The sequence below is a fragment of the Dromaius novaehollandiae genome, chromosome W (genome assembly GCF_036370855.1).
Source record: "Dromaius novaehollandiae isolate bDroNov1 chromosome W, bDroNov1.hap1, whole genome shotgun sequence".
NCBI classification, from domain to species: Eukaryota; Metazoa; Chordata; class Aves; order Casuariiformes; family Dromaiidae; genus Dromaius; species Dromaius novaehollandiae.
This window is the reverse complement of record NC_088130.1, coordinates 19,696,633-19,768,721: the sequence shown is the minus strand read 5'-3', so window position 1 is coordinate 19,768,721 and position 72,089 is coordinate 19,696,633. Positions and strand designations below refer to the sequence as shown.

Genomic DNA, 72,089 nt, shown 5'->3' with positions numbered 1-72,089 from the left:
CATTTTAAGAATTTGAGCATCTCAGAAGTTGCAAAGCAGCACCACAGAAGTAACACAGCTGCATTTTTTCCAATAGGCTTCATCAGAAGGTTCTGTTCACTTGTAGGACAGTGATTTGGGAGATGCATTCACCTGCCCATGCCCTTTTTTCCCCCCTACCCCTCCAGGCCCCCCCCCCTTTTTTTTAAATAGTAGCCATGGATAATACAGATATCCAGCTAATGGAAATAGTGCTTGTTTCTTGTGCCCAAAAGGTCACACATCTTTTTTTTTTTTTTTTAAAAAAAAAAGGCACAAAAATTTAGCCGGTATTATTCTGTTATACAGATTAATCTTTAGGACTCAGGGCCTTATTGCTTATGTCTTCGCCTAAATAAAACTTTTGCCTATGTCCTACATCTGACTAATCTGTAATTATTGTTCTGATATTTCACTGAACAGAAAAAGAATGGATTAGGTGTTTGGAAACCAATGTTTTTGATTCAAGTGCAATATTTCTCCATTTTCCTGGACTGTTAATGAGCTATGCTATTTGTCTGATCCAACTCCTCTAACCCAAGTATCTGTTTTGGAAACAGAGTGACATTTAAAAGCAAATAGTCCTCCTGGCTCTCTGATACTTCCTTTCTCCAAGCTGTGACCACTGTTTTGCGCTGTTCCCCTTCAGACTCATCTGATGTCAAAAGCAGAAGACAAGTTCAGCTCACCTGGGCCTTCGGTTTGCCAGACTGTCTGCCTTCGTGAGACTGCTTGTGAAATAGGATGGAGTCATAGCCTTGATAGCCTGTAGAGTCACAGGAAAATTGAAAAATGCTCCCATATAAACTCAGGCTAACATAGGTTCATTACTGATTATTCCTGCTGATCTTTCCTTCAATCAGTGAAAGCCTTTTTTCCTCATGTCTTAAGTACTGAAGTGAAGATCCCATCTATATCACATCTACAGGTTGGAAAGCTGGTTATCCAGGTACAGTACTATACCATGAGACAAGGACATACCAAGATTGTCATTTAGGCCTCTCCTTCCCTGTGGGCTCGCAGGGAAAACTTCCCAGCTATGTCCAACTCCACGGGGAGAAACAACTGGATGCACAAGGGTGAGTGTACAGCTGTCTGTACTGAGGTTGCTGAAAATGTAACAAGGAGAAAAGTAATCTAAGCTGGCAGTGCATATAGCTAAAGTGTGATACTTTGCTGCTTCCTGTATTTGTAACTTGCTGAAAGCCTATGTGCATGCAAAGGCAACCACCATTTTCTGGTATTTCTCCTAGCTAGTACAAAGGAGAATCTCATATATGAGAAGAGATCTGTACTACCTTCCATAAATTGTGTCAGATTATTATAACACTTCCCCCCTCCCCAAGCATAGAAGGACTAGAAGAAAAAGGTTTAGAATTTGTTGTAAATTTTGTACGGATGGCTGTATGGCCAGAGCCTCATCCTGTCTGTGTAGGAGGCAGGCACATGCACACATTTAGCATATAAAGAAAACTAAGTTATTGGCTGATGTGCTTCAGATAAGTCTCAATGACAGTCAAATTAAACTTCTTAAAACTACTTAAAAAACAGCTATTAAGCATGAGAAACCAGATGCTCTTTTAGGGAGGCTTAATGTGATCGACTCTGCCAGGCCATCACATAGTCACAAAAAACCCAGCGTGAAATCACAAAAATTAAATCTTGCACCTACTTTTGATTTGATTGCAAAACCAGTTCTCTATGACACCAGCATGGACCAATATACAAAGGTTTGACTTGATAACTTATCTCAATCAGGCTATAGCCTGTTTTGGCTATGCCTGTTGTCTAGGACTATTCTTAAAGGCATTAACACTGTTATTTATTCCATTCCCTAATCTTCAACTGGACTGATAATAATGGAGCTATTTATATAGAGCCTGTGATCCTTTCTCAAGGGAGCATATTAGCTTTAACCAAGATGGCACTGAAAACTTGTAAACAATACTCATCCAGTGGAAACCCTCTGGCACATTCCAGGGTAAAATAATTGAGATAAAAAACTTCCTACCATAAAATATTCCATTTCTGGTTTTGCTAGAAAATAAGCTTTTAATTTACTGTACTATGTTAATGTGCCAGCAGCTAGTTCTATATTTTAATCTAAAAGCAAGACTTTCATTTTATTTGTACTTATTGCAAGGATGATCCTGCTTCCCTTGGGTATTTTGCTCAAGTTACCATTTAAGTTGATTTGCTTGTAAAAACCTGGGCTTATAATAAGAATTAAAAAATCATGTTTTCAATGATATACGGTAGTGCATTACAAAAGAGGCATGAAAGAAATGCAAGCAAAAATTGCTTAAACTAGCCAATACATTGCTGACTCCTATATACTGTAATATACACTCAAAGCAGCATAAGTCCATACTCCTGTAGTTGCAGAACTAATATTTCTATAAGTTATGTACATGTTAATATAGGAGAAGACCGAAGATTTGTCCAGGTTTTTTATATTAACATACCCTTTACTCTCTCCTTAGACTACCTTCTCCGTACCTGGCACTGTTTTGGGTAGTAAAGGATTTGATCCAATAACTATTTCCAGTAAGGAGTTCCTTAAGAATACATAAAATCATTTGCAGTGTGTGCACGACACTGGATTTTTAAGTGAAAGGGTGATAAACGTTTCAGGGCAGATGCACAGGATTTCAGTTTGCTTATAATTCTCAAGCAGTTTGTAGGAAATACATACCTATGTAACACAACCAAAATTGACAAATCACTTATGCTTTTAGTGAAGTGATGAGTCCATCTCTAATAAGGTAGTAGCAATACACCTTCAATACCTTGAAAACAAACCTGTAAGGTAATTATATATCAACAGCTTAACCCCCTTCTTTAGTTCCTCCCCCAAAGCCAAGCCAAAGCAGATGAAATCTTTCCTTATCACTTCATCTTTAACTTTCAGGTGCTTTAATTACCATGAGCCACATGTACAGATCTTTTTGAAACCTATAAAAGTCTCCAAAGATAATTGTAAATAACTTTACAGCATATGTGAAGCACTTGCACAATGTTATCTTACAGTTCTGTAGGGTCAGGATTCTCTCCTTAAAATTATGAAGAAGTCCTGTTCTGAATCCCAGTGGGGACTTTACCATACTTGAGATGTGTGCTGTTTCCACACAGATGATCTTTTATAAGGGTCAAACAGGTACAAGATTTTGGCAGAAAACCCAGATTTGTAAAGAGTAGTGGCTGCTTTGACTTATAATTAAGTAAACAATACCTGTTTTAATTTGTCCAGGGAAGCTGGAATGCTAGAGGGCATCTCAAGACAGTAACTCCAGATACAAACACCATAGCTCCTCTGGGACAACCACTCTCCGTGAATGTGTTCCCTTCATGCTGTCAGTGGATTTCTAATACTTCAGACCTGATTCGCAGAAGTCAATGGGAGATTCTTTCTGCAAGTGTTGATTGAGTCTTCATGGGAGGAAGAGGAGGAGAAGGAAAAAAAAAAAAAAAAAAAAAGGCAAGTATTTATGTATCAATACTGTTTTAACAGCAAATGGAAACTCTTCTACCAGCTGGTGATTAAACTCACCTGAGAAGTGAGCAGACCACAGATTCTCAGTACTTTGGACATCAGTAGAGAAGATGAAACTGGAGGTCAGTCACGAACCAATTTGGAGAGGTTACAAACCTCACTGTCTTTCTCTGCTCTAAAAGGAGGTGCAGCCCTCACCAGCCCCCAGCTAGACAGTGGCTTTAAAGTACAGCAAACGTGATCTGAACTACATGAGGTTTCATTACTGCTGCTGTGTAACTGAAAGGGAGATGGAGAGAGCAGCCAACAAGCCAGCTAGGTAACAGACTGATGAAGATGCTGCCTGTGGACCAACATCTAACAACCTCAACAGGACTCCTGGAGGAGACTGAGCAGAGGGGGAAAGGTAGGGGTGTGTGGGGGGGGGGAGGGGGGGGCAGGGGGAGTTTACTTTTTTTAAAATCTGTATAACATGAACATATGGTTTGCTGATGTTCCAAGTTTGTGACTGCATGCTTGGGATGTTGATAAACTAATTAGCTGCTTAGGAGTACGTGGTAGACAATAGGCATACAAAATTAATGATACAACACAAAAACTGATTAAGTGTACTCAAAGGGGAGTGTTACTTGGATGAGAGCTTGTTGGACCTGTATTCAGTTTACTCATCAGCACACAGTTACTATGTACTCAGAGTACACAATATGTGTACTTAATTATACTCTAATTAAAAAATGAAAATGACAAACCTAATTAAGATTAATTTTGTTTGGGCAAAGCTAAATTGAAAGTAAACCTTGAAGAAGTCAGATTAGAAACTGACCTTGGAGCATCCACTTATGTGTGAATACTAGCCAGTCAGAAAAGCTAACCCCAACAAAGATGTCAACAGAAGGAAGGCCTAGAATAAAAGAAAAATCCCAGGGGATTAAAGAGTTTATATATATAGCGATGGTTGATAAAATTAGATAAACTAGTTGCTTTTTAATTCACTTTTGCAGTAGATCTCAATATGCTCTACAGGAGACACAATGATTATTTCTGTTATGAAAAGAAAGCAAGTGAAATTCTTTTCCACAGTGTATGCAGTGACTTACAAAAGAGAAAGAAAGCTTTTTAATCTCAACCCAATACATTAACTAATAAGCTGTGAAAAGAGACCAGTGTACAGAGAAGAAAATACTGAGCCAAAAAACTCTAATTTATTATGCACAATCTGTCAACTAAAATAGTTACTGGATGTTCATAAGGCTCCTTGGATCTGCCGCATTTGATGCACCGTTTCCTCAGCTGGGATCATGAGACCTAAACAAAGGTTGTTATTGGATAGTGAGCAGTAACAAGTACAATTCCTTCACAAATGTTCCTGCCTCTACTTTCCCTATGTAACCTGAGCACCCTCCAAACATGAAAGAAATAACAATGTTTTCTTAAGAAAGAAAAATAAGCCAAATAAATAGCACAAGAGTTCTGTAAATTATAATTTTATTACTATTATTCAAACTGCCAAGCATGTAACAACATACTGCAGCCATAAAAGGCTATTGTAAGCAGAGTCTTGCTTTCCCTGGGGAAAAGAGATACTGGGACATAGCTCATTCTTACCAGGAAGAGATCCAGCATCAAGTAAGGATTGAATAAAAGCTGTAATAGCTGATCATTAACCAAAGCACTTCATTATAGAAGATACCACTTAGGTAAGAAATATCCTCTTTTTTGAAGCAACAGATTTCATAACCCTTATAGTAAAATTTGGGATGTATCTGTGGGTCCCAGTTTCATATTCATTCTTGGCATAAGCAATCAATAGCACATATAGCAAGAAGAGTGCCATTACAAAGACTTATAAATGAGCCGGATTTAAGAGATTGCCAGGAATATTTTTCTTTTAACCAGAAAATACTTAAACCTATTAATAGATTCTCACTAAGCAAGAAATCCTTTATAAGAAATGCAACAAAACCAGGACTACATTCCTAGCATTGCTCCGTGGGCTGGAAATTACAGCAGCATTGAGCATTGAGAAATTAGCATAGGTATACCAATTTCTCCTTCCAGAACATAAAGCCCGATTCAGACATCCTTTCTGTCTAACTTTATCCTTGCTAGTGTGCATCAAATTGCCAATTAGTGTTAGATACTCTAAATGTCAGTACTGTGCCATTTTTGAGTTCCAAACAGGTATGATAGGGAAGCAATTCTGAGTGATCTAATACAGCAGCAGCAGCATGGCAACAAGGAACAACATTTGTGCCTGCAGCAATGGAAAAATACTGAAATAAAATTCTGCTCAAGTTCACTTGAGTTCAGACATGCTTTCCTCTTCAAGTCTTTTGGCAGTCTAGTATAATTAAGCAGACATTTCTTTGTGATGAGACCTCTGACTAGCTCCCTCTCTCTCAGGGTCAAAAGCAGCTAACATTAGATCCTGCGTTTCTATACCTTATTAGAAACGTAAGACTAGGTGAAACTTCCTGTGTAATCTAGTTTAGCCCACTACAGTTGCCAGGAACCATCATCTAATCTTATTTGTGCCCAGAGTTTTTGCCAGGAGGAGGAGGCCTGGTCGTCACAAGGACTCTAGCAAGAGGGATTCCACAGTGTTGTTGCTAGTTCCAGTTGCTTTGCTTAAGTAACTTCATAGGCACATACAAAGTAGATGGGCTGTCTCTATCAATACACCCTCTTTTGGTAAGGCTCCAACAGGAGCAGGCTTCAGTCGTGGAAAGGATGACATGCATGTACTTCTGTCATTCTTGGTAGCAGCCTCTCTTCTATCTAGGTTGACTAAATTTGAATAATTTAATCAATCCAAATATTCCAGAGGAGCACTCACAGCACATAACAAATGGGTTTTCTGCAAAGAACTCAAGTCTTTCTTAAAATGAAGCTTTAAACCTCCTTGCTAGGTTTCTAAATCAGAGAGCAATGCCTAATACAAAAAAGTTAACTTACATATTTTAAAATAATCCCCAAATTTTTGCTAATGAAAATTGTGTATTATGCATTTTCCATATTTATTGAGAATTTAGGCTGAACAAAACCATTGACAGAACTAGATAGGGAAGTGTGATATTCATGTCAGAACATACAGGTAATACTTCTCTTTTAAAAAGAGACAGGTCTTCTCATGCCACAGCTCTTCCATTTCCATACTCTATTCTTAAACTCTAATGTGGAAAAGAAATACAGCAAGTGTCATTTGTCTGTCAAAGCAGATGATTTATATTGTAGTTCAGAACCACCTATTTTTATCATCCTCAGTATACTAATGACAAGGCCAGTGTAGTCTATTTCCTAAACACACACCTAAAGCTTATTTATGCATGCCACTAAAATATTTAATTGAACTCTGTGGTATTTTCAACCTTCTAAGAAATGCAGCATTTAAGGAAACATTTCTATTTTAGGAAAGTTACACAAGTGTCTTTGCCTAACCAGTCTTTTTTTTTTTTTAATATGAAAAAGAGGGGGTCATTTTAAATATTTTTTCTTCAATTTAGTTTGTGTTTGCAAATTATGATCCCTTGATATTAGGAACTTGAATTTCCTCACAAAGAAATAATGCAAAAAGTGAGCTAATTCTCTCCTGGCTGGCTGTATAGTAATAGAGTGTATATGGGCATGCACATGTGCACCCACCATGCAAGAAAGGCTATTTTTTCCAATTATTTAGCTAACATAATCCATTTGAAGAGACACATTTCACACTAGACAATCTTTTTATTTATTAGTTACAGAGAAACTTTAGCTTTGGAGAAACGTTACACGAAGAACCATACTGATTCAGATAAATACTCTCTTGAGAACTGAAATCAGGTTGACAAATGAATTCAGTAAACATGGAATGTGCTCACTATTTGTTGGTGAAACAACTCAGTAATAAACATGCTGAAAGAATCATATGCTTCATGTCACAAAGCAGTATGTCTATAAAAACTCTATTGGTTTATTTATATTATCCAATGTCCTCAAATGCAAGTAGAGTACAGTAAGAGCTTTGGAAACAATATACAATTTATAATCACAAAGATGAAATTAATGCTACCTATTCTCTAAAAATGGACTTAACACATCCACATCCTACCAACGCTTATAGATAATAGCTTGTAAACAATGTTTACAAAGCTGTTCATAGCAATAACCAAAGGATTGTTTCAGCTGAATTGAAAGTTTTCTGTTAAAGAATAAAAAGATTATGCTGTCATCTCCCTTTACAGAAAGAACACTACCAAAAAGGCATTTCATGCATAATGGCATCACTTCAGCCTATCAAAAAAAAGTTATCCCTTGATCTTAAGGAGAGTTACATAGAATGACCTTATGTTTCATTAAATTATCATTTTAATGACAGATACATACTGTGGATGACCACAGACACAGAGCATACTTTGAATACTAAGCCTTGTTTTGTAAGTGTACCCCTGTTCCCATTTCCCATTATACACCTTTCATCCTTACCAAATTAAGGTCCAGGAAAAGAGGCAAGCCACATAAAACATTACATGGCTGACAGCTAGGATACTGTCCTGCAAAAAAGTAGGCTGCCAGTGCAGATATGTTGCAGCTCCTACTAGCAGCTTCTAATAGGAGTTTTGGCAGAGCACATTGACCCCACTGCAATCACTTTACCCAGACGGCTGCAGATGGTGTCCAGAGATTACCATCTCTGGCATGCTCATTTTCAATTGGGAATCTCCACTTTTGCTGCTTGCATAAGGGGAATGTTACTTTAATACTATGATTCATTGTTATTTTTATTATACACACTTTTTCTAACCACTAAACAATCCCAAGACCTTCCCCTTGCTTCTAATCCACAGGCATACACAGAATGTGCAATTTACCTAGCCTTTTGTCTCAAAGTCTTTAAAACTATTAGAAGTAGAGCAATAATTAGAAAGTAAAATACATAAAACATGGCCTGTTTCTTGCACTGAGAAAGAATGATCACCAAAAAATGGATAGATGTTGAAAACAGATTCCACTATGAAAGGGCTTGGGGGGAGGGGGGATTAAAGAAAACAGTGATTTTATTTTAAAACACTGGAATGACATTTACCTTGGGAGAATGCAGGATTTTAAAGACTCATATCACCTGTTTGGTCTCTCTGCCTCATGATGTTTTTCATATAATCACATAGTTTTCAATTAGATACAAAGTTATCTATCCTAGCCAAAGAAACAACAGGAAAAAAAAAATCATACGAAAGGTTGTTGAATAGAATAAATTCTTATACTATTTTATTCTTGCCTCCAAAGGAAAGAGTAACCTCATCCCAAAGTTTGTTCCAGGACTGAAACAGTTCAAAAGAGGAAGTATTTGAGTTTAAGTATCTTTATCTTCTTCCTATTCCAGAATGCTGGAAAAGGCGGTACGCAATTCACAGGTTGAGGACTCTAAAGCACATAGCTGTACCCAGTAGGACCTCTTTTACTGTCTTGCCCAAAGTCATTTTTCAGCAATCACAACACACCTGAGAAAACTATGTTAACTCTAAAACAGGTTGCTCTGGGGATGGTTCTGGGGCCAAGCTACAGGAAGAGATAACTGCAAAAAGGACACACAGAGGCAAGGACGCAAGGACCTGGACGCGCTGAAGCATCATTCTGGGTATATGGGCAGATTTGTTGTCTGTATAGATGGAGAGTTAAGTTTTAAAGAAGCCTCAGAACATGAGTCTTCAATACTCACAACAAAGCCATACCGCAGTCCACATCCTAGATTGGCTATGTGACAAATTCTTCCTCCAAGATGGATCTAGACCAGCTTGAAAACAAATAACTGAGACTTAGAAGGGGAAAGGACTCTCTCACTACCACTGCATATTGACACAAAGCCTTTCTTACCCATCATTTATCACCTTGCAAAGAGTGAGCTACACTATGGGACAGAACCAACCTCAATCTGGCCCAAGGATTAAAGGATTACTGCTTTAGAGTGAGCATTTGCCTCCTTATAGGAACAGTAGAGAGCCCAGACAAATCCATCGGTCTATTCAGTTGCCATTGTCCCTTGCTGGAGCCTGCTCTTCTCACTGCCATCCCCACAGGGAGCTCAATATTTGAGATTTTTGGCCAGGTGACCCCATCACTCCACTATACCCTTTCCACCAGCAATTATTTCTGCTCCTTTATCTGGCCAAGCAGCCATGGAAGTAGCTAATCCCAGTTTAAAAATACAAAAAACAAGCCCAAGAGAAACAGAGAAAATACAGAAAAAAAGAAAAAGAAAAAAAAAAAGAAATTGCATTATTTCTAAGAAGCTTGCCAAGGATATAATCAGTTAGTGGAAAAGCAGTTTACTTGGAAGGTGGAGTCCACAGGATTCAGTTTTCTCTCTTCAGCAGCACAGTGTAGTTTCTCTTATTCTTTATTGATCTGAGTGGAAAAAGTCATCAGCAGCACTTGCGTTTGCAATTTAGATCCTGTCTTGAATGCAAAGACATTTTTACTGCATAAAGGAACATCTAAACATAAAGCAGGAAATAAATGATGTTTCTGAGGGAGACGATCACATGCATCACAGATTTTCTGCAGTGATATTTTTAGCACTCCTCACACATTTTCTTTCCTTCTACACACTATTGTATTCCATGAATTTCAGGCAATTCTGATATCCCTTTCCACACTTTCAGATTAACCATAAATGAACAGTGTAAGGCAACCTTGTTTGTTGAATTGTAAGAATTCTGAATTTGGAGCACATCTGAGGTTAATTTGGCCATTTGCCTACATGAGACGTTTAAATATGAGAAGTTGCACATGTTAAACTAATTCTTTAGAGGCCAAAATGCTATGCATCTTCCCCACATACACTCTATTATGAAGTTAAGGACCAGCAGAATGCTGTTTGGATTTACAGAATTAAAGAGCCCTGTCCATCCCAGGCAATAATTAAGCCTAGATTTTTTCTTCAGCAGAATACAAAACCCTGTGTTTATTGTATATTACTAGCACCCTCTTAGTTTGCCTTGCTTTCATTCTTTTGGAACAAACCCTCACTCCCACATCCCGATTCAGTAGTTATTGGATCCATATATGCTAATTTTCCTACCATCAGGAATTCTGATTCAGGGAACTTGCTTTTCCACATCAGTTTTCCAGCAAACTAAGACAGTTCTCACTTTTATTCTTTCTGTAATGTCAGTTTATTAATAGATAATTCAGAGTCTCACTAATAAATAATTTTGCATTAGGCTGAGTGAATATTTTTTGAAGGCAGAAAGCTGAGAATGGTTGCACAAGACCTGAGGTTAGCAAGGATTCCCCATGAGATATAGCTTCATCCTCTCCCAATGCAGTGTGCAGTAATATATGAGTAGCAAAAAAGTCACTTGCACAACTTGCTATCTCTGTCCTTACATTTTTGCGCATGATCTTTGAATGGTATTATAGATTTTGTTCTGAATCATTATAGATGTTCTGTACTGCTATTAAAGTTTGTTGTTCTTACAGCTTAAAAGGTTACTTTGCTTTCTAATTCATTAAATTCATGAGAATTTACGTTAGACATCTGCCTTTGCAAGTTAAAAATAGCTAAGAGTCAGTAATCCGTGTTGTAAAATCCAATTAATTTGAGTTTTTATGGAAAGCACAACAGTATTCCCAGCATATATGACTCCAATGGTAGGTCAAAGTGTGAAGATAATTTAAGAAGTCATCTCACGATCCAGTTCAAAGGTGAGTATATACACTACGTGTAGCTAGTTAGTTGCTCAGGATTAAAAATCTGCAGTGCAAATTCTGCTTTTAGTGTAAAACACATAAGGATCTCGCTTTTCCATATTCATATTTAAAGCACTAGAAGCCACTTCACATAGCCATCTTCCACACAAACTATTATTACACATCCTTGGAATAAAACAGCCCTCCCCCCTCCTGAAACAGTGGTTGTTTACCTAACATTGCATTGTTTTAACTTGAGTGTACATTTAAAGTAGTGTAAAATGTGCTTTTAAATTGCAATGATTATCTTAATTTAGGTGGAACATGCTTAAGAAAAAATAGAGCTGCTCAAACCAAAGTATGCATACAGAGGTCTATATTCATTGCCAGAGTAGGCTTCAAACAGGTCAGTCTTGTGTAGAAACCTGCGTAACAGTGTGGCACCAAGAAACATACAGATGTTTAAAAAAGGACTTGTGAAAGGGGACTTCATTGAATACAACTAAATTTAAGGACTGATTTTAAAAGATGTGCCAAAGTATACAGATATTTAAACTGTCAGGCTACAAAAGCCATTTACACAAGTTTTGTACAGCTGAAATTATGTAAACTATAACAGTGAATTGCGAAAAGGGACACACAGCAGAAATGTTAAGATCCAAATAGAATAGGAAAGATAAAAAAGTGTTAAGCAGACATCAATTCGTTTACACTGGTGAGACCTCAGCTGCTGCATGTTGTGCATAAACTGCTTCCATACTTCAAATCTGGAAGAGAAATTAATTCAAGGCAGCTAAACTAGTAAAATGGGAAGAACAGAGCCCAGAAAGAATGCTTAGAAGCCTGATAACTTTTCCCAGTCTGCCAATCCTAAAAATGACTTTTAAAATGGTAGAATATCGATATTGGTGGGGGGGGGGGAAAGAGTTAAATGATATAACATGCCAAGGTAGGAACTTCCTTGCCGGAAAAGAAAACTAGAATCAGACTGAAAAAAATGCTATGTGTATAAAGCTATCATCATTATTTACCCAGCACAAGAGGATGAAAGAACATACCTGTCATTTCCTCAACCTTGTTCTTACTTCTCCTTTTAGTACTTCTCAATCCTAAAGTGCAGCAGCCCAAGGTCCTCTGGAGGACCCTTACCAAAACTCATCCTTTCCTAAAAAAGGAGACTCTGAAGTCATCAGTAGCTCAGTTGCTTGCAGCATGAGTATTTTTAAAGAAAAGTCATTAAATTAAAAACAGATACCTCACTGGGCAAAAACCAGAACAAGCTCTTTCTTTCTGCAAGTTTAAGCTCTTTATAGGCACAAGGAGGATTCTGACAGATGTGAAAATACAGTCCAGTATTACAGATTAAAGCTGTTGTGCCAGTGAGGGCCCCTCTCCCCACCGCCTGAAAGACATTATCATCTTCAAGGCATAGACCTCTGAGCTGCTTGTAAACCCACTCCTGAAGCAGCCCCTTTTCAGAGGCAGTTTGCATTACTACGATCATTGAGAACAAAAGTGTCTTTTTGTTTTTAGAAAGCTCCTTCCCCTGTGAAGGGTCAAAAGAGATGTTACAGGGCTAAGCCTAGTTTACCAGCTGTAATATAAAACAGATTCAGGCATTACAGATGTAAAACTTCAGTATCTCTGTTTTTTAACCATAATTTAATGTAGCCAGCTCATACAGATTAACATCTGCTTCTGGAATATGATGCTCTTGTTAAGCAAAGCCTTAGTCTCTCCCTAATGAGAAGATGTGCAGAATGCAAGTCTTCAATGGGACCAGTTTCTTAGGCAACAGAATACAGTAAACAGGACACTGAACCAAGGGAACTGAAGAGGCCTGGATATTGATCCCAACTGCACAGCCAATACGCTGCACCATCTTCGGTATACTTCTAGCAGGCTTACTAAACCTGGTGCCAAATAAATGTATTTTGGCAGTATCCACATAGGCAGACTTTCTCCTTTAAAATCATGGAAGAGGGTGGAATAAGGAAAATCTCCTCATTTCAATATTCAAAGTCAGGCTTGGTAATTTACCCTTTAACAACATAAAAGAATTAAGTCTTCATGCATTAGTATGAACAACTTACCCATCTTAAGAAAATTTACAGCATTATGATATTACTCTCTTCGCTGCCCATCACCTCTAATTTGGCTCAACTCTACTTTTTTATAGCGAGTAAAATAAAATTCAAAATTTAGTTAAGCACATTAAGTCAAAGCAGACAAACATATCACCTAAACACTGACAAATGCTTCTAGTGTTCCCCACTGCTGAACTGCTGCTAACAGCGTGAGCTGTGGTGTGCTCTGGAAATAGAGCCTCCTTCACAGACTTGCATAACCCCCTGAAGGGGAGTTTTTGTGCCTTTGGTGAAGCACAGCTTAAGCATTATGCTTTGCCTCAGTCAAATTCCATCTTATCAACATTCATACTTACTTGGCAAAAAAGAATAAAGACCTGGTTTAGCAAGCAAACTGATTTCATAGGGAAAGTATTATACCAGCATACATGGCTCAACACTAAAATAATAAATCCTTTTTTAATTAGAAAACTGAAGAAACGGCTTCTTCACAACCTGAAATCACATCACTACATTTTGCTCATGAGAACAAAGTTTACAGTCATAAGTTGCACATAAAGGGTTTATTTTAAATGTTTTAAGGATAGAGTTACATCATAATTATAAAAATTACTTACAGAATTAAGTAACAGATTTAAAGTGTTTATACTTCTAAATGCAGAGAACAGGGAACTGTCTACATTGTTCAAAATAAAATAAAAATAATGAAACCAAGCTCTAAAGATGAAGTCATTATCTAATTTTAAAATGTGAACACGAAGACCTTTGAACTATACACATACCAAGAACCATCCAAATTGCACTAATGATGTAAAATACAAAAAGCACAGCATTTTCAAGGAACCAGAAACTGTTTTTAACCATAATTCTATTTCCCTGAAGTGACTGTAATCAATTCTAGCTATAAAGATAAAAGCCTCCATTTTTAAATAATTTATTTAAAGAAGGCTTCTACCTGTTACAATAAAGAGGGTTTTCCCCAAAGTATTTCAGTCTTCATGTAGTCTACTCCAACTTAGTTTAGGGTTTGGCACTCAAAAGAAAGAAGAAAAATGTAGTGTTTTACTAATCAATTGTGATTTTATTTATTCTTGAACAGAATACATGGTCCCTTCAAATGCTGTATGACACATACAACTGGAAAATTACCTTCCGTTGGCACTATGCTCGCCTCATCGGTGCATTTAATCCTACTAACAACCATTAAAACAGCACAATAAGCAAATTCACAAAAAACTGAACACAAAATAAAAACAGAACAAAACCAAAACCTAAACATTTTAACATGCAACTTTAGTTTGTTACATTGAACGTTCTAACCCTCTAAGCATGCAAAAAAGGATGGTCTGCATTTAAGTTTTTTTTTCCTTTTTAAAAGTTTTACATGGCAGCCTGACATCACGCACACACACACACACAATATACAACAATACTACAGCAGGTAAATGAGAAAGGCCAATAACTTTTATACAAAGATCCATGGCTTGTGCCATCACAAGCCCTGTGATAATTTTGGAAAGTAATGTTGAACCCCTAGAACAAGGAACCAACATTTAGTTACCAGGGTAACGCAAGCACTGCATGCAGATCTGAAACGTGAGCCTAAAACAAAGCCCAAAGCAGATGGGCAGGGAGTGGAATTAGTCTCAAGCCTCAAAAAGGTGGTTTAAGCTATCAAAAAAATCTTAAGGAAAAGGAAAAAGGGAAAAAAAAGGATGAAAAGAAAAACCCACGCAACAGACAATGGGGACATCTAAAAACAACCATAAAATTTACAGTTTATAGAGTATACTCTAATTGGCAGAATATGTGGTGTATTAAAGTGGCTTGCAGAAAACCCACAAATGCAAGCCTAATGCTAAAAATGTTTCAGTAGACCTAAACCTCAGATATTTCAAAACAAACCTTGTATTTCTTAGATGTATAGCCCAAAATTCACTGTACTAGGTTATTCACGTATCTTGTGTATAATCAATACACTCACTCATTCTTGTGCCACAAATATCAACTTGGGCTCATGGAGCCAGGCTCAGCTTTGAGATTTACATGCAGGACTCTTAAGAGTCAATAGAAAACACATAACAGATCTGCAGGATGAAAACACTGTGTTGCAAATCTGCTCACTTTGTTCAAAACACAAGGAACATTTACGACTCAGGTACTTAGTGCTTAAGGACTGCATTGAGAAGCTATTCACTGAAAGACAATAGCCTGCCTTTGGTTGCCCATGATGAAATACTGGACATAATGCAATATAGTAGCAATGGACAAAGAATTAAGGTATCATATTTATATGATGAGTATTTATTACCATTCAACAGCATAATGAGGCACAAGCCTTAAGGCTAAAATACGAAATCAGGCAAAAAAATTGACAGAAAGGGGCTTAAACCACTGAGTCTTCCATATCAAGAACACCCACAACTGAGGTCATCCGGACCTCTGATCTCTGATTAACAGCACCTCTCCTGCTATCCCTTCCACTAACGGCATAAGGTTGGATAACTGCATTCCCTCCTTGCTTTCATCAACAGTGCTGACTGTCTTCACATACTGCATTTCTGTGAAGCAGTACTTCGAAGCTTGCAGAGCTCTGCCTTAATGTAACATGACAATTTTGTTGCTGTGCTGATCATTGTTGCAATTCTGATACTTTTAAAAGCTGCCACACACACAAAAAAAGAAAGAAACTAACCTTGATTTACAGCTATCTTGCAAGATTAAAACCATGAAAGGACTCTGCTCTTGTGGGCTGCTATTTACATCCACAATCTAATGCAGATGACTGAACCACTGAGACTGCCTATAGCTTCCATTAGATAGTACACCACTGGCATGCAGAACTCTAGTGTTCGTAGAATGAAATTCACGTTAACAGCATACCTCAAAGCAAGTACAATGTACACCACAAAAGGCAACAACAGGTTTAAGCTGTAGATTTGTCCGGACACTCCTTATGTGGAAAAGCCAGAAAAAAGAACATATTGGGAAGATGCCTTCTTGAACAAAAACAGTTAAAAAAGAAAAAGTGAACGAAAAAACAAAACCAAACCAAAACAACAACAAAAAAGAAATGCAGCAGACTGAGCAGAAGGCAACAAATGCTTCTCCTTCTCTAAAGTAAGTCTTCAAGGTAAAAGGATTTTCCCCTCCCTCCCCTCCATGGGATTGTGTTTACCATGTGTAAGATTAACTACTGTTAGGCTTCTAAGTCCACACACAAACATTCAGGTTGCTAGGTTTTGATATTAAACGAGAGACTACTGATTGCCAATGCGTAGTCTGAAGTCTTCTGGAGTAGCATATATACTGTTAAATTTGTGGCACCAAGCACTTGGGTTTTGCTAAGAAGTGTGTATAACAAAACAAAGAAGTACAACATTTAGGATTGAAGGCAGCCTTGTTGCATGTATATTACCGGTTCCTACGACTTGTAAATATGGGCCATTAACCTGCATTTTCTAATTAACTGGTTATACAGATTAAATATATTTTTATAGTTTAAAGCCTTTTCACTGAAAGGTGCATAAGTCAAACACTTGATATCCTACTGCCCTGTGACTACTAAAAATGCACAAGTATTTCCATGTACTGCAAGTTCTTAAAAAGCTAAATTTGAAATAAAGTGTAGAAACACAGTAGATTGATGTTACTTGGGTTAGGCACTCCTTAATGCTGCACAAACCGTTTAAACCTTTCAGGAAAGGCACCTCTGACCCAACCCTGAAAACAAGGACTGCCAGTAGCCAAGAAATTAAATTTAATGTTACAAAAGAAGGCATATCAAAAATATCAAACTACACTTGCATGTGGCAGTTGAACAGGTGAGTGCAAGGTTGAAGAAAGTTAAAATCTATGAAAAAATTTAGATTAATGATTACAATACTAGATCAACTTTACACAGCTTGAATTTGCAGCTGTTCTTTGCTTTTAACTCCCTCCCGCCCAAATATATTGACTTCCTTCAAGAAAAGGAGTTCTTACACAAAATGTGTCACGTTCACATAAACTTGTTTGTATTATTCAGAACAAAACAGTTTTGCTGGCAGAGATTGTGGGTTCGCAGGGACATTTAAGCTTTCATTAAACTGGAAAGCAGTCAAGTCTTTGTGTCTACAAATTTTACATTTAATAGTTCCACAAATTTGGCAAAAGTTCACGATGACGTCTAGGATGTCTTCACCAAATCGTAGACATAAATATGGAAATCATCATCAAACTTGATGAAATAGACAGATGGTTTGGCTTCAACTTGATGAATGACCATGCCAGTCCTTTTTGAGCCATCTTCTTTGGCATATTCCACTTGTTTGCCTACCAGGCTGTCCACAACTTCACCTGGTTCCCGTTCTGCAGGAGGTGAATCATCTGCAACACAAAAATACAATGTGCTTTGGTGGATATTTGTGGATTTTTTAATATAGAAAACAACTGCAAAGTCTTAAGATTTATAAAGAAACATCACAACTCTTAAACACTGAACACACTCGATGCAAGTTGTGCTGTTCAAGCACCTATTGCCATGCTTCTAGGAAGTATGATCAGATTTTTTTTTCTTTGGTAATACTGCCTTTAGTTTTATTAAGTTAAAAATGACACTTCAACTAGTTAGATAAGTGTATCTTTTAACATAAAGGTTAACACACAAGTTACAAAAAAATGTAGATATGGAACTTAAGCCCACAGCAGAACAAGGCATTGGGGCCCCTTTCACAGAAAAGCAGCCATACAAAACTGCTCCCCACACGCTTCATTCAAAATTCCAATGCAGCCATGCCACTCCAACAAAAACATATCTTCTAAAATGATAATAAATACAACTTCCATAATCAATAATGCTGCTGAAATGGTTTTTTGACTCTGCACTGGAATGGATGCTAGATCTGCTCAAGTCTAACGGTATTATTTGCTCACCTAGTAAAATCCACTTGGACATATCCTCAGATCTTAGACAAGGCCTATGACAAGTCTGGATGCAAAAAGATGTGTTTGTATAACAATCTGCCAGTTCCCAAGGGGTTAGTTACAAGGCAATCACAGAACAAATGGGATAAAGGGTGCAGCAACATACTGGAGAACTGGAAACTAACCACACCTAACCACAGCCAACTTCGCCTTCCTTCTCAGCATGCCTTCTGTATAAACTGGGAGAGCTAAACTTGCGTTTTGCGTTCCAGGGAGAAATTTTATTAGTAATGGCCAGACATGCTGTGCCTTTTACTGTGGAAAACCCAAGCCTTTAAATTAACACTCTTGTTCTGAGTCAAGAATCTCTTGCAAGTTGCAGCTATTTTCCTTTCAATTCAGTGAGTTGCAAAAACAAACTCCAAAGGCAAAGAAAAACAATGGGGAGCAAATAGATTGTCTTGATATATTTACATTTAGAAATTGTTTTGTTAGCTCATCCTTACAAATGAAGTAGCATGTCAACTCTGCAAGTCTTAATGCAATCTGATATTGTAATGACGAACACGCATACCCAATTCCAAAGTGGAACTGGTTTTTATGATACTTTTTTTTTTCTTTTTAAATGATGGTTCATTATTCAAGAGTATCTATGACAGAAAGATGTTTGTATTTCACTTGCTTTTCTGTTTCAATGATTCACTTCTGGTCACTTACTCAGCATCCTGCATTAAACTACCTGCTAGTCAACCCAAAGCAGAAACTGAGAATAAGGCCAACAGTACTACCTCATGCAAACTGTTACGCTGTAGCTATCAGTGCTAAACTAGAGATTCAGATTGCTCCTTGTGCTCCCATGAGCCACAGACTGCAAACTATGATAGAACTGAGGCTGCCAAACATCTTCCCTAAACCTCAGTAAGTTTCTCTGTAAATTTTTGTTCTATTTCTTCTATGCATGCATTGCCATACATAGTTAGTATCCTCTTAATATCAGATTTCTATAAAGTACCTTCCTTGGCAAAGATGCGAGTTAAGCTCTTGCATTTTAGTTTATAAGGAATTATGAAGCGTTCACAAAGTTTCAGTATTGGACCCAGCATAACATTTTCCCCCCTCATCAAAAAAGCTTTACAGTTATCATCTATATTTCAGTCTCTTCACATATACAAATACAACCTGAGAAGAGAAAAAGAGCCTAAGAACTCCTTTGAAAGTTCTAGCCATAATATTAGGGTAAGTTCTGCCAAGTTTATAGACCTACTCTCAGGTAAATTAAAATCCTATTTGAAAACTACTACCGTTAACATCCAATCATTGACTTAAGGACATAAAGCTAATTATCTGAAAAGTATTCAGATTCAGAAAAGGTAGCCCATGCTTCAGAGTGTCTTGGCAACAGAGATAAATAGTAGACAGTCTGAGGATGAGCATTAAAACCACTTAATCCTTAAATATAGAAAGCATGTAAGCTTTTTCCCTTATCTTTCTAAGGTGTAAGAAAAAGCTAACTTCAATTCCCTAAAAAGTAGCCTACTAAATAAAAATTTAAAAATACCTCCCAAGCTCTTTTTAATATTTTGGATAGAGAATACATTATTTGGAAGTGCCAAATCTTAAAATAAAAAAAAAAAAAAAAAAAAAAAAAAAAAAAAAAAAACTTGCTTCATTTTTTTCCTTTAGAAAGCTCACTTCTTCTTCTGTTAACATTTGCAGTTCATTCTTTTCAAGCCACAGGTATGTTGCTTTCTGTTAGCCTGGAAAAAAATCTAAAAACCTAAGACTACTACAGAGGTTATGCAAATAAGCCCCACCTTTTTACCCAGCCATCAGACTATTTATCATCAGTGCTAGATCTGACAGAACACAGTCTCAGAAACTCAATGAATGAATTGTAACTAATATTTAGGTAGTGCATTGCATAACCAGACAATACGATTACCTAATTAATAATTTACTTCAAAGCCAAAATTGACCATCGGAGCCATGCTTTTTAGGTGCAGGGGAGAAATAAGAGTACAATATGCTTTACAGTCTTTTACCCTCTTTTTTGTATTGGCTATCCAAACTCTGTGGAAAAAACCTTCTATATTAAAAGGAAAGACTCAAATCACTTTCACTTCAAAAGAGGAAGAAAAAATAGCCCTCCTAACCTATTGAAACATTTTTCCTACTAATATGTTTAAACATACAAGAGAAAATGAATTTTCAAAAGATTAGTGTTTCTTTCCTCCAAGAAGCTACTCAAAAATCTTTAAAACTGAAGAAGTCTACTCAAAATTAATCTGACTATATTAGTGGGTCCCAAAATATTATTCTTATGAGAACTGCTTCAGAAGTACAAATCCAGAGTTGTCTCAAGGTGCTAGGATACTTCTGTAAGAAACCAACAAGACTTCTAGCTTGTCAATGTCCATAAAAAAATTCAGAGTAATCTCTCCCACAGTAGTACGTATATCTTTTTCAGAAATTGGAATAAATACAGAAAACAATTTTCCTGTATTTAATGCATACCTCACCATTGATTAAAGTAAAATATTCCAACAAAACTTGTTTAAAACAGATGCATTTCCAGCTGCACCGTAACCTTTGTTAGTTGTGATACTTAAGGAGCTTGTTTGCAACTCCCTTTTACATTTTGTCAACTCTCCTTTATATTAATAAACCACAAGCCAAAAGAGAGCTGCCAGAGGAAAAAAAAAAGAATTAACCGGTCTACTTACTGGAATCAGGCATAATGCGAAGGTCACCTTCTTTATAATCATCTAAGAGTTGGTACATGTACAAGACAGGATCTTTCTCGTAGGTAATATAAAACCATGTGTTCATAATAGGAGCTCGAGCCAAGACCATCCCCCTCCATTCATCTTTTGAGCCATCCTCTGTCTCAAACATATGTTCCACAGCTTTGCCAATCATTGTGTCTGCCAGGTGGGCATCACTAATTCGAGATGAAGCTGAAATGACAGCAGTTCATACATAAGTCCATTCAAAAGTACAGACATGTCTTCACAAAAATAGTCTTTATCTAGATTCAGGAACAAATCTGACAAGCCAATTCACATACACAACAATGTCTATTCCAGTAGACCATGTTACCAACATGGTAACATGTTAAAATAATTCTTATCAGGACTTTTCCATCATTGTGCCCTCCAGATTAGACAAACTATCATAATGCAAGGTATTGAAGGGAGACCAATGAAGACTACAGCAATGAAGCTTTGTATTTTAAATACGTACTTGGAGATGAGAGGAGGTGCGGTGGAGGGGGGAGGGAAGGGAGGCCATCATGAAGCAGCTCTTTAAATTTATTAATGAAGGTTTTGAGTTTAGTCTCCTTGAACCTTTTGAAATTTAACTACTTCCCCCCCCCCCCCCCCAACCTGTAAACAATCCAGGGCTAATTATGAAAACCAGTAAGTCTGGTTTTCATCAGTCAAGCTACTTCACTTAGAAAACGCCTCTTTTCCATGTATATTAATAATCAGGGAAAGCACATGAGGAAAGATGCGACATCACTATCAAACACAAAGAACAGAGAACGTATAACCAAGACATTTCTCAGCTGGCTCAGAGTTTCAGTTTTAATAGAAACATCAATATTAACTTTACATAAGCATGTCAGGTATAAGACGCTAAGGAGGAGGAAGACTACAGAATGTACTGCATATCATTTAAAGACAAAAGACAGCATTATACTCTCTGGTTTCATCAAATCTTTGTGAAATCAAGAAAACTTAAACAGAACATCTAAGTTACCTGTCATGTGACAAAAATTAATTCAGCTAATAAAATTCAAATGTTCAAATGTTATCTCAGGGAAAAGTCAGGAGAGATTAGTGGAGAACATTTACTATTATATGTCAACATGTGTATGTGTGCATAAGAAAAAAAGCACTTACCAACTCTGTCTGGAAGGACTTCAAGTGCTGAAACTCTTTCATCTTTGTGCAGTTCTAGTCCATACACACAATCAAATCCATCATACTTTATAAGATAGAGAGAGGGATTTACAGGAACTTGATCAAGAACTGTGCCCTTCCACTGTGTTACAGGTCCACTCCCTTCTTTCCATCCATGCTGTATTCTGCAGCCTACAATGTTTCTTCGCGGCTGAGAAATAGGTTTGCTTGGTCCCACATTGTTTCTATGCTTTCTGTACACAGATACAAACATAACATTAAAAAAAGTACATACTCAAAATTCTACTCTGCATAAGAGCTATAGGCTTTGTTTTCAGAAGGCAAGGTTTACACGTAATAAGCCAAAATTATGAAGACACATTAAGTTCTAATGTGTGTAACAGCATACCTTACTCAAATTAGAGTATAAAGCATATTATACTCCACTGGAAAAAGAAAAAACCCACACTAAAAAGCAGTGCAACACTTTTGACAGGCTGTATAAGGTTGCTTTCATAATACTAGCTCTCAAAGTGAGTTTGCTGCAACTCAAAGAGCTATTTTAGCCCTCACTACACTGAATGTCAAAAGTAAAACTCACCTGTTAAAACCCTAAATCAAGTCTCAAAGAGCAAAGTTACCGGAGAGTATTACAACTTCGTTACCTCATTGCTCCCTGCAGAACAGTAAACATAATACTCTTACCCCAGAAGGAGGAAACCAGTGGAAACATTAGTGGTGGCTGCCTAAAATTCTTCCCAGGTATTTCCGCCCCCCCCCCCCCCAACCCTGTGTTCTCACCTGAGAGAAATTTAGCCTCCCTCTGCACTTACAGATATCTTTGACTTCCGATGTTTTCAAAGACACATGGTAGCAACAACATTCCTCTAACATTCCTTTTTAGCACAAAAAAATATGCAAAGGGAACAGCAATAGAAGAAATGCTCCTTAAAACAGAAAGCGGATTAAATACACTTTTTGCCCTTCCTCGGTATTTTCTGCTTCCTTTTTGCAACTTGCACTGAAGGATTCCCTCGGGTGAGCATCTGCTGCTGTTCTGATGAGCAGTCCCGGGAGCCATCTGACAGTTTCATACCACTGAAACAGCGTTACCCAAATTTTATTCTACCCAGTTATTAAGAACAGAAATTGACAGTTTTCAATACAAACAGAAGACACATATGACTATTGCTACAGTATACTGCTGACAAGATATGCCCATTATATATATATTTTTGCATGTTACAATACACAACCATTCCTAAAACAGTATTTAGAGGGCTGTCCGATTACCATTCACATGAATGTTGACTAGTTCTAAAACAAATTTCTGAATTAGTTACCACTTGTAGCATACTTCATTTAAACAGCAGTTAAATATGCACAACACACTAGCAAGCTTAAAAGCAACATCTAAAAAAAGATTGTTCAGTTTCAGAATTATCCATTATTATCAACTGCGGAAAACAACACTCATCCTTAGATTACTGAGAGTGACCAAAAAGAAATGTCTCCAGCAAGGATGAAAGCTTTCAGAGCAGAACAGTCCATGTATGATAGAGACCCAAAAGAGACAAACGGCAATCGTACCAGGGAAATCTCATGAGCAGTCTTACAGAATAATGAAAGCACTATAGGATATTACATACATAATGCTGAAGATCTAATGTAACTATCAAAAACAAGATGTGCAATTTCTTCAGCGGCTTGTGCCCCCTCCAGACTTTCATTCTCCATGAAGATGAATCTTAGCAAGGAGCACCACAGCACTTTTTGCCTACTTTCACTTTTGTCGTGACGTGATCTTTTCGACCAAAATCAGCCTGCAGTTTCATGAGTAACGTGTATTCCTATCTTTGATAACACAGATTATTCTAGGAATGTGAACCTCTTCCAGTTAAAAGGCACTCCCCCAAGGTTGGTTGTAATTTTACACAGAAACATTAGCATTTTCAAATTCTGTACACCTCAAAAGGTGGTTTAGTTTTTACTCTGGTCTTAACTTTTTTTTCCCCTAAATTATAGAAGCCTCAGTAATATTTTACTATCAAGAAAAAAGATGAGAGATCTAGTCCTTGGGCACAATGAAAATAAGTTTGTTCAAGCTCATGGCCAATTTTACTTTCTACATATAAAGCAAAATACTCCCCACTGTTTAAAATGAAAACAATTAAGTGAAAAGCTTCACAGCCACTTTAAAGATTATGATGGAAAGAGTATAAAACCGAGTTCCTACTGGTAACTACCTGTTAAAATGCCTTGCAGTGAGCAAAAAGCATAAATGCAGTTACAAGTCAAGCACCAGCTAGGTGTAGCAATTCAAGTTTTTCTTTGTCTGAAAGCTTTACTGCTGAACAGCCATTCATTCTCATTTGGTTCACATTGTAAGAAATATGATTTTCAAACTAGTAAATTACCAAAGAAAAACTATTTTTGCTTGGATCTGAACTGCGATAAGAAAGAAAACATAGGTTTCTAACTGACAATGAGTAATAGCTCCAAGTATACTTCCATACTCGACAACAGTAACCAAATCAAACCTCTCTTTTCATCTCAAAAGCATGTTATTTCTGTGATACGCAGAGTAACACAGACATATATAGCCTTTTGAGATGCTACAGTCAGAAGAACAGACAGTGTTTTCCTTCTGTTTTATTAGAAATATCTTTAAAATTCAACATAATTTCATCTTGAAGATTGAGATAATAGATTTCCCTAGATACACAGCGCCTATGGAGCCAGGAAAACCAGATAACAGTAATTCCTGCAAATAGCTCGCAATGCATCAGATATGTCCTCACTGTAATTGGCCCTTTCATCCCAGTAAGTTTCAGAACCTCTTCCTTATCTTGAAGGCATTAAGCTGGTAAGTAAAGCCCTGCTACACGAAAAAGTTTCATTAACAGAACCAGACAGCTCACAAATTTAGATACTAGATAGAAAGAACAAAGTCTTCCTAGTTTTTAAGGCTGTATTTAAATGGCACTCAAACTTTTTTTTGGCAGGTGCCACTGGAAAACCAGCGTAGTGCAGAACTGCTTAGGAGTGACAGCAACAAGCTACTCTTTCAGGGTTGTGCTTAAAAGGCAAACTAGCATTTATAAGAGGAGGATAGTAATTCCCAATAAACTATCAAATTAAGTTAATTAGGTATCCTATTTTTCTTCCTGCTTATCTCATCTGAGAAAAAACACCACACACTAGAATTAAGGAAAACACAGAAGCATGAAAGAAAACTATACTCCGCAGACATGCAAAAAAGGTACAACTGAGAAGGACAAAACAGAAACCTATAAAATATTACAGAGTAGAATAGCAATGGTCAGCACAATTTCAGTCTTTCATTGTGCTGAGCAGAAAAGTTATTAAAAACAGGTCCCGAAACTTACTGGAACAGTGATGTTACTGCAGAGTATCCATCACTACTAGCAGGACAGTGATCAGAGAATTATTCACTACTTTTCACAGCATTCAGACTATGAGGCATATAGGTTGAGGAAGAAGTTTTAAAGAACTTTGTGCTCCATGAAAAGCCATCATTCAGTTGTGAAATTCATTTTCTTAGGACACTGCAGGAGCCAAGATTACAAGTTAGCTTAAAGTGGGATCAGAAATTCACAAGGGATAAATTCATTGGTAGTCAAACTCTAGGTACAACCTCTGCCTCAGAGTTCTTGAATTGCCAGCTACAAGAAACCTGAACAACATATGAGGAAAGGATTACGTTTATACTTGCACTGTCTTTTAATTTATATTTACACTCTTTCCTTATGCATCAAGGGTGGAAAGAACAAGAGCCAAGAGACCACTGACTGGTCTAACATCAGTGGCATCACCTTTATATTCACAGAGACCATCACTAACCACTGACAGACCGCCCTGTTGCAGCTGACCTATAACCATGGGAACCCCTTCAATTAGGGTCAATGCTTAACGACCATTTTAGTTAAAGAAAGTCTGGAAGACTAATCCACATGGCTCATTTGATCACCTCCTCAGCTCCTGGACCATGCCCTCTTCCATCCTGTCAGCTCCTCCATCACCCTCAAACTTCTGAATCCAGTTTAAAATCTCGCCTAAGGCCTTCAAGAGTCACCAAGTTTGTTCCTCTTTTCTTTAAATAATTAACATACAAATTTTCATAACCAAATCAATGACAAAGTATGCGCAACTAACTCATCGTGGTCTGCAACAGCTCTGAGTATTATCAGCATACATTTTTAGACAGTTATATCCCACTTGTTTACTATGAACGCATCTAAATCACTACTTACTGTTACCTGCACATTTCAAAAACGCAAGTAACATATCAAACAAAAAACTCTATACTAGTCTCTTATTCTCAGAGAAGTGAGTGAGCAGAAAATGAAGTCACCTCAGTCCGATACAAAACAAAACCTTCACTAAACATTTCTTAAATCAATTAAACAAGGCCGAATTAACATAAAACAGAGCTGGGTGCTTAGATTAAATGCCCCAAAATCACATGACGTAGGACCACAAATTAATATGCCCCATAAAAGCCTTTATGCTAACAAAAATACAACCTGTTCAGGTATTTCAAAAGTGTTTTTATCAACAACAACAACAAATCTAGCCACCCTCAAGTACAAAAGGCAACCCACCTCTGATAGTCTTCCCATCATATACTCCTTTCTCTGAGCGGTTGGAAAAGAACAAGAGAAGTTAAGTTTTAACCAACTCTACCTGTCTCTAGACAAAAAAAGTTTCTCTCTGCCTTGTAAGGAGATAAGCAAGAATGGATAATGAAGAGTTGGTGGAGGGGACTAGGGTATTTTTACATCAAGTGTTGTGTCTGGGAAACAGCTGATAAATACTCATTCAAATACATTAATTGTAGAACATACACCTGCCAGACAAATTACTTTAGGTTGATGCATGTTGTATACCACCACTGCAGGACTTTATACTTAAAACATAACCATTAGCATTTTAAGAAGTTTCAACTTCCCCAGTTTGTTTTAGAGTTCTCCCACCAGAGACATAGCCAGAAGCAACATCTAACTGTTAGACACTAAGATCAATTATGTCCAGACTATTACCTCTGTTTTCTCACACTTACTCATCAACATTTAGCTGCTACTATTTCAAAATGTAGTAGGGAAAATAATACATGCCATGACTATATAGGATAAGCAGGTATCCTTTGCACACAAACAGCATCTTACAGAAGTGTTTCAGTATGCTCTTTATTAAAAAGAGTTAAGAATCCAAAAACCTACAGTTGTAGTGAATCAAAGATTAAGTATTTCTAAAATTAAATCTGAATTGGGTTTTCAGTAAGCATACTTCACATGAATAATTTTATATTGACCTGATGACAATGTATCAGGTCTGTTCTAGATAGCAGATATCCTAGAGTAGCAGTTCATATGTCCAATTCCCTGCTTGCAACGCCTTCTCTCCGATTTCTACAGGAAAGTACAAAATTGTTTTCACAGGATAAATTTCTCCCAGAGTAATATTCAAAACCACTTTTAGACCTCTAACAACAAAACGCTGTTTCTACCGCCCTCCCAAAAGAACTCAAGTCTGACTGTACGCACATATACTAGCTGAATACAGCTCAAAGATTTTCAAGAGCAAAGAGACTGGAACAATACAGATGCATTGCTAGAACAGTACTTTCAGTTACTGAGAGCTATACTTTAGCAAAAACGTTAACAACTTACTTGTGGGAAGTTCGTTTCTTCATCATGCTGGCAGAGACTCCTGCATGACCTACAATATAAACGATAATGGAATTACTGAAAAATAAAGTGTGTTTATACACAATGTGAAATAAAGCTACTTACAATGAACCCCTGCAATGGGAAAGCTCTGGAGGGCTGGCAGGGAAGGGGTGATGTACTCATGAAGCTCAGGGAAGGATGTAGGGAGTGACTGAGCACCGCTGTTGCAAAGAAAGCTCAACACAAAGGTGATCGAGGGCAGTCTTTGCTCTAGATAACCCGCTGTATCAGTCAGGCAAACCACCTGGCTGTGCAACTGCTTGTCCCAGAAGAGTTAATCAAAAGGATGCAAGTATTTGGTCTGCCTAGCTTAAGACAACAAAGTAGGTGGGTGCACACATGCCTGAGCCCAACACAGTATTTAAGAAAAAAAAAAACCACACACACAAACACACACAAAAACCACACACACCAAACCCACCAAACAAAAGAACTTTGAAGAGAACAGGCTTGAGCTGGCTTCAACCCACATATTTCTTCCTTCCCAGCTACCGGGGACGCTCAGTGTCATGATGGTGAGCATATTATACACATCAGTAATGAGAATCACATTTATATTGTGATTCAACCATATATTGCAATTGTTATACTCGACTAAGTCGAATTTGTACTTGCGATTTAAATACATTGCTATATCACTCTAAGTTGAAGTCCAGTGTAACAAAGAACTTCAAAAAAGTAAATTTGGTATTAAACTGTAAACCCTCCACTTGTGGAATACCTAGAAGAACTCAAAGAATACTGGACTCTGACACATATGTAACTTAAATGTCTATCGGTAAAACGCCTCATGCACCTATAGATCTGTGTTTAGCATTCCATTCCGGGATTCTTATTCACACCTACAGAGAAATGCATAGAGTTCCTCTACGGGTCCAAAAAACCAATTCTGTTAAATTTAACATTATGTGCGCGTTCCTAACATAGCTTTGGCATAAATATTTTGAAAGTTAAATTTCATGATAGTTGTAGTGTCACACAAGACAGTCAAGCACCGAAAACACCATTAACCTTAATTTTCATGAATATTTTAATCTTTGGATTTCAGATGGAGAAAGACGACATATACAAAGTGATGTAAACACCAGAATTAAAATAAGACAACAGCTGATGTTTCCAACAATCAAGATTGTAACAAATCCACGAGAAGCAGCATCTCCAGTTGTAGTGACAGCTGGAATGTTCAAATCTCAAAAATGAAGCCTTCCACGCTAACAGCTACAGGAAAGATCCTAATTGCAATTTCAGACTACTGCAAGTAATTAGAGCTGCCCTTTGAGCATGTTCGTAAGAACTATTAGCTAGTAATGAAAATAAAAGATATCACAAGAAGTTTGACTAGAAACCCAACAGACTTGGGAGCTTGACTGTTATTACTAAACAAGCTTTCTGATCATATCATTAGCCAGCTCTTTGGTATATGAGAAAAAAGTTTAAAAGCAATTCTTAAGAATCTGTTCTCACACGGTGAAAGAACAGTCTCATAAGAACATGAGCACACAGATTTCATATTTTACTTCACTGGCTGATGAGATAAAGTAAGATTTTAGCTAAATCAGCTAAAGTAGTTAAAACAGTATATAGAAAGCATCCACATATTCTGCAGAGTGACTGAGCACAGAACTTGTTTTCTGTCCTCAGCTCAAGGACTCTATGAACATTATATAGGGCATAAGAAGAAAGGTCATAAGCAAAAAACTTTCCAAAATGAAGCTGTGCAAACTACTGGGAATGGGTGTTACCCCTCTTCACTAACTCCTCACCTTGGGCACCTCTTACTTTTGGTAGGATTCAAGCTCTACAGCCAGATATCTTCTCACTCAAGTTCAGTTATGTACAGAATTTCCTGGCTAAGATCTTTATGCATGAACATAACCTACTTACAAGAAGGGACTACAGCAAGGTACGTACACAATATCCTTACATGTAACATCTTTTAGTTTTATCCTTAGACAGTAAGGGCAAAACCAGAATTACCTGATGATCTGCCTGCCTCAATCTTTCTTTATTGAAGTGAATTACTTCAGCAATGTAGTTCTTCCATTTTATTTTAACTGGAAAACCTCAATAACCCTACAGATTACTTGTAGGGCCCAAGTGCAATAGCATCCACATAGAGCATGAGTGGTTTCTAAACTTCAAAGGGAGGAGAAAAAAAAAAAGTGTTAAGATGTCAACAGTACCTCTTTCTTTCTCCCTCTGAGAAACATCTTCATTACTGCTAACAAGATATACTCAAGCACTGTACCAGTAAAATCCTTGCAATCATTCATCAGTGAGGCTTTTGAAATCAAGAGTATGATAAAAAGTATGCATGATAAAGTATGATTAAAAAAAGCATTAGAATCAAAGTGCTTACAGAGTTCAAGCACATATACAGAAAGACAGTTTGATTCAGCAGTTGCATTGGCTTAGTAGCTTCACACACAAAATACACCAGATATCCCTGCCTGATACCCTTTCAGCCAAAGGAAAGCTAAGATGATATCTGGGTAAAACAGCATACCAGAGCTGTCTCAAACTGCTTCTTCTTCCATTCATTATAAAAAGCATCTAAAAGAAAGTAATGCTTTAAAACAATAGCTAAGATAATTAGAGATTTTTTTAAAAAAGTATCAAACAAATGCAGTTTTTATAATTCAGAAAACTGGTTTCACATTTGCAAAGATCATGCATTAAATAATGCTCTAACCTTCAAAATTGCAGAAGATGTACTCATTCCCATTTGTACGACACAGGCATGCAAAAGACCATTTTCCGAACAGGGGCTTACACCAAAATCCGGAAATGACACAAGAAGGTCCCATGTCCAAACAGACAAGGAATTTGATGTGCAGCATATAAGCACTGTACATCAGTGGTAAACATTCAGTGAACAACCACTGTCACATACAGAGGAATAGCTATGGACCAAAAAGCACCTCTATTACTTTCATCTTTGTTGTGAAATATTACCTGACTCATGTCAAGATTAAATGCTTGTTTCAAGCAGTTAATGTAAAGCAGTCTTTGAATGGCTGCAAGCGCTATTCCTTCAAAGCTGCAAAGCTCATTATAACAAGTTCACAATAATATTTAGAAATGCCGTTTGCTTTTTCTTTTCCCTACAGGAATTTAAAGATGAATTAGGATGCTAAATTTCTTCTTGTGTTTTAGGATAGCTTTAGTCCTGTTTATTTCAGTTTTTCTTAGATTACAGAAAGAAACAAACTATCAAAACGTAAGACAGACATAAATCTTATTCTACTAAGGAAACAAGTCAGCTGTGCAGAGGACTTCTTTCCCAGTTTAGAATTGCAAACAGCTTGTACAGTTTCTTTAAAAAGATCTTTATTTGTAAATGCTTATTTTAATGAGTAAAACCTAACCTAGATGCTGTAAGTATTATATCTTAATGACTCAAGACATTTGAGAGCAAATAAAAACTCTATATAGTTATATTTAATAAATATAAAAATACTGAACTAGAATATTAATGTTTTTACAACAACAAAAATAAATAAAAACATTCTGGTTCCAAAGAGCAGGCGTCTTGATGTTAAGTAATCTTGTGGGAAAGGGATTGCTTTGAAGGAAGAGTCTACTTTAAATTAGTGTTTTTGAAGAAGAGTTTGAGAAAGAAGGGTAAAGGATAAAAGTGAAGACTGAAAATATGAAGCAGCCAATCCTAACTCATTGAAACAGAAAAAAGAAAAGCTCTACCTAAGCCTCATCTTATACCAATACCAATTCACAAGCTTCTACCTTAGCTGCTGATCTCCTTCAGCAAAAAGGCTGCCAAACATAACAAGCAAAGCAGCAATTGTGCTTATACGAACTCTCCTGAAACCCCTAATACTGTCTAAACCTTGTTCATTTATCACAGAAGCATAATCAGCATTAGTCACTGTCAATTCACAGCAGAAAGGCATTTAAAAATTTCCCAACAATTTCAAGGACAATACTGTCACACAGATCTTTCAACAGAAAAATTAGTGTACCAAGTGTTTTGGGGTCAAGCAGAGTTTGGTCTCAAGCAGTAAAAGGACTTCAAAGATGTTAATACTAACTAGAGAATAGTGGAGAATTACCAGATTCTGTATCGCATGAATGCCATTGATTGCAAGGGTTTAAATTCACATCCTTTATCTCCTTGTAGCTATGGAATGACAAGTACCACAATTCTAACTAGAACACTCTGAAGCCCCATGTTTTTAGACGAAATAGAATTCAAGGTCAACTTAATTGTACAAAGTTTCAGTTTTCTGTAAGAAAGTTATTACTGAACAAAAATATTTAAAGTAATTGGATTATTTTTACACTTCTTTGTTAAAAGCAACACACATTCAAACATTGATAGATCTGAGGAAAGAAAAACATTTATTGCTCAGTCTCTCAGGACTACAAAAATAAATATTTTTTGTAATTGAAAGTCAACACAAACTCCAAGTCTTGAGCAATAGAATTAAGTATTTAATTGTCAGCTTGGTCAAAACCATGTGCTTTTTGAGCCTGGGTTAATTCTGCCTATAATGGATTCTTAAAATAGATCCTTAAAATTCAACAGTGAAGCTTCCGCCAAACCTTATTTCTGAATCCTTCTACCTTCACTCTCACAGAGAAAGAGGAACGGTAACAGAAAAACTTTATTTCAGACTGTTGAGTCAAAGGGGAGTGCACATTTTGGCTCAAGGGGACAGGGGAGGGATGAGAAACAGGAGGACAGAATAGGCATAAGGATGGGAGAAATTACTAGCAATGTTTTTATTGTTGTCACATTAGATGGTACCCTCCACTCAGTCCCTCAAAGTCAGGTGGCTTCTTAAAAAACACACTACAACATCTTATTTCTCACAGTATTTGCTGTCTTCACAACAGGCAAAGCTTGACATTTTTAAATTATATGGCAGAGGCTGCTGCAAGAATACCGTATAATCACACAGGAATTATTCTTGACCCAGTGGCTATTTCAAAATTACTTTCAGGGACCCAAGAAGGCTGTAGACATGTTTATTCACACACTATTCGACCTAATATTGCTCAACATCAGGTTAAAGAGTTGGGGGATGGAAGAGAGTTCTTTTAATCAAAACAGACCAGGAGCATAGTGGTAAAATGAATTCCTGACTCTGCCAAAAGATCTCACTACAATTTTAACCAAATCACATCTGGGAGTGAGGTCTCTTATCCTAATTAATAGGGGCAATACCAAAAGAATTATACTTGCTTTTAAATTGAACAAACAACATAACCAAATATGCTACTTAATGCTTTCTAGGTTTTCTCTTTATTAAAATATTACTTTATCTCTTCAAGCCATCCAATAAGGACACAGATTGTTTCTGGCCATCACAGTTTGTTACCTCCCAGAGGCACAGAATCTCACCAACAAGGAAGGGCTGTACAGGACCATGACTTACTTCTACAGCATGAAACAAGAGATGACTCGAAAAGGCTAAACGTAAATATATACACAACAAGGGTAATCATAACTTATCTTACAGTCAATTATATTAGATGGTATTAATGGGGGAAAAAAGAAAAAGCACATTTCTCTATTAGGGGGAGGGCCATCATGCACTAACTAGAGAGGCATGGGCATGATGCCACGCACACAGCAACTGGCTCAACTACTGAAACCGTATCCTAGAAATCTGCTCCGTATTTTAACAAAATCGTAGAGGCTACAGACACGCTCTACTGTGCTCAGTAACTTTATGTTCAAAAATCTCATGCCCTATCTTTATTGTAGCCCAATGGCTATGCAGTCTCCTAACGATGGCAACCTGTTGCACTCTTTCCTAGTATGCATCTATAATTAAGCAATGTACAGCAGATGGTTTCTGTCCCCATCCCATCATACAGAAAAAGGTAAAGACCTAAATACTAACGGTTGCATTTTACAAAGCAAAAACAACATCTAAAGATTACCGAGTTCCATTATAACAATGATTTTGCATGGGGCAGAATGAAGGTGCCAATTAAAGGGTAAGCTATAACAAAATAATAGTGGAAAGTGTGACCAAGTCTATATACACTCCCTCTCTTTTTTGTAATAGTGTTAGGAGGACAACAGGTAGTGAAATTTTCTATTCAACATGTTAATACAGTAAAATTATCTAGTTTAAATTAAAACAGAGGCCGAAAAATTACCCTCCACATAAATTTCACATTATGACATGTCAGATCTGTGTTGTAGAGTTATTGCTCATTGTATATCACAATTAGACTATTAGATAAAAAGTTTTACCTTGAACCTTAAAAACCTAGCACCTGAATTCTTTGAACTCTCACAGTACCCAACTAAGGCTTAGAAGTAACAATACCAGAATAAAGTGGCAGGTCAAAGCTTGCTTTCCTTTCTTTGCTCTTAATAATTACAGTTTTTCTTCCATAGACATTCTAGTGGTGTCAAGAGGAAGGATGACTCATGTTGGCTGAATGAAAAGTCACTGAAGCAAGTACCTAAAAGTTTGGACTGGGTCTCTCCTTTGAAACTATCTATTAAAAATACTTGCAGGAGTTAAAGATTTTTCAGATGACTGACAGCAAAGTAACTTTAATGCAAGCTAATCACAGGTAAAAATGGTTTTAGAAGTTACCAAAAAGCTTTCAAAGAAATCTTCCAGTGTCAGTTACTTCAGTTCTGAATGAACTGGGCAAATAACTGAAAGCACCAGAATGAAATATTGCTTGTGTATTTTTAAAATTATCTGAGTTCCCAATTTTATATAAAATTCATTTGGTTTCATGCAATTTTTTTTAGGAAAGCACCAATAGACCATTAGATGTACTGCACCGTGTGTCTACAAAGTTTTTCCCTGCACCAGTCACTAGCAAAATTCTGTTGCAATATGAAATAGGAAGGGCATTTTTTTTCCACTGAAAAACAGGAAGTCATTTCAGAAGAGGAGGAAAAAAATGACTCAATAAACAAAGTTGCATTTCTCAGATAAGCTCAACCAAAAAGCAAATAATTAAAGAGAAGAATGAACAACATTCATTTTTAACATTTTCATCCCCCAAATACTACTAGAATTCTTGACTTAAAAACGATAATTTCTAGTCCCTGTCCTGCGTACTAGTCCTAGCAGAATGCACAGCTGAAAAAGTCCACCTCAGCTTATACAGGACCAAGTATCAGCATACAGAACAATTTCTGGTTGGTAACTTGATTCTTTCATTGTCAGTGCTGATAATCCTTATTATGAAGTGCACAAGACTAAGATTCATTAGTCTATCAAGCTGTAAAACTTTGAATTTGCCTAACCAGTCATAAAAGTTGAGTGGTTACGCTTATTTTGGCTTTCCTTGAATAAAGAGTTGCTTTAAAATACTTTGACTAACCTATTTCAATTTAGCGAACACATTTTGTAGTAATAAACTTTGCACACATTTAGAAAAACCTTTCCAAACTGTTTGCAAGAGATGCTCTTTCACAATTACTAGCTAATCCACTTCTACCAAACCATTAAGAGTGTTATGGCAACTTATAAATATACGGGGAACACATTATTCCACTGTTTACTCACACCAACACTTCTGGAACAAGCAATAGAGCAATCTTCCTCTAAAAATGTCAGCCTACTTTTACCACACATTGTTTTCTTCCCTTTTTAGAACTGCACTTAACTTACAGTTCTACTAAGACTTTGATATTATAGGCTACTAAATATTTCTTTTATCTAAATCTGTACTGCTAAATTAAATTTATGTATGCCTTTTCAATTCAACAGCTTACATAATGAAACTAATCATTTAATAAATAAAACAAAGAACTTCATAAAGCCATTAGTACATAAGAAAGTGTACAGAATAAGAACACTTTTTTTTACTCACTAAAAAACCAAAAACATCTCACCTGCATCAGCTCTGGACCGCTGACCTGGCGATTTTCCAAATGGGGTCTTCATTCATCTGTGTTTAAGTGAGCAGCAAAGCTGCTGGACTAGGGTGAAAATCCAGTTCTTCCCAACTCCCAAAATATCTTCTTACTCTTAGAATAGGACAACTACTTATTAATCCACCATCCAACCACGGATTTGTTCTTCATCAAATGTAGAAGAAGCACTTTGAATTACAGTACTCTGAAAAACAAAACAGACAAAGCATAAACAGCCTGATTTGAGACTTGGTTAAGATAAACATTAAAGTGAAACAAAATGTTTTTGCTTTCAATGTTCAACAAGATGTCACTTCATATTCTGTTATTCTGAACACATTCAGCAAAGAGGGCAGGTAGGCAAGACAACAGCCAAACAAATACTGGGGCTGGTACCTTTCCTCATGTACACAGTACAAGTTCCATATACTGTAAAAGAACAGTAAAGTAATTAAAGACACCAGATAGTTATCCACAGACAGGAGTACATAGAAAAACTTCTTAAAAGGCATTTAGTTGAGTACAGCTTAGTTGCTGCCTAAACCAGAGAAAACTGCACTACCTTCACAAGAGGTAAAGCACAAATAAACTACTTCCATTTGTTAAAGATCAAATGCTTCAAACCCATATAACAGAATTACTTCTCTACAGATAAGTTTAAAAAAATCTGCAGGGGAAAAAAAAGATTAAGACTTAAATGATACCAAACCCTCAAATTCTACTGCAACTACTTGACTTGCCAGTTCATTGACCAAGTCACTAGTTTATAGTAGATCTGCAGAAGTAGTTGGTGATCCTCTATACCTAAATTCATTAGATTCTTCAAACATTCCTCTAGATGAAGCAGGTAAGTGAGGTCAACTTTTTAAAGTCCTTTTCAGGACGTCAGTTAGAGACACTTTCAATCACCTAAAAAAGCTGCAAGCATTACAGCAACTGATTTCAGACTAACATCTCTAGACAGCAGAAAATTTATCCTGATTAATCCATTCATTTCTATGCTGCCCGCGGCTAAAACAGGTTAGGTAAGCTCTTCCTTCTAGCCTGGTTCCCTTAAGAAAGGCGACTGCTGTAATCATGCTCTCTGTATCCCGTCAGTCAGCGCTGGCCGAGGCTCCCCTGCACTTCCTGCCTTCCGACAGCAGCCTTGAAAGCTGCTGTCAATTCTGACAAAAGTGTGACCGAGGGGTCAAACACAGAGGAAAGTCCTTAGTGTCCCGGTGGCAGGAGAAGGTGCACCTTATGTTCGTGCCTTATTGAACAACGGAACGTACAAGGAAATGCCTTGAGGTATAGTACAGGTATGACAGAAAAACCGCATTTACACCTTCTGACACTTTGCTAGTTCTTCCGTGAATCGTATCCACTAGTTACTGGGAATATTAGAGCAATATAGACAAATATTCCCAGGAATAAAGAGCAATAGACAGACAAAAAAGATTAAATACTAATTGCTAGTGTTCCTAGTTTAAGCAGGCATTTGGTAATTTGTAGTTTTCGGAAGGATCTCTATATATATAAGGAAGAGGAAGCTTTTTAGGCACCTACAGCCAGGAAGTCATGAGAATTTGGGAGATTTAAGTTAAAAATCCATTTAAAGGAACTTAACAGTTTTTCCACACTCCATCTCTCCTGAAAGCTGCCCATTATATACAATAGCTGGGAACAGTACCAGAAGAGCAATAGTCAAGGCTTAAAAAGCATCTGAAGAAACAAGAGGAAGCAATTACTTTCCTGAACTATTTAACCACAACAAAAGGTAAGCACTTTTTTTCTACCAAAGCCATCAAAAACATTTTACTATAGATTAAAACATTAGTGCAGAGGCATCTCTGATTACTGAAATCAATTCTTAATTCAGAGCATTGGTCTGATATATTTCCATATTCAGTTTCATAGGCACTGTGTACACATGCAAAAAACCACCACTTTTCCTCCAGATGAGATACTATGGTTTAGAGAGAACAAACTTTAATATACTTTTAGAATTTAACTTTAAAAAAAATATGAAAAATATTAAGACTTAGCAACCAAAATCACTTTTCCAGTAAGCTGTTGACTACTTATCCAAGAAGTTGAAAATATTTTGTAACATCTTTATGCATTATGTTCCTCCCCCCCACCCCCCCAAAGATTTCCAATCCGTGGCAAACAATTTGTAAGGTACTGCACAGACAGACACTTTAATTTCACTGGTTCTGTAGCTCTAATTATCAAAAGATAAAAACACAACAAACAGGTTTTGACTTTCTACTAGTTAACAAGTGTTTCATTGGAATCATCTGCCCCCACTCTCTACTACTGCACGAATTTGAAATCATACCTCTTGAAAGTAAAAAAGCGCTCTCTAATTCTTTGAAGTCACAGTTCATTTGCTAACACTTAATAAAGTGTTTCATTGTGCTCTCTGAACCTAAGGACACAAGACTACTCAAGTGAGAAACTGATTCACCAGCTCAAACAGATCTTCTAGAAACTAAGCCAGTAACTTCCACTAATTCAACACTAAGTTTCATTTACTTTCTGCAAAAGTTGTAAGTAAACAGTCCTAAAATTAGTATTCTGAATTCTTAACATTTCAGTTTCACACTGACAGCTCCAGAGACACTAATAAGAAGAGATTAAAAACAGATATTCTAAAGATAATTTGATGTACTTTGATAACATCTTGAATTTTAAAATATACATAACTAAGTCTCACTTGCCATACTAAAAATAAGCCAGAAAAACATACAACTTTGAATCTTAAATATGAACAACAAAAAGCACATTTAATGTTAGCATGCATATATTGCAAATCTTTAATACGGGAATAAAGGAAAAAGTCAACTCATGAAATTCAAAATCTTTTATTACGACATTTTATTATAAAAAACAGTATCTAAGAATACCATGTTCAATATAAAGGTACAACAATTTTTAATGGGTTTGTGACATACTAAGTAGCAACAAGCCATACTGTTAAGGAAGAATGGAAATTCCTTGTTAGAAGGATGTGCTTAAGTTGCCTTACGAAACAATCTGTTTTGAGCGTCATTCTGTTAACATCATTAGAGTTTAGTATTTGAACGATCTGAAGTGAGAAACTGTTAAGTCTCTGAAATATTTCAGTAGGACTTCTGAAAACAGAAGTCAGCCTTTTTAACAAAAGCCTAGCGTACTAAACCCACTACTTTGTTCTTTCATACAGAAAACAACATATACGGTATTTTTGGATCCAACCTAACACATCCAGAACATATTAGACTGTCTTGACCCACTACCAGTAGCTTTCGACGAGGTGTCCCGGCCTACCAGTCATGGCACTGGTTGCCCACACCCTCACACCCGGGTCCCCAGCAACTCATTTGCAGGTTTTCACTTGAAGACAGACGTGCTGCTAATTAGCCGTCAGCTCCAGCCACTCACTGGCCCAGGCATTTGGCTTGTCCCCCCCCCCCCCCCCCCAAAAAAAATCCCCCAAACATACTCAGTGTGTTCTTCTTTTTAGGTCAGAACACATTTATAAAAAAACTGAATGTAGCAGCTAGATGAATATTTTGTATCGTATTGTTCTATTTATTCTGGATTTTGAATTTTTAAGATGTCCATCACACTAGTTTTAACTAGTACAATCATACCATCAGGGTAGGGATAGGGAGGAAGGCAGTATCAGAACAGGAGAAAATACAAGTATTGCCCTATGCTTAATTCTTTTTCTTTTGTGCAGCATGAAGGCAAAAGCAGGAAAAAAACAGCATGGACACTCAGCATGCGTAAACAACATAGCTTCCCTCATGAACTGCTTTAACCCCTTCCATAAACCTGTAACCAATTAGAAGCATTAAAATAAAGTCTTTGTTACATGAGTCTTTAACTCCATGAAAATATAGACATTTAAAATAAGTTTCATGCTCGTTTCTCCTGAAATTACAAGCATTTCCTTGCAACCCACAGCACAATTGTTCACTGCCTGCGACCTAAAGCTTCAGGACCCTACTACCAACACTGAAGAAGGAGTTACATTATATAGGACAAAAACATAGCTGTGACAACACACAACTGTAAAACCAGGATATATAGCTCTCTGGTGCTAACTACAGGCTTGCAGCTTCCAAGGCGGCCGGTTCCCCGCTTCGGCGCCATCAGTGCGCAGGCCTGCTGGCACCACCTAGTGGGCTCCCACCCTTCCAGTGTGGCATTTAAATCAGCTGCATGCAACTCGGCACCCACGTTTGCCAGGATAGTTCAGCAGAGGATGGGCCTAACAAGTCACAAGGCTGGTCTTTTGTGAGAGGAGTCAGGCTCAAATGAAACAGGTCAGTGCAAGAGACTTCCTGGTAGGCGCTATTCTGATTTCCGTAACCCAACGTGGATTCTGATTTCTGTAACTCAACGCAGAACTGCTGGAGTACATTTTAGTTGAAGTAGTACAATGGTTTGGGCGCTAACAAGTCGGATGAGGCAGGTGTGTTACTTAGACTCTCAAATTCTTCTAATATGAATAGAAAGGATGATACTAAGCAAGTCTTCTGCATGCTCCTCCCTCCCACCCCCCAAGACACCAAACAAGGTTAAAATATCCCCTAAAGGATATTAAAATATAGGAATAAAAATATACACCTGCTCTTAGTTTGTGTTAAGAGATATTGCGACTTTGCTGAAGCATTAGAATTCAGCCACTCACTCCAAATCTGCACAGAAGTGTCCTACAAACTCACCCAGCATATCAAGAACAAGAACTTCCCTTCCCATCACTGGGTTTTAGCAGGAGCACCATCACCTGATGCTTAAGAAACCCATGTTCACAGAGCCTGCTTACTGCCCAGTGATTTGTAGCTGACAGCCACAAAAAGCAACACATTTCAACTATAGATTATCAGCTGACAGACTCCAAATCAAGCACTACTTTCCCTCCTCTCTGATATCCTCTATGGCTTTTCCTCTACCCATAAATTTATTGTTATCTGCCCAGAAGCGTATAGAAACAAGAAGCACTAGTATACAACTATGTGTATACACATATATACAAATATATGTAAAAAAAACCCCAAGTTACATTTACTCTAAGATGCTATATTGAGGCAATGGTACATTTTAAACAGATGGCTGAAATAATCTGAAGTTTGTGCAAGCTATTCCTTGCTGATAGGGCTATCCATACAAGTGGCTCTTGTTGGCAATGGGATTATAAATGCTGCATGATTTCTGCCAAAGGGGAAAAAAGATTGTGCTAAAGTTCATCTGTTTTCCTAGTCATTTTCATGTTGAAAGAGAAAAAAGAAAGAGGAAAAAAGTACTGTACAGATGCTTTTAGTAAAGGGTCAGTGTAATAAAATTCATTCTACCACAGTCACAGTTAAAAGACCTTAACAGTGAAATCAGGAAAAAAAAAAAGACTAGACTATATTCAAATAAATACAAGCTTTTATCTTCAGCACATACATACACTCACTGAACTCTAGGGATCAGTTTATAATACTTTAACAATCCAGGAACTGAATAAAAATGTTCCATATCTTTTAAGAAACACGAACTTGAAGCATGAGCATAGTTTTGAGAACACATGCAACCCTTGAAGACTGCATTTAAAGTTCTTAAACAGGAAAAAAAAAAAAAACAAACGAAAAGAAAAAACCCACAAACCACTCAACTAGGCACAGAAATCCCAAAAGTATCATTTGCACATTTCCTGCCTGTACTTGTTTTTGCCCTTGAATTAGCAAGATTTAGTTGTTACCGAGACAGGCATAGTACTAAGACACTATAGTTTGTTCTCTATTTCCACTGAATTTTCCTCATGACATAGAAATCCTTAAAGCGCTCAGCCTCTCTCACTTTATTCATGTTAGCATTTCAGAGGAGAGCATTTCTGCAATAAATTTGAAATAAACTGAGATGGATTGTATAAATCAGTCATTTTGCAAAGGCAGCAGCAAGAACTTCATTACAGAGTTAGTATTACAAAACAGTATTTAAATGAAGTTGGTTAGTATTTTAAGTTTCAGGGGCTCAGTGGCCACCCTCTTACACCATTTGAAGGGCATCTCTCACAACTAGTTTTTAGAACTGCCATGCTACAGTTAAAAACATCAGAGTGTGAAAGCACAGGGTTCTCACCAATATCACGACGAGCCTATTTCCGATTCAAGAACTAATTTATTACAGTTTAAGTGCTAAGAAGATACTTCCTCAGAAAGCTTATAGAATGGTTTTTAGCCCAGTTTGTAGCACACTTACGCTTGCATAGCTAGTTACCCTGGGAGACGCAAGGCACTGAAGCTGTTAAGTGTGTTCTTGTCTGCATTACAGTATCCATCTTTCAATAGCCCGGAACAAAAAAGCCAAGTAGGATTTTCCACCTTCTATGGAAAAAAAAACACCCAAACAAACAAAAAATCCAAACCCAGAGTGATTACATCTGACACTGCCGTCCTGGACAACTGCTCCAAATTAGAGGAACAACACGCTATGTCCAATTCAAGGACCAAGAGCTTGGACATATTTCACTGGCATCTGCTCCTTGAGCAGCCTTGGATTAGTGGCAGAGAGATCCATTTCAGGAAGTTAATTCTAAGCACCCTGCAATGAAGGGTAGGGTGTTTGTCTCAAACATTCACAGAAGTATGCATCTCATTCTTAAAATAAAATCCACATGTGAAAAATAACCATAAAATATGAGATTTCCCAAATGTTTTCCAGCCCAAGAATACAGTGGATGGTTCTGACTAGTGCTGCACCACTGAAATTCATTACTGAAGTTTCTCTGTTTAGAAATCAAGAATTGAAGGAATCAAAAAAGTCTCCTCAGGTATTAAAAACTGTGTTTTTTGAAAGTTCAGGTATATAGAACTGAACTCCTATTTTAGAGGCATAGCAAGAAGGCATTTTTTTCCAAGCACTTCTAAATCCCGCTGCAATCAAAGGATTATTTCAGAAATTCTGATCACTGAGACAAATTAAGGCGACATCACCTCCTCCACATCTCACTCGTTTGATGTTTTGGTAGCCTTAAGTGGGAATTCCATATCCAACATGGATGCAGGATTCTACCCTTAGAAAGTGGCAGCTTCCAGAAGTGACATACAATATACACAATTCCAAAGGATTCTCAAGAATAACACTGCATTTACAAGCGCCAACAATTTCATGCAGTAGGTCACAGGTGGAAACACAGAATAAACAAACTGTCCAAGATAAATTGACCTCAGATGCCTCAACTGGCAGATGTGGTGTTAGCCTGGCAGAGCCCAATAGCTATCTGAACATTCATACAGTGAGAACACATATGTACCTTAGATATAGTTAAGACTTACCTTAAACAAAAAAATCTAGATTAAAGCTAGCACAGATAGTTAGCCTTGTAATAGCAGTTAAGATTAGGCAGTATGTACTGCAAGACAGCCTGTATGGGCTTCATCTTATTTCTTTCTCTCTCAGTTCTCTCCCACCAATCTTCATATCATGTTTTATCTACCTCAATGTGCAGACATCCACTTCTGCGCATTACCATTGTCTTCAACTGCTCTTCAGGTATACCCTTAGAGAGAGTATCTGGCTTTCCTGCTTTGCAGAATCTTTCATGTGGATAAAAACAGTATTTTCATCCTGTTCAAAGGCATGATTTAACATTTTAAAGCATGTCTGAACACACCATAAGAGAACTGGTATTTACCCTCAGGGTTATAATGCCCCAGGTTGTACCGGTCTAGCTTTTCTATTTAATCTTCAGTGGGGCAGGCAAGAGCTCTGAGAACAGGCTGTCTAAAGATTCCTAGTGTGCAAAATCAGAAATTGTAAGTCTGATCCATCAAGAGACATGTAAATATCCTCTTAAATTTCCTGGGTATAAAGGTAGGTAGGAATCTCAAGATAACCTATTAAAAACCCCATTTATTAACTCACAGATAGCTCTATTTTTTTCAATTAGTACAAGAAATCAGTGTGCAGAAATCTTTAATGTGCAGTTATGACAATGAGATCCTATACTAGAAGTCCACAGAGCTAAGAGATCAATGCTTAACAAGTTTTTCCATCTAGATATTTCTTTTCTAGCATTAAATTAAGGTCAGAGGATAAGGATAAAGGATTAAGGATAAAATTGATCAAAAGTTTAAAAATTTAACAGTTAAGGCACTTAAACAGAGCTGCATCTATCTTCATGCCAACTTCACAAAAGGTCAAAGGACTACTTTTAGAGAGCACCATAACCATCAGACATTAAGAACAGAGTTAAGCACTCACCAGAGTTAGCCGTTACCCTACACTGACTGCCACCCAGAGATAATGGATTTGAATCAGATGCCTCTGCCACTTAACAAGAAGATCCTTAAGTCATCATGTTCTCAAGTGCAGGCTTGACATGACACCTCAGTATCTTCAACACATTTTGCAGCAGCAAAGTATAACTGCCAAATAATCAAGAGCAACAAATTTGAAACTGACATTATTGAATAATAAAAAAAAGGTATAACAACTTCATCACTTGGGTCATATATCAGTCACTTTATATGTTCAAAATTGCTCAAAATCACTGAGTACAGATTATTTTAAGAAGAGAGCAAGAGTCATTAAGAGTAAGAGAACATAGCAAAAAGAACCTCAAGACACATGTTTTTAATCAGTCATCTAATAAACAAGCTTGCTTCACAACATATACGTTAGAACTGGAGGCCCTTTTCCCTTGATCTTTTTACTCCAGCAAGTGCTATGCTACTATGAACCCTATTAAAACACATCCCAAGATCAAGTTATTACAGAACTGCAATATGAACTGTCATAACCTATGCTATTGTCACTCCATCCTGATAATAAAACTGTTCAGATTTTACTTAGCTTTTATATTTTGCAGTAATAAAAAACATCCATTCAAAGAACATGCAGAGTAACAAAGCAAAGAAGCAACGTACAACACGGTGCATCCTGGAAACAACGTATTTGACTCTCATCCAAAAACTACATTTAACAGTACAATTTAAAAAAAAAACATAAACACTGATTTTACATTCAACATTTGTATACATACATTCCTTGATAAATTAAAAAAAAAAGACCTTTTAAAATTATTTTTGAAAGCTTATTTTTCTGTGTAAAGGGTTTTATTCTACAGAAGGTTCTGAAAGATTTCTGTTGCTCTAAAGTATGTCGCTAGATCATTGCAAGCACATTTTTAAACTAGAACCCTTAAGTGCTTACCACACACAATACGGTGCTATTAAATAAGAATTAAATATTGAAGGCAGTCTTGCACGTTACATTTAATTCACTCTAGTCACATGCAGCTTTAAGTATAAAAACAACTAATTTTTCCTCAAGTTCTTTAGAGCTCTGCTCCTCACACAGCTCACAACGCAATCAAGTGCTTCCATCGAGGCTGTCAGGCTACGTCCCCGCTGCTGGCAGGACCTAGTTGCCTGGCTCTACCCACACACATTACACATCAGTTTTCCTCTCAGACTGGCTAAGTCTCTCGACCTGCCAAAACCATTTGCTGCCAAACCACAGTTGCCCAAGCTACCTGCCACTCCAGAACACTGAGTTCAAGCAAAACAAGTCCTTCACTTCTTTCTGAACTTGGTTTGAGACCTTGCTTCCCAGACACTGCCTACGCAAAAGCTTTCTGTATTGTCCTTTTCCCGACTTCAGCTTCCATGCTTCATTTATATAAGTAATTTTACCATCTCTTTCTAGAAAAACTCTTCCAGTCATTTTACAGTGACCAGTCCAATCACTCACCCAATTTTTCTACATGTCAATTCTTCATGCCAATATTCTCTTGGGATCACTGCAGCAATTTCCCCCTGTCCCAGCCTCTTTGCACAGCTAGCTGGAACATATGCTCCTCTGTGGTTTCTGGTTTCTCAGTGAGGGTTACTTGTCACAAAAAACTGTTGGCCATCACTTCTGAAAATCTCTGTATTTCAGGCAATACCCAAATCATGTAAAAAGAGTATAAGGCCTAACAAAAAACATAAATACAATACAAGTCTTTCTGGTCTTCAGCAGCACAGCAAATGCCACACTGCCCAATTACGGTTACAATTCTACCCAGCCCACACACTGCTGGATAGAAAGAATACATTTGGAGAGCTTCGCTGCCAAACCCCAGTAGGGTCTTCGCTAAGCACGTGTGAACAGCAGTTGTCCAGTGCTTGTTTGTCCAGAGTTGAAGAGGCTTTCATTAGTAAAAAGAAGCTACATCCTTACCAAAGATGTATGCTCTTGAGTTTCATCACTCTGCTTTAAAAGAGGAGGCAGTAGATCCAGAAGGCTATAGCCTCTTTCTCTGGAAAAAATAAACAAAACTATTTTTTCCTACTTATATTATTATGAAGACAATTAAGCGATTTTGGCTGAAATCTTCTTAGAAGTTGATTCCAAATAGCTTAAAGCATACATCCAGAATGAGAGATGCAAGTCCTAATGGCTGATCTGGGGCGGTCAAAAGCAACTGCAAACAAATGCTTTCAAATTTAAGTATGAAGTAGCTTCCAGCATAAACAGGACTGTGGACAAACTCACAGCACTATTTTCCCCCAGTACCACAGGATTCTTCTGTGCCTTCTTTAGAAGCCTTTCCCACCCGCTATGGCGTGCCCCCAGCGTGCCGTATTCACTCCAAAATGAAAGGACACAATTTTTCATCCTTAATCTTAGAGCAATGCAAATTTTGACTAACGCCTAGCTGCTGGTGTTTCCATGATTTTGTTGTAAAAGGCACGTTTCTTTAAAGCTTTAGAATCCATGGTCTCTCCTCTCTTTCCTCTCATTTACAATTAAATCCAGTAAGCCACCCAAATTCGTTAACAAGCCTAAAACAGGATTCAGTTCCTCAGCTGTTACTTCAATGACGATCTAAAGGTGGTTATGTTCCCTAACATTTCAGCAGCTTGTAATTCACTAACAGTCATTACAGTCTAGTACCAAATCTTCATTCAGGAATTCAACTGTCAAGAAGAAAAAAAAAAAAAAAAAGAAAAAAACACACACACAACACACACAAGAAAACCCCCACACCTTCACCCGATATTTAACATATCAAGTCATAACTCACGTTCAATTAAGTACTCAATGCTTCCAGCCAGCTAACAGGAAAATGCAGCCATGCGCAAACAAGCGGAGTGTTCGGTGTTTTTTAATTTAGGAAAAATTCACAGGATTTGGCTTTTTTTTTAATTTGATTCAATTTTAAACTGAATAGCTTTTGGCCAAATTCTGAAATGGATCAAAATTAGTCAGTCTTGTTGAGAAAAATAAGCCCCACTCAATACCCTCCACATCACTTTATTAGCCCTAATCCCACCAGTCTTTCTCCCTTGATAAGTGAGTATGTAACGGAAAACAGTTGGTTTTCTCACTGTTCAGCAGCCAGTGCTTATGAAAAGAACTAATGAAAGTACAAACATTGTTCAGAATGAATTTTAAGCATACATACCCATGCATATACAACTGTTTACAGCAAAAAAACCTATACTTGTTATGCATGTGAGCTCTTCACCTTAAGAGTCTGAAAAGCAAAACAGGCTCTACAACCAGGAAGAATTTTATCTAGTACAACCAAAAACAAATTAAAATATTAGTAACAAATATGACAGATAAGCACTTCACAAACATTAAGCAAGTGACAGTCAAGGTACATAGCATGAATAAGAATCTATATTTCTAAAGAAAGAGCAAACAAGTTTTCCTACTTTATAGGACTGACAGGCATAGATTGCCAGAAAGGAAATCCATTCCTGTTCCAAGTACAGACTTTTTTTTTTTTTTTTGGGGGGGGGGGGGGGGAGAGGTCTTGAACTGATTCCCATCTATGGAAGATGATCATATAGTATCTTTCAGACCTGCTTACCACCTATTGTTTTATTGAAACAGTGTATATGTAAGCATGACTACTACCTACACATTAGTTTCTTCTCTGTTCTCTGCAGCTGAAGAGGTTTTCAGAGCTGGAGTGTTTTCTTACATCCAGTACTATCTCTCTTCAAGTTTGAGATATGCCCTTTTCTTCTACATAGCGTGCAACCTGTGACAACAAAAGCTACTGGTATTAAAAATGCTTCAGGTACCATCACTGTCCTTCTGGAGGCAAAGCGTTCCAGCTGCAAACAATATATTGAACACTCAGGCAGATTTTCCAGAAACTCAGCACCTGCCTCTCATGCTGTTTCTAACAGGATCTAAGCATTTCAAAAATCCATCTCCAGCTTCAGCTGTTCCTAGAGGATCTTCAGAAGCACACGTATACCTCATGGTAGCTAGCTCCACTGGCAACACATTGGGTTTACTTATTTTTTGTTTTTTGGGACAACTGGAAAACCATTGTAATTCTGTCTTGGGCATGCAAGTTGCATCACCCTGTAAAGCAGTCAGGCATAAGGTCAGGTCTTTCCTGTCCTTTAAGACAGCAGCTAACTTTTCCGCCTATTGCCAAAGCTGAAAGGTCCTCTCAACTGCCTGTGCTAAACTCCCAGTTTTCATCACATTTAAAATCTGTCTACCTGAAGAGTCTAAATTCAAGTTCCATGACCCATGCAAATACTGGTTGAGTTCTCCGAACCCAGTATAATTGCCAAGCAGTAAAAGCTAACATTGTGATTTAATGTAATCTTGTTTCTATGGGGGGGGGGGGGGGGGGAAGTGTTACAAGGAAAAAAAAAATCCATTTATTAGTAAAGTTAGAGATGAAGAAAATGTCTCTCCTGTACTGACATAAAGAAAGATGAATAAGACTTGGTAGGAAAAACCTCTCTCCTTTCTATTCCCTTAATTTCCCAGGATGCTGGCAATTAAGTTATGACTTCACTGACAAGTTAGCGAATTTTATTTCTTCCATTAGGAGCCTTAACACTTAATTCTTCTAATATGTAGACAGCTCAATCTCCTAATAGAGTATGCTAATCCTGGCCCTCCGTAGCGAGATGATTTTTTCCACACTGCTCAATTCTTCTCTTGATATAACTTAGGACAAAAAGTTATCCCAGCTTTTTTAGAGAGGACTTTTTCCTCAACAGTAAACAATATGATCCATACAACCCCAAGCCAACTAAAAAAATGTTATGCAGAGCAGCATACCATAACTAAATTCTTAAGTTGTATTTGATTTTCACCATTTCTTTTTGCTAGTTTTTCCTGGGAAGAAAGTTACCAAGTCATACAGAAATGAGACAACAATTGTCCTAAAAATGTCTATGCAGCCTACAGATTTTCCAATTATTTCTGAACTGTTCTGCATGCTGAAGGCTTCAGGAGACTGATATTAAATGCGTTCCCCCTCCCTGTATCATGTATAACAAAATAGCAGCATAGAGAAGTAGGCCTTGAAGAGTTCTCAAAACAGTCATCTATTTCAGGCTGCTTCCTTGATGGAAGGTTAAATTGATTATAGCTAAACCATATTTTCCAAGCTTTGTGTTTTCTGCTTACTATCCTTCTATAGTTTTCAACTTTAGGGGGGTTGTTTTTTTAAAAGATTATGCAGCCCAAAAACATTTCTTTTAAATTTTATAAGCATACTTTCTTTTTATCTTTCAAATCACTAATTAGAGCTTGAATGAAAACTAATTTGAGAACATGTTAAGTATGGTTTAACAGAACTCTGAGACCACATAAGAAATTACAGCTACAAGAATCATCTACAGCTGAAGAAACTAACCCTTCTAATGAAAACTACTGCTCAGGACACACCTATAATCTGTTTCTTATGCTACAGCTTCCATAAGGAGGGCAAGGAAAGCAATGAATAAGCAACATTTTTCATTTGAAGGCTAACTGATCAAAGAAACAAAGCAACTTTATCCCTTTTCAGATCAACCTAAGAGATGCTTTGCTGTTTGGTTCACATATGGCAAAGAGTTACCAAACAAGTTCTGTTGCTAATACCGTGAGAAATAAATTCATTCCATCTCCCTAATTTTTCGGCACCTACCATCCACCAAAAAAAAAAGTCAATACTTTCAGAAGTTTTACTGGTATTTCCAAACATGCTAGATATTTTAAGTAAAAGCTTTACTGTGGTAATAAACACAAGGACTTTTAAAATCAGATTTTTAAAGTATTTGGATTTTATAGAAGACATCTACAAAAACACAGGTTGGCAGATTTTGCAGGGGCCTGCACATAAGTAGCCGTATGCAATAGCCAGCCGCCTGTTCTGATACAACTCCCTCCAACGGTACCTCACTGTAGTTAAGCAAAACACTCTTCTAGCATATTACATTTTCCTCCCAGAAATTCACAAAAGCTTTTGTTACCATTGTGACAGATCCTTATGAAGCAAAAATATATAAAACTGTAATAAACCAACTAGTAAATAATGATGGGTAAAAATCTTTGAGACACATTCTGGTATACAACAAATACCTGAAAAATCACCACATACTAAAGTGTCTGCAAGTATACTTCAGCACCTGCATGAAAACAGCCAAATAAACATTTAAGTCAACCAACTTCAACAGCAAAAAAAGTCTCCTCTACCCTCACAAGTTTTCAGTAACAGCAGTTGGTTTGAAGGACACCTCTTATCCCTCAACTAGGCAAGCAGTGAAGTGTGGTTCCTTAATTCTATGGTACGGCACAAAACAATCCGAGATACAGGACAACTCACTATCAATTTACAAAATCTGCTTCCTTCAAGAATCAAAGATTGCCTAATAAGTTACTGGAAGCCAATGCAAACTCAGAAAGCAAGAAGTTCCCACAAATAATTGTAGACAAACTCGCCCCATTCCAACCTACTGGGCCAGTGACTAATCTCAGCACTTACAATGTTCGGCGCTCTCCGAACTCACAGGAGAATGAATCATTCCTTCTGCATTACAGAACAGGCGAGACTATCAAAACCATTGCGCTTCAACAAAATTTGTGAAACTTTAAGCATCTATAAAATAGTCTATCAGAGCTCCATGATAAATATGGCTGCAACTTGAGAGGTTATGTCTTAGAGACAGACGTCACTAAAGTGAATTACAAAGTAGCTTTTATACTCATTTTGGTATTAGATATAAGCAATAAATTAAAACACTTCTCTGAAGTTTAAAAATCTGCATGGCATACAGTCTCTGCCACATCTGGATATACTCATATACACTAAATAACCAGGATCTTCACAACGGCTCTGAAAGTGGAAATGCACAAACAAAACTAATCTCCCCTCCACCTCCCAAGAAAATGCGCTAACCAGAGGCCAGCTAATTTTTCCATTTGGGAAAATAAGAAAAAAGAAAAAGAAAAGAGATGGACACAGAAGGGATGACTAACTGTGCTGTGCTTTCATCAGAACACAGGTGTCTTTATTAAGCTTTAGGTAGTTTTCATCCTTTGTTTTTCCACCAAAAAAATGCAACAAAGTTATTAGGGATGTAACCATCAAGAGATATGTCATTTAGACCAGTATTGCTGTGTAGGAACTAGCCTGTCCCTGTCTGCAGCTTTTCAAAGTTTTTGATCTTCTCTTGATGAATATATAGGGGTGCCTGCAAAAGAGAGGATCTTGGTTGGTCCAGCTCCACAGTTCACATGTTACAGCTTCTCTCATCGTACTAGGCTTTGAATCAGCGGGAAACACTTTGGAAATCTCTGATCAGAGCCTTCTTCATTACCTTTAATTATGTGCAGCTCTATATGTTCCTGGAGTTCAGAAAAAGTCCAAGAAAGGCCTATAACCCACTACTGAAGGAACTGTATAAGTGGTTATGGAATATATATCTGGAGAGCACTAATTTTTAAACACTAACCCTGAAGTCAGACATGCTGATTGTAAGATAAGTGATAAGCACTATATGTTCACTAAATCCAGCAAGCTATCAATGTATCAGTTGATAGTTACAATTAACTATAGGCACAGGAAAGGGGGGGGGGAAAGCTGGACATCAACACATGCAGACAAAAATTAAAAGCACTGACACAAAACTGAACCGACAGAATCAGTAAAGAAAAATGAAATTCCCAAAGTAAGAGAGTTGGGAGTGGGAAATTACACAAGCGTACCATAATCAGAAAGTGATGGGGGAAAGCAAAAAAGCTCTTTTTAATTAAACGTTTTGAGTTTAGTCTTATTTTAAGTAAAACTAGCTTTCTGAAATTTCCTCCAGGTTTCAGGGGAAAAGGACAGCTACATGCCTGCAACTTTAAAAATAAATAAATAACACAGAAAACAAATGAAAGCTAAGCTCTCCAAAAAAAAATATATTGCAAACAGCCTTGCAGTTTTGCTCTGGTTTTGATGGCTCAGCTCAACAGTAAAGCCAGCTATTAAACATTTGTCTAAAATTAAACTAATTTAAATGTAATAGTTTCTTACTTGATCTGCCTCCCACATTAGCAACATCACAACCAGATTCAATAATATTTGGCTAAGGGACTGAATGACATTTTGCCATATGCCTGCCCTACGAGGAATTCCTTGTTTCCCATATTAGTCCAAAAAACACATACTAAAATTGAACACAAGAATCCAAAAAATTAGATCTGAAAGTTAGTATTAAAAACATGCATTGGCTGTTCCGCTGCATAGGAATCAGGCTACAAGGGGAGGAAGAGTTGGATAGTGCCAACCGAGCTTACAAAAGCTTAATTAAAAAACAGAATGTAGTCTTGTCAACATATAATTTTAAGTTCCATATGAATGCATACATAGATTTTTAAATAAAAACTCCAACTTCTGGTTTATTTCCTTCCAACAGCTGGGAAGAGCTAGTAAAACACTTACCTATGCACAAACCTTTCACAGTCATTCTTCAACACAGCTATACTAATTTGGCAAAACCATTTTGCCAATTATTGCAGAATTATGCACACCTTTGATAGTAGAACACTAAAGACATACGCATAATGCCTTTCTAAAAACTTCTTTTAGAGCAGTACTCTACACCTCCTTCATGCAGTGTGGATAAACAAGAACCCTTTTGTTTATTCCGAAATGATTTTTCTATGCCAACAGAACAAGGATTAGGAAGGGTGGACTACAGTTTGGTGTCAGTATTTTTCTATCCTTCTACTATGGAACCATTATAAACAGCAACAACAGTTTATCCAACTAGCTTTAAAACCAGGGGTAAAGTTCAACACTTTTCGGGGAAATTAAGATATTACTTCATTTCTATTCATACCATCACTACGATTCCTCCTGTGACTTTACAAAACATGCCAGAATTCTTTGAAGCACAATGACTTTTTAAATCATCCACATATTTCTTCTTACAGGTAATGCAGAACTAAGTGCTGAGTGAGCCTTGTACATCTTCCAACACACTGGCCGATCATTTCATAAATGCACAGTACTCCATACTTTAAAAAGAAACCTTAAAAGGTAATGCTTCCATCAACAATTTAAAGATACTTACTATTGACTCAAATCCAAGAGAACCTTCCCTGCATTCCTTTACCCTTTAGGAACTCAGAAATCCCAATGTAATCTTAACACTCTTAATTGTTCAGTCTACTTCAAATTACCTTGCATTTAACCGCAGGGCAAGAACATGCACAGGCACCAGGGTAACAAGCTGTCACGGGTCAGCTGATGCAGTGTAACTGCCTTACATTGCACACCTCTGTATCACAGCAAACATGCAGCAGCTTAGCTTCTCGTTATTAAGAGATAACCATCCTCCTCTTCCCCTGAACCCAACGATAAATGCACAAAGATAATTACTACTCAGAATATGATAGCAGTACCTTATTACTATATAAGCCATGTGTTTACTACCGTTCTGTGGTAAATGCAAGTTAACTTCTAGTAGCATAATGCAACTACTTTGTCCTGACTCAATCTCTTACAGATGGAGTTGACCCAAATAATTTATTATATTTGAGAGCAAATTTACACACAGATTGGTTTGATAAGAGTGCTGAGGACAGATCTCAGGAATTAGAAGGGGAAACGTCTATTTTAGAAATATTCTGTTTTCTATTCGAGCGTCTCCTCATATATGATACTTAGGTAATTAGCCTTGTTGTGAGGACTAAGTTTAATTGCTGTTGTGTAAGTCTGAGAAACATTGCTCCAAAACCAAAAGGATCACCCAATCATTCTGTAAGAAATGGCCCAGGGCACATCCCTGCTGTTAGAGAAGTAGTGGAATGGTAAGTTACCACCACTTAGCTAAGTCATCTGTGGGGGATTTTTTAATTAATCATTGTAAACCAAACCCTTGGGTTCAGAGCTCTTCAGCAGGCTAACTGATCTTTCAATGATGCTTTGAGCACTAAAAAGCATTTAACAGCCAGTTCTCAACTACCCAGCCTAGCAGACACTGATACACACACGTGCCAGCTTTGTGGGAACCTAAGTTTGACACTGTATTTTAAAGAGGAAATGAAAAAAGTAGATCTGCCATTTGACAGTCCAACTTCTCAACCTTTTGGCTCACCAGAGGTCTGTGGACCACAAGTAATAAACTGTTCTAAGACATTTATTTTGAGACTTTAGAGTCTAGTACAGCGAGAAGTTGCCACTGCAACACTAAACTGAAAATAAGCATAATTAAAATATTTTCCTAAGCCAACCTTAAGAATGTGAGGTCATCTATTTTTGTAACAGCGAGTATCTCGCTGACATACTTGAAACAAAATTTCTTCTACTGCAGCAGGCTTCTACAGCTGCATTCATGGAGGGCCACAGTAAAGAACATTTCCTGTTTCCCCACATTCAGAGGTGACACAGTTCATGCTTCAGGAACCCTTGATTGAAGTACACACCCAATTACTGTGGCTGTTTTATAGCTAACTTACAATGTATTGCAACATAATCACTATTTGTCTTTAAGATAAGCAGTGGCAGACCAGCAAGTTGGGGGAGAGGACCAGAAATTGATCTGTCAGAAGACACTAAAAAACAGCGTTTGGGACACTAACCCAAAAAATTATACATCAATAGTTAAAATTGTGCTATGGAAACTACCAACTAGTTTTAAAAGCAGATTCAAAATTCTTATGACAAACTATTATTCAAACTATTATTATTGATCAGAAGATCAAAGTGTTTGGTCTGAAGTTCAATCTAAATAACCAGTGAAGATACTGACAAAGAAAAAGTTCTTCGGCACCTAAAAAATAAAACCCCACAAAATATTTAAAGGGGGGTGGGTTAGAAAAAGCAATTACAAAGCATTAGTTCTGTATTCAACCAAAAAAACAAAACAAAGCTGTCCTAAGAGCCCATTTATTCGTAGTTTTGAGACACACATGCCTAAACTTCTCCCATAATCAACACCACAGTAACTGCGATCCTGGTAGAGTTTTATTACAGGCAATAGGTTGGGCCTCCAACCTCCCCAAATGCTGACTGCCTCTCCACTGGTAAAAACTTAACTCTCTTTCTTAAATCAGCTGGGAGGGGGGAGGGAAAGGGATTAGAATAAAATCATTGGGTAAATTAACACTGAATAAGCATCCTCTAGTCGCAAGAAAATGGGACAATTTCACTAAAAATTACCAGCAATGAAACAGTAAACATGAACATTTTGCAAACTGATGCCTGACACCAATACAAAGATCCAAAGCATAAAGTAGTTGTGTGTTTTCCCTACAGACCTGATTATAAGAAAAGCTTATGGAAGTGATTAGGCAATTAAAATCAGTGGCAAGTTTCACCCTGTCTCTGCATGATTAGGGGAAAAAAAAAAAACCCAGCACTTGGGGAAATGACCTCTTGCCTTTCACTGGTGACTTGAAAAAGATGAGTAACCAGTCATCGAGTGAATTTGCCTTAGCTATTTTCTTCACCTCCAGTCATTTCAGCTTAGATTCAAAGTAGTTTTTAATGTAAATACATTCAAGTAACTGTTTACACTGGGAAAGTAAATCACTTAAGCAAAAGCATTGCTGTGAAGAAGTAGGACTCTCTTGCCATGGGTACTAACCAATAATGTGAGCTGGTACTTTTCCATATGAATAAGCAGAATATTCACCATCTATGATGTTAATAGAAATCTCAACCTGAAGAGACTATCAACTTTAAATGGTGAATAGCATTAGCTTGCAAAGTTATAAAATGTAGCAACAGCAAGGCACCAAAACCAAAATCCAGCACTATCTTAGGAGCTCTAACTACAGCTGCCTATGCTAGTTTTTTCGATAAATTTGGAGGGTGAGTGAAAAACGGTTCTTAAAAGGCGTTACTTGAAGACAAGTAGTTAAGCCGTAGAGAAAAGAATTCAGAGACCTGTAATACTAACCATTTATATACTGTAGCCAACACTGGAATCAGCAAGGGCAATGAGAAGAACTTTTTATTAAACTTCTTATTACACTGGGTTTTTCTCCTATAAAAGGATGAGAACCCTCAGCATTGTAATATCACGTTATTTCTCAACTCAGTAACATTTCCTCTATTTACGTACACATCCTTCAGACTTTTGGTGGAAAACAAATAACACATTTTAGATAAGTAAAAACGAGGGATGGGGGAGATGTCAAGCTGTGAAACTGATGGCTCTTCTTAGAAAGGGAGGGAAAAGCAAAGAACAGAGATCATGGAAGAGAAAGGCAAAGAACTGGCTCTGAAACTAATGGATATCTGTACATTTATGAAAATAATGAGAAGCAGAAGATCTTAAGGAAATATTTAAGAGGACAAAGAACTGTCTCAAGTTATTTGGTGAAAAGTTATTTAGTGGATTGTGGGAAAAGGTACTTTCTGAGAACACCTGCATGAGTTTATCAACAGCTTTGGCTTGGAAATTAGGAAAACTAGTTTAAGCCACAGAATTTCTTTTAGCTGCACTGCCAAAAACAACCTGTAGCTCATGAATTCACACTATATTCAGTGCTCATCCCCCTTGTTAGAGTGTTTTTTTTTCCAGAAAGCAAGATACCTGGTATCTTACTACTCCCTCTGTGAACTGGGGCACTATTTGATAGCATTTACCAACACCTAGATGTGAGACACAGTTCAGTACAGAAACAAGATAATTTTATTTTGGAATTGTACTTCAAAAGATTATAAAACTGGAAGGACTGCCTGTGAATAAACTTGTTTGGCCTTGAGTAAATGCCTCTACAGGAAAGCAAAAACGGCTGCCTCAAATATTTCTTCTTGTCCGATAGTAGCAGAGAGGTGAAAAAATAGTGGCAAGAAGCCGCCAAGACTAAGAATGAAGACCACCTTGGAATCATTTTTGCTCCCTACCATACTTTGCCTGTCCTACAGAAAACATAGAAAATGTTCCTAAACTTTGATAATAAACTCTAGTCAACAATTCTGCTTCTAAATTACTTTATTTATTGTGCATGAAGCACAAATGGAAAAGAAACAGGATAGTTCATTAAGACAGGACTTCAGAGTGAGAACTTCTATCAGAGACAAATATAGGTAGGTCACCATCATCTTCCTTTCAGCTTGGAAATCTCTGCAGAAAGCTTTAGGTCTGACCAGAACCAGTTTCACTAGCATAAACACTTAGTTATGCGTTACACTTTGTGAGATTTTGCATGAGTCTAGGTACTGGTACTAACAGAAGTAGCAAAAAAAAACCCCAAACTTGTGAAAATACAGACTTATTTGCAGAAAGGAGAGAGTAATCATCTTGTAGTATCTGAAACCAGCTCAACTGAAGGGCAGAGAAGGGGGGAAAAACAGAAATCCAGAAAGGGAAAAAGTCAGCTATCTTCCAATCTCAGATTGCAGGGTCTCTCTCCCCTTTTAATCAGGCAAGGCTTTCTAGAAGTCTACCCTATGGACAAACAGAGCACACACAAGAACCACCACGCCTTGGCCTTTTAAACCGACCCCTGCTTCATATTTGATCTTGCTCCACGCCCACCCAAACACACAGCCTCCCAGAAGTGGGTAGAGGCCCCAGCACGGCTGAAAAGCAGTATGTCTGTTCGCAGCAAAGAGTCCCTTCCCCCCACTTTTCCTCCCTCAATTAAGTTTTACACAGCTGGGGGAAAGGGGAGGAACACTCCCTAGAATGACTTCATACAAATTCTGTTCTTCAAGTAAAAAGCTATCCATAACACAATGTGTTTCCTCTCCCTATGTCTGAGGCCAGTTATTACCGTGAAACAAAAAACAAAAGCAAAAAGATGCTTTCTATTCATTATTACAGCCACATTCCCTAGTCATGAAATAACGTAAGTTTGTCTTACTATTCCCTCTATACATGCCAACACAGGTATAACTGAGGGTAGGAATGAATCCCCCCAAACTTTAAAGTGAATGGTTAGGATAGCACATGAGCCAGAAGAGAATTTGTTTGCCCTCACTGCCTTGGGGCTGTCACCTAACAGTAAAGTATGCTCTTACTGACAAAAGAGGGGAGCAGAAGATCAAAGATATGTAATTTGCAACCACTTATAACAGGAACAGGACAGCAGTCACCTGAGGTGCCCTCCACAGCCAGCAGACCAGGAGAGCTTTCCATGCTGATCCACTTCTGGAGCAGCCTCTTCCTCTTCCTCCCAGCAGTGCAGAGCCCACGCTGGGGCATTAAGACTTGCCTTTGGGAATGCTCCCCTATCTGCAAGATGTCAAATGTGAGTTTGAAGATGCAAACCCAATGCTCTCCACTTTCCAAATACATCAAGTATCTGCCTACTCCCCAACTCCAAAAGCATTTAAGAGCCACACTTTTAAAAAGCCTTTGCATCGTGTGAAAACCAGAATTTTCTGCTAAGCTGTTTTCTGAAGATACTCCTGTCAGCATATATTCTGACTGATCAGATCTCTCATCACTGCAGTTCCATCAATGAATGGTGAACCAGCCATTAACAAATGTTTGCATCTTCTTTCAACATTAAGACAAAAGTCTCACAAAGGTGATTAAGAAAAAAAAAACACGTACATTTAATAAATCTCTCTGCAACTGGAATGGTTAGAGATGGAAGTAGTGAATTAATCTCTGAAGTATTTGCTTCCATTTTAATTTCTCTTCATCATTTTTACCACTGCCTAAAATACGTAAAATTATGGAACAGGATGGGCAAGACCATCCAGAATCGTATCAAGGTAATCGTGCCTTTTGAGCACAAGATGAGTTAGACAGCCTACGTTACAAGCCTTTTTTTGTGCATGCGTGTGTCAGTCCTAGAAAATTGAATAGAGACAACCTGCTTGCCAAACATCCTACAGTTCAAGTTGAAGACCAGAAAGAAGTTACAGGCATACAGAAGAGCACAGACTCAATACCCCATCGGTAGGATAGGTACTTAGCATACTGGAGACCTAAGGACTGTACTGCCTTTAGAGGCCTTTATGTTTGATAAGGCATTCGAAAAAGGATCGCAAGACATGTCATTGTTCCAGAACATGCTTTCTTCTATGCTGCTTGGCATGCAACACTTACACTAAAACTAGAAAGCTGGGAACTTCCAGATTTAAAAATCTCAACAGCAAACGAGAGAGTGCACCATGGAGTTAAGCTACCTTTGTTCAACATGCTATGGAAGAGTTTTCATAGGAAAAACACATATTAAGCTAGGAAAGTGATTTCTGCAACAGAAATAGTTATTTGATTTTAACATACACCAGACTAGAAGTCTGATGTCTGATATGTCTTTCAATTATGTTTCTTAGGGTAAGAGGTCACAATCTAGTAAATTTCATTTTTTACATTTAAATGAGACTAATACAAATTCAGAAAAAAGTCATATAAATGAGTTTTGAAAGGGAGTAAAATTAAGATGTACATAGGTTAAATTTTACAGAAATCAGCATAATGGCATAATCTTCTAGAAGAGCTTAGTATGCTTTAGGAGAAGTCAAAGAACATTACTGGAAAAGAAAGTCATGGTTACTTTTTCAATTTACAAACAAGTGACAGCATCCAGGTAGAGCAGTATGACCCTAAGAAGCAATACCAGCACTAGATGTCAAGCTGCCAGGTAATGTTATACTTTACAACCTAGTCAGCACAGTAACATTGAAACACAATTAAGTTAGAAATGTTCCCTGTGTTCTTAATTGTTCTGGCCTAGTAGGAATGGGCGGGGGAAACACACTAAGCAACACAATGGAGAGAAATAAAAGCCTTAAAGGTATGCACTCAGAGGGAATTGTCATCTTAATGGGCAATTCCCAAAGTTACGCAGTTAGTTTGTCAAGGTTGGGAACTCGGGATTAAAGACTACCTGTGAACCATTAGGAAGACACTCTGGAAACAGCAAGACAGAAGATCCACCAGTGACTAAATGCAGCAACACATTTTACTGGAGCACTTGAAGAACACTAAAGCATTTCTGAACTTGCCGATACAAACTGTCTTGAGAAACTTCAGCAGACAGACAGGCTCCCAAAAACTCTGACACCAAGTCAAACAAACAAACTCCAGAAGCAAGTGTTAGGAATAGTCAGGTCACTGCACACCACTCATCTCTCCCAAGAAATGGAAGTGCGGGGATTGAACCCAAGACACTAATTAAAATAGGATACAAGAGTACACCAGCTTCAACACACCCAGGGAAAAGAATCTGCGTAGAGCTATGACAGAAGAAGCAGCAATGAAAATACAGAGATTACCTCAAAGACAGCAAGTGGATTCAGAAAATCAGCCACCATGACTGAATTTTTTTCCCTACACAAGGCTACTGCAAGTCATCATTATAAAAGCAACCAGACTATTAATGAAAAACACAGTAACAATAGAAAAAGAAAAAATACAGTTCTGTCTTGTTCAAACTACCATCTGTAATTGAAGGGTCTAAAGTTCAGCATTCAATCTGTTTAAATTTAGTATCTACTAGATCACTGAAATCCATACAACTGCTCTTGAAATTAAGATCGACTCTCATCAGTATGTGTAGATGCAGACCTTGAATACCACATACCAGGATATTCAATAACATAAGAAAAAAATCCTACAATACATCTAAACCACCTTGCAATAACTGCAAATATTAGAATGTGATTAAGTAACATTTAAGTCTAATACAGTCATCACAGTTCACGACAATCTGCATGTATTTCATCAGTTTGTGAAACCAATAAAGTTTCCAAGTAAGCAAACCAAGCAAGATGTCATGTAATGTTGATTTAGAGGAGTTTTGTAACATACATTATAGAAAGAAACATAAAAATGGAATCTCCATTCATAGAAACATTCTCAATTATCCTCTCTGATAGCCAAACCAGTTAATCTCCTAAATTCTGCAAGTCATCACAAAATTCACATTTCAGATTAAGACATAAAGTTAAATCCAACCACTATCACACAGTGAATGCTGTAGTAAGTACCTCACATCATGGAATTAAATATCACCATTATTTCAAAGTTACTTCAGTAATTCTCATGTCCATTTTTCATCAAAATCAATGGTTCACAGATAAATACAAATTTGTTAATTATACTGTTTCAGGAACTCAGCACCTGTCTTTGTCACAGATGTGGATGGAAGCTATCTGGACATTTATATAAGAAAGGTCATATTCCCCATTCTTTTAAGTCATGTGGTATGCTGACATCTAGGCAGTTATTTTCCTTGGATAGCAAGTGGGCTACATCTTGATATGTGAAAAGTACGAATTAGGAAGAGCAACAAGCAAAAAAGATCACTATTTGCCTTCAGATCATAAAAAGTACCAAGCCCAGAAGAGTAGTAAGACCATGCAAATGAGGAAAAAAAAAAAAAAAAGACAAAAATAAAAAAATTCTCTCACACCTCATATCAAAAACAAGGGATCTAATCATCCAAACGAAAAATGAGTTTTCATGTTAACATTTTTCTCCTTTGGTTAGGCTTCCCTGTTCTAAAGCTGCTTTTTAAGCCACTTTATCAAATCAGTTTTCAGCCTCATCTACAAAAACATACACTCATGCTATACCATCAAGAAGTCAAGTTTGATCTTTCTAATACCTGGGGGAAGAGAAGGAAGGAAGAAAGCAAGGTGGGAAGGAAGGAAAAAAAAGAAACAAAAAGAACAAGAAGTTCACAGCAGTAGGCCTTTAACATCAAAAAAACCTGGCTGTTCATCTTCTTCAGAAGAACAGAATCTTATTGAGAATTATTTGTCAAAAATTAAGCAAACAACAAATTACATTTAATGAACTTTAAAACAGTTATTGCATCAGCAGAATGTTTACAGATCTCAACATGTCAAAGAGTTCAGCTTGGCAACAGCTGGCAATGAAAGATAGAGAATAAGAAGTCGATGGAAGAACACTACTGAGTCAGAAAAACAGAAAAACAATGAAACGTAAGATGAACTGCAAGTGTTCTGGACTTCACATTAAATGGAAATTTCACAAATATGTAGAGCTACATTTAGTTATGATTTGTTCTTCGATCAAAGATTCACTGAAACATATTTCCCATGAAAAGAAATCAGTTTGTTTCTGACATCTTCCAGCAAGCCCATCACAGTGGCTGTGCACTTCTTGCAGTCTTTTTTTGGTCCCCCCTGAGCTCATTTCATAATATGAGCAAGTGACCAGTTTTAGAAATGAGGATTTAACAAATACTTGGGCTTTTTTAATTTTGGCTAACCGTAGCCTGGCATTATCCACAATGACAAGCACAGTGGAGTGTTTTAGTGGCATCAAAGGCACAAAGATTTGGCAGGTTCTTCAATGAGATCAGCTTTCCAAGGTATATTAAGGAAGATCAACAACACTGATTTTTGACAAACTCATCTAACACAACCAAGGTAGGAAGGAAAATCTTCCAGGTATCGTACAAAAGAACAAAATTACAAGTTACAGCAAAGATGCCATAAAACAAAACAAAAAAACCCAAAACAATGACAATTAAAACTTATAAACCTAATAATGTGGAGCTGAATTTTACGGAGTAAGATTTCATGACTTTTTTATGGATTTTTTTTTTTTTTAAATGGAATAACTCAGTTCTAGCAGCAACACTACCATGTACTAGAGTAAGAAACATCAAGCCTATTTTGAAGTGATTTTTTTCAGTCTAAACCCATTATCCAAACGGGTTCTTGCGGGTAGATTGTTTATTTTTATTTTCTTTTGTACAATTGTTTATTTTTAGTTCTGGAGCCAAGAGGACCAGCTTAAGTATCAAAAGGACTATTCAGAGGGAGGAGCTGCATATCTTAGTACATTTTACACTTCTAATGAGAAAGTCAGTAATAGTAATAATCTCAAAATTTGGCTGTTTTAACAGTGAACGATAACATATCTACCACTGGCAAGCTATTCCAGTGGTTTTACCAATATTACCTTCTTGAATAGGTGGTTAAGAGGTTAAAAAAAAAAAAGTAACTGACTGCTGCAGGAATCTACTGACATATCAAGTTACAGACTTTTGCTCAGACTTTTCCATCTAGAAGTAGTACAGTTGGCTCAGGAGCCATGACGTAGATACACATTCCAAAATGATCTTGTAACTTGGATAACTCCACTCAAGTTTTACGTTGTTGTAAACTCAATATTACCATTTATTTTCTCCTCACCTCCAATTAATCAACACTTGTTAATAGGGATCACAAAAAGCAGAAGGAAAAAAAGAGTCACAGACTGAAAGAGTATTACTAACATGATACTTAATTCTAGCATTGAAGCATAGTAATTATTTACTTCTACCTCAGTAAAAACTATATGATTATGCTATGCCAGTGCTTTTCCATTTGACACCTCTCAAAGCAAAGCAGCCAAAGACCACGGAGTTAGGGCGTTATTTTAAAGGCACTACTCAGATATTAACAAAAGTTATGGCTATCGATGTGTACATGCTTTGAATAAAGACTGTCTTTAAATATAATCTTCGGAAAAGAAACCATTTACTATAAATTACAGTAACACATATGCCTAGAGAGCAATAGAAAGCATCATGTCCTTTGCACCTTGAGCGTTTATCCTTAAGTTACAACCTGGAAATAATGCTGTTCCACACCAGATCATTTTAGATATGTCCAAGACACTACCTTCAAATGTTATTCTGGCTTTACGTCATAAAAAAGCAATAAAATATAAGCAGTTTTCATCGAAGCCAGAAGGGGGTGCTCTGAATAACTGAGGTTGGGGGGTGTTGAACTGAACATTTGCCTTGTGTTAGGAGAGGTCAGAAACATGCTGCCTTGCTTTAGTTCAGTAGCACACTTAAGTTCACGATGCCATGCCTTTTCTACAAAACGTAATTTTAAAAAAATTTAATAAAAGGAATCTGGAAAACAGGAATGGTCCCTTTAACAAAAAAGGAAACTGCTTCGTTTTGTGCTATTGTCATCACAAGGGCAAATTAATCTGTGACAGAAAACTAGCAACACAAAGAGACCTGGCAAGTGTTAATTCCAGGTTTGTATCTCATGATCTGCGAGCTATTTAAGATACTGACACCGAGATATAGGGAAAGCCAAGAAATCAAAAAACCCTATACTATAGTTTTTAACCTACACAATGCCTATTCTGACATAACTAGTTCAGCTCTTTTTAAACGTGACTGTGCTGAGTTGATACCTTACACTGAACTGCACCCTAAAATGAAAGCAGCGGCCCCAGACCATTCTGCCGGTGTAACACAGTATTTCATCCCTGCCAGCACTTTGGTGCATCAGCCTTCCCCCACCCAAAAAGAGAAAAAGATACGCACATTCCGCCCAAGGCCTCCCGGCTGGGCTCGGCCAGCTCCCCCCCTCCCGCCCCCGCCCCAGGCCCTGCCAGGCTCCCCAATCCCCTCTGCTTTTAGGTTTCATTTTGTTGTAAACAGCAAAACGAAAGGAGAGAAAGCTTCCAAAGCGAGGATCCTTACCCTTGAAATCCCGCCATGCGCGCAATAAGGAGGGTGAATTGTTTTTCCTCTCCTTTTTTTTTTTTTTTTTGGATGGGAGATGGAGGGGGGAGGAGGGGAAAGAAACAAAAGCCTAAACGGAGGAGCGGCTTAAGCGGCGGAGACCGAGGGAGAAGGCGGAGAGCCTGGTGGAGGCGCAGGGCGAGCGTCAGCCATGTTGTGTGTGTGTTGGTCCAGTATTTACAAACCTGCAGCTGCAGCAGCGCTCGGAGCCTGGGAGCGAGGGGGGGAAGGAGAAGGGAGGGAGAGAGAAAGGAGAGGCGGGAGGAGAGGGAGGCACGGGGCGAGCGGCGGCGGGGCGGGAGGAGGGGGAAGCGGCGGCAGACAAAGGGAGCCGGCGGAGCCCGAGCGGAGCGCGCACACGCACACCCGCACACACACTCACTCGCTCGCTCACACGCACTCGCGGCGTGTCTCGGGCAGCGGCGTGTGCCAGCCCGGCGCCGCAGCCCGCCGGCAGCTCCCCCGGCTCCAGCCACCGCGGCGCGGCCTGGCCCCGCCGCCGCCCTCACGCCCCCTTCGCCCCGCTCGCTGGCGGCGCCGGGGGGGCCGGGGCATGCCTCCCCCCGCCTCCGCCTCCCCCCGCCGGCGCTATCGGCAGCGCGGCTTATCTGCCGGCGGCCCCTCGGCGGGCCCCAGCCCGCGGCACAATAGCCCGCGCGGGGGAAGGGGGGTGTGCGGGCGGCAGCGGCGCCCTCCCCTCCCCTGCGGGCAGGCGGGGGGGGGCACGGCCGGGGGCCGGGCCGGCGGCGGCCCCGTCCCCCGCCCCGAGGCCGGAAGGGTGGGGGGAGCCGCGGGGGGAGCGACGGCGACAGGAGCCCGGGGGGCCCCACGGCCGCCCGCCCGGCAGCGGCGGCGGCGGCTTCCGGCAGGGCGGCGGGGGAGGGGGACGGAGCCGGGACGCCGCGAGTGAATAAATAACGTCGGCCCCGGGGGAGGGGAGGGGAGGCTGGGAGCGGCGGCTCCGGCTCCGGCTCCCCCCACAGCGACTCCCTCCGGCTCTGCCCGGTACTGGGCCGGGCCAGGCCAAGGGCGGCGCGACGGGCTGCGCTCCCCCCGCCGCCCCTCCCCCGCCGTCCCCGCTCGCTCACCTGCCGGCGGGACGGGCGCCCGGGGGTGCCAGGCGGGCGGCCCGGGGGTGCCAGCGCTGCGGCCGCCGCAGCGCCCCTGCCTCGCCAGGCCGCTCACCTCCTCCGCGGCGGCAGCAGCGGGGACGGCTGCGCCTCTCGTCTCGTTCGCCCCCCTCCGCCGTCGCCGCCGCCGCTGCCTCCTGCTCGCCTCTGCCACATTTGGATCCCCCTCTCCCTACGCGAGCTCCGCCGCCAGGATAGAGGCCTCCTCACCTTCCTGCCAAATAGTGAGCCAACCGCATCGAGCCGTTCAAAACACAGGGCCGGGCCCCGCCTTCCCCCGCCGCCGCCCCCCTCCCTCGCCGCCGCCGCGCAGGCGCCTTGCGGCTTCCGAACTGCGACAGGAACGCAGGAAACCATCCTCCGCCCCGGCCGCCGCCGCGCGCTGCCGCGCATGCGCAACTCCCCCCCCCCCCCCACCCGTCCCAACCGCCGCTTGCCGGTGCCCAGGTGGAGGCCGGTGGCCCCAACCGCCGCCGGCCCGCGGGGCGCCGCCGCTGCCTCTCCCCGCCCTCCCCTCGCCCCCATCTGTGTCCAAGCGGTGCCAGAGCAGCGTGAGCGATCGTGGTCACGCCGAGAGAGCGGCGGTGTGCGGCTGCCTACCTGAAAGGCGCGCTGGTACTTCGCAGGACGGCAAAAACTGTGTGGAAGTAATAAAGGTTTTGGACTCGAAGCGTAGCAGTGTCGAAATAGCTGCGTTGAATTTACCGTGGTCTCTAAAAAGAAAAAAAAAAAAAAAAAGCAAAAGGCTGCGCTTTCGCTTTGGAGGAGAGCCAGAGTTATTTCTTAGGACAGAAAAGTAGTTCCATGGGATTTCTTCAAAAATTCGTGCCCTCCACATAGTTTGCTCTTGTGATCTATGGGAATAAGAAACTTAAAAATTGAAGAAAAAAAATTAAAAAACCCCTTGTGATTACAATTTTTTATATAGTCTTAATAGGCTTTCCTGGGTGCTCCCCAACTTTCCATTTCTATGAGGCTGAAAGGAAATACGTGAGGTGGCAGTAGGTGCAAAGCCTGCGAGTAGTCAGGACTACATTTTCACGTTTGCCAGACACACAGATGAGTACCATCTACTGAATCACTAGCGATACCGAAAAAGAAGCAGCAAGCTTAACTATGATAATGGCCAACATCTTCAAATTAATGAAACGCACACAATTTAGGGAGCTAAAAAAGGAGGCGATTCAATAAGCCATACCAGGGTTTTTCAAAGAAAAATGTGCAGGACATCACATGAAGGAAAGAAGGAGTCAGCTATAGATGCGCTGCTAGAATTGAAAATAGAGGTTTAGACAAAGTGGTGAAAATGAAATGCACGGTCACCAAATCATGGTCCATCACATTTTGCTACATCGTTCATGGATATAGCTCCAAGAGCCATTCATAGCTTTAGACTGACAAAAAACAAAATGGAAAACATCAGCAAGGAAAATATGTTCTCCTTTGTTAAATAAATGCTTTGAAAAAGAAAACAGGTGAACAGGCGAGGCATGGTCTGCCTTAACAGATTAAATGGGGATTTTTTTTTCTGATTAGACATTGGTGGGTATAGTATGACACGATGTGTTGTTTGTTACAACATTGTTGGACTTCAGTACATGACAAAAGCCCTGAAGAATTCTTTATTTGGCTTACTCTCCCTTAAAAGTCATGCAGAGTTTCATTGAAGGCCATCATATTGTGAAATCAAAATGCAACTTAATTTAATTAATAGCATTCTGAAAATTGTCCTTTATCTTACCAGTTAAAAAAATAAAAATGCTATACATAAACTTCCTAGTCTTCTTGGATGCCTTGAAGAACTGTCTAGTTTGGCTAGGAACAGAACAGCTGTACTCTTGCTCTTGAGAAGCTTCAGGTGGGAACCAGGTTCCCATGGTCCTAGAAAACTTTGCTTTTCTGACATCCTCCCAGCCTAAAAAGAATCAGCCTTAACTACTAAAGAATCACGGCCCCTTTGACTTGATGGTACAATCAAGAACCCTCAAAATCCAAGTGGCAAGATCTTTGCTTGATTTGAATTTGAAGGAAGAATGGCATCTTGCCTCTGAGGCTGCTCTGCAATCAGCATCTTTAAATGCTGTGATCAGTCGGCAACTTCAGCTTCAATTTCACCTTAAAGGACCAGTTGTCTCTTTGAGATAGCTACCTGGCTACCTGGCAAATTTGTCTTTTCCAAGCAAGCTGCTATAACGCTAATACAGGAAATTATCTAAAGTCAACAGAAACAGAGGCTTCTTTCCAATGCATTTGCTCTATGACATTGTTACAACGCTGATGAAATTTATCCTGATGGCAGGAACCAATCACCTACCTTTTAGTAATTTAAAACAGCAATAAGTTTTGTATTCAGGTGATTTACATTAAAAATTTCGTTTTTAAGAGAATACTTGCATACTGCAGGAAGTTGTTAATAAAGCTCAGCTTTTAGAAGAAATGCTACAACTACTACTGAAGTAAAACAGCTGTAACTTCCAGGAACAGGCTTACAAAGAATTGACTTCATTTAGAATTGAAAAATTTGTAAAAATAACATTGAAAAGCATGTTTAAAAGAAGTTAAGTCAGTATTTCAGTCTGGAAATCCAACAGCTAATTCAGATTTGAGAGGTTGACTTGGGTTTCACAGGTTGAATTAGTTCCTTAGTTTATTGCATTGAGTGAGTCCAACCTAGTAAAAGGCTTTTAAAAGCAACAATTCATACTAGAGAGTTGGTGGCTTTGCTGTAATACATACATACAGATATACATATATATATATGGCAAGATCCTTATCCTCAAGATCAGGTCTATATGGGAAAGTTTTGGTGGCAAAGTTCTCCACCTCATAGTTCAGTGTCAGTCCATGATTGGATTTTCTGTCAACAAAACTCTTCCACTTTTACCGGTGTACTTACACCTATATTCTAGATACAGGATTCCTACTATGTGTCAAGGAATGACAAACTGCTGAAGAGAAAGAGGAAAAAAAAAGTCTAATAAATTTGCCTGGAAAGAAAAGTCACTGATATTAGCCAGACATACCTTTAAAACAGATACAACTTTTTGTCGTGTAAGATGAGACCCTTCTTCAACAGACTTTCTTTGGTCACAGCGAGAGAGAATACCAAATAAATCATACTACAGTTGCAGAAATTTAAACCCTTGTCCTCCCACTCCTCACTTGCATCTTCCCTCCTCCCTTTCACACACACACAGAAGCAGTAGTCCTCAGGCTGTTGGTAGACAAAATATAGCAGGTTTCCCCCCGATAATTTCCATGTATGCAGAGAAAATCGCTATCATAGCCAAAGTAGATATGTACCGCAAATTATACCTTTTATTTCCTTTATACGGACTTTGAAACATGAGAGGCTTGATGAGCAACTTAATTTGCAAATATGTGATACTCATTTCCATCTTGAGAATTTGTGCTTTACAGCAGATTCAGAAATATTTGAGACACATGTGCTGTCTGTGTATTGTGCTTTACAGTTTCCCCAGGGGAACCTAAGAATAATATAAAAAAAAAACACAGTGGGAAGAAAAACCCACTGTGAGAAATCTCAGAGGAAAAGAAAGAAAGACATAACCTCCCAACTTCACCTATTAGTAGCTTTCAAAGAAGATAGGAAAGCTCTAGTCTTTCAGAGATTTAGTGCTGAGGTAGGAGAGAAAAACTTTATAAAATATTGATCCATTTTTTTAAGCTAAGTTCATTTCCATAAGAGAGGGAAAATATCATGTAGATAATTATGTGATTTTTCTCCCAGTAATGTCAGATTAATTAGCAAATATTACAGGCTATTTTAAAGTTACACAATGACCATATGCCTCAAATTCTGTTTCAGTTTTCCATCATATTTACATGATTTTACTTGGTGTTTTTTATTCTCGTTTGTTGTTCATTCACTTTTTATATATAAAATATTCTTTACTTTTTTTGCTATAATTACAGTCATGTCACTTGTAGTTTAAATGTATTTGCTAGTTCTTATCCATGGGTTGTATAAAAAGAAAATTAAGCACTAATCTGTTCTAAGTTGATACTGAAGACAGAGTATGTACATAACTTGGTAGAATGATTTGCTATATATTAGTGCTGTCTCAGCTGTGACAGTCTAAGGATATAAATGAGGCTGCTTTGGTAAGGGTATTTATCAAGTCAACTTCTAGCATGATGATGAACATAAAAAGAAATGACAACCGATAGACTTCTAGGTGCATTTAAACTCGTACACTAACACATCTACTTCCATAAAACCAGCAACCATTAAAACAACCTCACACAAAAGCCTTGGTTACATTATGCATAGCTGCACTTGCAATGCTTAACCTAAAATGAATTTTGCCAAATAAGGACAATTCACAGTGGAAATATTGTTTGAGTGGGTCATCACTGCCAAGACTCAAAAAAATGCGAAACGGAACAAAAAAACCCCCAACCAACCAAACCAAAAAGACCCCTGCACATAGAGTTAATGCAATATGAAGTGATAACCCACACAGACCATACCCACATGGTCATTATAGACCACTCTGTGTTTAAAATTCCAGGGGAATTCCTTAACTAAGTACAAACTGGAAGTACAAATTGGAAGATTTGCATATCAAATAAACCCCATTTCCCCACAGCCTAGTGAGACACATGAGGACCAGGCTTCCAGGAGACCATAACACAAATGAAGCCAGACTGCACCCAAACAAGCGAGAAAAAAGCTTAGCAGCAGATCTTCACAGCTATCACAATAGGTACCTCTCCCACATCTGAACCGTCAAAATATAGGAACTCTATACATGTGCTTACCAAAATGTGACATACTCCCTTTCATGCATCGTAGGTCTTCACGGAAACAGCATGAGTTAAGCAAAACAACCACTGCTCATCGGTATTGAGCCAGATGGACAGTCAATGAAGGATGGCAACACCTATTTAATAGTAGTACAGTACTATATTTTTCACTAACTTTTTTCTCTTTTTTTTTTAAGTTGATTAGCACAATTCAGTTAAATTTAGATGAACTGTTCTTAGCTTATGTGTTCTTAGTTCTGTGGAGTGTTCTTAAATATGTTCTTTCTGTTTCAGTCCTGAAAAAGCTTAAATTTTGCTGTCTTTTTGCCCCTCCTCCCAACATCCATTCTTATTCCACTCCCCCTCCTCCACCTCCATCGGATCATTAGGTACAATAACAGGTATTAATTCGCTCATAAATATTGCTGTATTTATTGTAACTGAACATTCTTGTGGGCATAAATGCCTAAATGAAGACTGTCAAGGTTTTCCTACGGTTTTTGTGCCAGGCTCAATTAGACTACCAGACATAACTTTTTCATGTAATGAAACTCTATGATATACGGTCTGAAAAATATGTCTTTTCAGTCTGCTTTTGTTTAACAGCACTGTTGGTATAGTCAACCTGAGCAGTCTTCCATAGTCTGGAGCCAACACAGAGCAGACAGACAATATGTATTTTTAGTCTACAGTTAATATACAATATAAGGATCATATTGTAAGCCTTGGTATGAATTAAGAGAGCCCATTAACGTATAGAAGTTCTCAGCATCTATAGGTTATTTTTTCTAAAAACTTGGAAGAGAAACACATCTAGCATTTAGGCTTCAATGCAAGACAGTTGGTTGTTTAATGCCAACCTTCCCCCCCCCCAAAAAAACCAGCTCATAGTATCTTAGTAGTCACTGTGGTTGCAGCATTTTAATTTATAGATGTTTCTTCCGTCCCTTTCTATGGGTCACCTTTGGCATTTGAACACACACATGTTTCTCCGTAGTGTATATTTTTAAAACAAAAATTCACCTGAACATCTCACGGCTCAGTGGATATATATTGAAATATATTTTCTTACAGTCTTCCTTAACACGTATTTTTGACCTGTCTTGAACAGTGATTCACAGACTTTAGTGAGTGCAGTTTCAGTTCTAACATCAGACTTCTTAATCTGAGCACATATCTCATGAAACAGAGTTGATTTTCTACACCCTACAAACTCTAGAATATAGATGGTTACAAAATGATATACAGTGTTCTAAACAAACCAGAAAGATTTTCATTTAAGTGTTTCATCGAGGAAGGCATATTCCTGTCTAAGCAAAATGTGGATTTTGCTTTAATTCCATGTAGAAATTTTGTTTTAACTCTCCTCTACAGCGATAAAGAATTATATAATCTAAAATCAGAGGAGGATAAATAATATCCCACAGAAATTAAATCAATATTGAAAAACATAGGAAAGTTGCCTCACACAGTTCTAGCTTGACTTCCTAATGAACCAAATGCATGTGAAATAAGCAAAACAGTCTCCCAGCATTTCCACTTCTGCTGATAAATTTTTACATGTGGGAGTTTTGACCAAGTAGTAGTCCTGTGGTTTCTCTTAGTAAGCAAGGTTGTAGCTGATGCAAAACTACTGCAGAAACAAAATAGACTGAAAAATACTAAGGCAAATTGTTCCTATTAATTTTTGATCCAGAATGGATTTGTTTTCTTTAGGAAAACAAAACCAATGAGAAGTTCCTACTGTGAGGAGATGTTTAAAGCTAACCCACAAAAAGCTTACCATGCAATGATGTCTAACTGCTAGTAGAAATGGTCAGTCTTTGTAACAGAA

At 38.2% G+C, this 72,089-nt stretch overlaps 1 protein-coding gene across 2 annotated transcripts; it reads right to left on the bottom strand.

Moving 5' to 3' along the window:
* Positions 1 to 13,810: 13,810 nt before the first annotated feature.
* LOC112978772 (spindlin-Z) lies at positions 13,811 to 65,771 on the bottom strand. Of its 2 annotated transcripts, none has more exons than XM_026092476.2 (6): positions 65,444 to 65,771; positions 35,670 to 35,895; positions 27,770 to 27,818; positions 22,077 to 22,330; positions 20,895 to 21,128; positions 13,811 to 17,634 (listed from the first exon to the last, which is right to left on the bottom strand). In XM_026092476.2, exons 2-6 carry the CDS (start codon positions 35,719 to 35,721, stop codon positions 17,435 to 17,437), a joined length of 789 nt encoding a protein of 262 aa, XP_025948261.1. In that variant the 5' UTR covers positions 35,722 to 35,895; positions 65,444 to 65,771; the 3' UTR covers positions 13,811 to 17,434. The 2 variants fall into 2 exon arrangements, with proteins under 2 accessions (XP_025948261.1, XP_064356592.1); XM_064500522.1 differs by lacking the exons at positions 35,670 to 35,895; positions 65,444 to 65,771 and adding exons at positions 23,050 to 23,174; positions 26,702 to 26,734 and having other exon boundaries at positions 27,770 to 27,817.
* Positions 65,772 to 72,089: the final 6,318 nt, after the last annotated feature.

Excerpts from the sequence above, each read along its gene's own strand:
- LOC112978772 (XM_064500522.1), bottom strand. The coding sequence starts at position 26,722 with ATGATGGGAAGACTATCAGAG. Across the intron at positions 23,175-26,701 it reads TGATGGGAAGACTATCAGAG|TGGTATGAAACTGTCAGATG; the intron begins GTGGGTTGCCTT and ends ACGCTGTTTCAG. Across the intron at positions 17,635-20,894 it reads TCGCATTATGCCTGATTCCA|ATGATTCACCTCCTGCAGAA; the intron begins GTAAGTAGACCG and ends TTTGTGTTGCAG.